At 33.8% G+C, this 51,167-nt stretch overlaps 3 protein-coding genes and 1 non-coding gene across 4 annotated transcripts; 3 read left to right on the forward strand and 1 right to left on the reverse strand.

Annotated features, from left to right (window-relative positions):
- The first annotated feature begins 7,315 nt into the window (after positions 1-7,315).
- On the forward strand, positions 7,316-11,853 carry LOC132064417 (uncharacterized). Its single transcript, XM_059457391.1, has 3 exons — positions 7,316-7,733; positions 8,768-10,259; positions 10,559-11,853. The coding sequence occupies exons 1-3, from the start codon at positions 7,427-7,429 to the stop codon at positions 10,743-10,745; spliced, it is 1,986 nt and encodes a 661-aa protein (XP_059313374.1). The 5' UTR covers positions 7,316-7,426; the 3' UTR covers positions 10,746-11,853.
- A 3,050-nt stretch (positions 11,854-14,903) lies between these two features.
- LOC132064418 (pentatricopeptide repeat-containing protein At5g16420, mitochondrial-like) lies at positions 14,904-19,003 on the forward strand. Its single transcript, XM_059457392.1, has 3 exons — positions 14,904-17,645; positions 18,355-18,560; positions 18,642-19,003. Exon 1 carries the CDS (start codon positions 15,265-15,267, stop codon positions 17,446-17,448), a length of 2,184 nt encoding a protein of 727 aa, XP_059313375.1. The 5' UTR covers positions 14,904-15,264; the 3' UTR covers positions 17,449-17,645; positions 18,355-18,560; positions 18,642-19,003.
- Positions 19,004-20,028: 1,025 nt separating this feature from the next.
- On the reverse strand, positions 20,029-20,136 carry LOC132065848 (U6 spliceosomal RNA). Its single transcript, XR_009416820.1, has one exon. It is a non-coding gene; the product is annotated as a U6 spliceosomal RNA (small nuclear RNA).
- Positions 20,137-20,375: 239 nt separating this feature from the next.
- LOC132064419 (uncharacterized) lies at positions 20,376-21,896 on the forward strand. The gene has a single exon (XM_059457394.1). The coding sequence runs from the start codon at positions 20,666-20,668 to the stop codon at positions 21,596-21,598; it is 933 nt and encodes a 310-aa protein (XP_059313377.1). The 5' UTR covers positions 20,376-20,665; the 3' UTR covers positions 21,599-21,896.
- The last annotated feature ends 29,271 nt before the right edge of the window (positions 21,897-51,167 follow it).

Below are 51,167 nucleotides of genomic sequence, written 5' to 3' on the forward strand. Positions count from 1 at the left end.
AATTAATTAGGTGGCGACTCAAAAACTCGCAATTTAGGAATCTCCAATATGTCGTACCCTAATTTAGCTTAGTGTTAAATGGGTGTGACGCGTATATTTTACCAATCTTATATCCACGGATAACTTGTGCCACATCATGTTCTGGAGTAATAATACGGGGGTCAAAATTCTTTTGCTTAAACTGTTGGTGGATCAACTCAACCCACGACTTGAAAAAACAGTCAGTTGTTACATATCTTACTCCATTATTTGGCCCGTACTTAGCCTTTTTCCTCAGGTAATACATAATGACATCAACATGCTGAAAACATGTCAAAACACAAAAGAACACAGCCATCAGCACCACATTGCATACACACCACACCATATAGAAATGAAAATGCCATGAAAAGATTTGGAAACAACGTACCAAATCTTCCAAGGATATTCCGAGTCATCATATTGTAGAAACAATCCATTTTGTCAATTTTATCAACTCCCATTATAAGGATTTAATATCTTATTGTCCTTCCTGAGAACACTCCGTCAAAAAAAGACGGATGTGTTAGAATTGTAGAATAATCAATTCAAAGAATGTCAAATAATTGTTCAATAAACAACATATGGTGTACAGACCTATTCCCCCGTCTTTTAGACATTTTTGATTTCACCTAAGCCTCAAATTTGGTGATCAATTCAATATCAATAGTAAAGCCACCTAATTTGCGAATGGGTGTTTAATATGAAAGTATGTAGGCGCAATGTTTGGCAATACGCTTTGCTTGAACTAAAACCATGAATGGTGATTTACCATATGGTCCAGGTTTTGTTTTCTTGCTAGTTCACTTGTAATGTCCATATAGTCCATTAACACTTGTTTTGGTTTCAAGTGCTACAATTTGAGACTTCAAGTAAATGGAGGCAATTCAAGGTCATCGGGGGTAGGGATCTTATTGGTAGAAATGCCCAAAGATCAATGCCAGCAACCAACTCATCTAGAAGAAGTTCTCAGAGAATTTGATCATTTAAATTCATATTAAAAGTTCAACATTTGTAAAAATGTACAATTAATTATTACATATAGTAATTACCTTCAATATCTGCATCATCAACTTGCTCACCAACTTCATGTTTTCACATAAAGCAAGTAAGTTTTCGTATTTTTTTTTACACTTTTCATGCAGTAATAATATGGGTTTACCTGAAATAGGAGCATCATCAGGATGCCTTTTCAATTCTTTTACGTCCACTTTTTTGTTTATTGCACGTCCACTTTTTGTTCACCATCTAGAACTTGGTCACCAACTACATGTTTCCAATAAAAAAGTGCAAGTTTTTTTTTTTTTTATACATTAAGATGGGTTTCAAATGTGTCAAAAAAAAAAAAAAAAAAAAGGAAGAGAAAAACTATACCTAAAATAGAAAGCATTAATTCCATTCTTCAAAGTAGATGCATACACTCCTATCGAATTTATTACTCGGTCACCTCCATCCCGCCCACCAACCGCAAAATCACTTGTTTTTTCGAAAGATCTACTCCTTTCTGACCGGAAATTCTGTCACCTCGTTTGCAGTATGAACAAATAGCATCTTTATCCCTTCTATCTCCCCATGAACTTCGACCACTAGCCTGCACTGTAAAATCTCATTGGGTTCCCTTTTTCTTCCTTAGTTCAAGTCATGGACAACACACGTTCTTGCTGAACAATTCTCGAGTAAACTCGATTCAAATTTGGTGCAGTTCTGTACTCAGTATATTGGAATGCACGGTTCCATACCCTTCAATATCTAGATCCATCAGGAATTGATGAACCTTTTCTTCCTCAAGTTTCGTTTCTAGTTCTGTAGTGAGATTGCATTTGCATCCTCCACATCGACGAATTGAGATCTGATCATATTTGGTCAGTTCATCCCAGATCATCTTGATTCGACCATAATATGCAACGATTGTTTGCCTATCTTTCCTGCAATTTGCAAGATCTGATTTCAACCGTTGCACTATTTTCCGATAGAGAGACGCTGCTTAATATCCTCCCACAAGTCCTTCACGTTCTCCATATGAGATATAGTCGAACGAAGTTTAGGTTCAATGGTGTTGAAAAACCAAGAAATAAGCATTGAATTGACAGTCCACCAATCTTCAATGTCTACAGAATCTTCTTCCGGTAGTTTAACAATTCCATCGATGAACCCATATTTCTTCTTGGCCCTGAGAGCAGTCTGAATCGCTCGTACCCATTCATCGTAATTTTCCTCTCTCAACTGAACTTGGGTAATAATATTACCCCCGGTTATCATTTGAGTTCAGTATATAAGGGCTTGTAGTTTTCTTATTAGAACCAGAGACTTCTTCTTCTTTAGGAGCCATGGCTTCTGATACCATGAAAAACTAAGAAATATTGAGGATCAAGTCCGCCTCCTTTCATTCACCGTTGAATGTTTATCTACAAGAAGAGACCAATCAATCCTAATTAGGATCCAATTCCTTACATGGAAACGTTGAATGTTTATATACAAGAAGAGACCAATCAATCCTAATTAGGATCCAATTCCTTACATGGAAACTACAGCTGTATGACCCCTGTAAATATTCTATACAAAATATACTAAGAAATTAGGGAATAAATAAGGAAGGAAATATTGTATAATATTTCCCAATAGAGCGCATAATTAATGGCAGCGGAGCACCATTAATGGATTATATTGTTGGGAAAAAAACAATGAATGAGCTCTCTCAAAAGAATTTTTGTCCAGTTCATTATCATAAAACACTGATTTGTCTTAACATTTTTTAAATGAGTTTTTACTTGTATTCTATATATCTTTTAAGGCAATTGAATAGCGATAACCATGTTGCAACCGTTATTTAACTTTCATTTGGAACCTTCATCTGGCCATCAAAGGATTAGCCAATTTGCCGGATCTCCTCATCTATATTCTCACAAGTCTTTTCTTTTCAGTCATGACACTCATTCTGATTGTTTCATTTCTCTCCTACATATTGTTTCAAACTTTTTCCTTTTGTAAGTGTAAAATATATAAAGAGAAATTCCTCCCTATATTCTATTGTGCTGGATTTTTACTCAAAATATATCTTTGTTAGTTTATGTTACTGCCTTTATATTTAGAAGAGCATTTGAATTACCGGAATACACCGTTCTTAAATGTGAAATATCCTTAAAAAGGCAATGGTTTTCACACACCTTTTTCAATTGCATGAGATCCTTAGATTTTCCGTAAGATTTCAAACATATATTAATTCAACTTTGCATATTGCTCAAGAGCTCTCTCTCTTAGAAAATTCAAGATAAGGAACCCAAAGTTCATTAAGAAAAAGGGAAATTCTGTTCAAAACTTAAAAAAAGAAAGAAAGGGAAATAAATGTAATACACGAAGAAACGTTAATTCTAGAACATAAATTAATGTACTCAGAGTATTAATATCAAATTAGACATTTGACTTAAATCTACAGTGAAATTATGAAAACAGATAGACTGAAAATTGAGAGGATTTAACATAAGAAACTAGGGGTGTTTGACTTAAAAGAAGTAAAATTATAAGTTCATCTGAATAGGTTTTATAAAATGACTATCATTGATAGGCAATTCCACAAGTTTAAATATTCTGTTTGAACTTTATACTCCTGCACCATAGGTAGAGTTTGTCCATAGATTTTGGATTATATTTTGAAAATTTATCTTCAAAATATTTTCAAATTTCAAAAACTGATTTTTCGAAAAAATTTCATTTCCACTTACAAAACTTCAAATTGTTTTTTTTTTTTTTGCCACGTGGCTCCTTTATTTATAAAGAAAGAAAATTGTCCCTACAATAAAAGATAAAAAAATATGTAAAGCAACAAAACTAAAATGAGAAAGCAGCAGCGACTATATCACAATCCCAAATCAGAAACCCTATTTCTTAAATCGATCCTCCTCCATTGCTTCACTTTCGCCTCGATTTTCCTGGTCCAACTGCGATGATGTTCGTTGAAGATGGAGTCCAGCTCTCCTGAAGAGTGTGAGTGATGCAAATTGATAGTCTCTCCTTGAGGTAACCAAGCAATCCTCTCTGAATTATTAAGAGTAGAACTAGTAGAAACCAAATTCCTCTATGAATTCGTCAAAATAAATGTCTAAACACAACTTAAAAGAAAACTCAAATTTTCAAGTTTCAAGTTTTAACTTCAAAATCTATGTCCAAACGGAGTCAATATTGTTTAACTCTCAAGTCTAGACAATCAAGAGTATAGCCGAGTTGCCCAGAGCAAGAAATTGCACGATTTTCCCTTCAAACGGGCTGGTCTTTAATTTTTACCCTTCAAATGCAACTTATGCCTAGCGGAGCATAAATTCTTTACGAAATCCGACACAACTCGTGTCAGATCCTTAAAGAACTTATGCCCCATGGGCATAAATTCCATTGAGGGACAAAAATTAAAGACCCAACACAAATAGGAACAAAAGTGCAAATGACCCTGCCAAAAGAGAACCCCCTAAAATAGGCTGAGAACAAAAAATTAGGGCCTGTATTGGCCCAACGCCAATCTTCTCCATGGACTGGGTTTCACTTTGGGTTTTTGTTCCCATACACCCAGTACGGGTTCTGATCGGACAGGTTAAATTCATACCTCCAAACTACCGACTTACTTTTATATTTGAAAAATATTTTATTTCCATTTTGAAAGAAAAAAGATGCTTTGTCGAAGGTATAAATCTTTGGCATGCATGAATAAGGCAAGTAATGGATCCAATATTTTCAAATTGAATAATATGGGTTTACCAATGAAGTAAAGAATCTAGTGCATCGCACGGAAGAATGTTGTAGTTTTAGGTATTTATTTATAAGATTGTAAATTATAACATATTATATATCTAGTTTTTTTTTTCTTTCTGTTTACATACATGCTCCAATGGGTAGGATATTGATAGGTAAAAAGCAGTACATGTTGGTCAATCACACTCTTTACACAAGTAGGAGTAGTATCATCAATCATGTTTGTCCTCAATTTTACCTATTTTTATAATATTTTATAAATGTTATAGTAAAAATTCAAAATTCATAAGATTTATACCTTTCTCGTATTAAATAAAACGTCTCATCTTGTGTTCCCTCCTTTTCAAATACCGATGGGTTTAACTTCACTATGCATCACTGAGGTTTACGTTTTCAATTTTACATATCCTTTGTATATTATGTTATTGATACTCACTTATTTTTTACAAAAAAAAATATAAATAAAAAAATCAGAGAAATAAAAAGAATGTACGTAAAACAAAAGAAAAGGAAAATGACCAACGACAACATTACGCGTTGAGACTTGAGAGATCCAATTACATCCATCTATGTTAGATTGGAACAAGTCCATATTTAAGAGTAAATGATACTCCACGACCAAAAGTCAATGATCAAACTTGAATGCTACACTTCAAAGAAAGAGAATACCAACGGAAGTCAAGCCACTAGTATTTGCATTGACTCATATTGATTTATTAGTGCTATAATTAGGTTGATAGTTATATCAACAATAAAATAAGCTTAATACATCCAAAACATCTTAAAAAAAATTCAGTGAATTTCATTTAAACATTCGAATTACAACTTGTTCCAATTGAGCATATGAACATGTGATAAAAAGTTCCTATTAGATACTTGGTTCAAATTTTGGATTTCTTTTGCGTGTTTTCTCAAATATTCATACGTAGATAAGTTAACCACTTAAAACTTCATTTTTTTTTACTTATACACATTAAATTAGCGTCAATAAATGAACGCCGGCTTATTCTAATCGAAAATACGTGTATAATTAAATGAGATAACATGTTTTATATGGTGAACTTGACTACTTAATACAGTATATGCTTGAGAACACGTGCAATTTTTTTTATCAATTTGAACTGCAAGTGTCTAATACGAACACTTTATCATGTGTTCAATTGGACAACCATGATTTGAATAAACTAAATTTCCTAATAAGTTTAGCTGGTTATGGATGTATTAAGCTTAATAATAAATATTTTTGTAAAAAAGTACACGTCATATATTTAATGCTTTACTGTAAACATCAAAAGCAAAATGGAGTAAATATTTTTCCTAATGAAGGGTAGAATTCTATTTATATTAAAATTGACTAGTAGTTTTTTCACATACTTTTCTTCATGATGATTCAACACTTTCATTCTTTTTCGAGAAAAAGAAAATATGACGTAGAGAGATCCAATTAGGACAATACATGTCAGATTGGAATAAGAAAATTTCATACTCATTTAAGACTGAAATGAAATAATAGTTGAAGACGAAGAGTCAATAGGCAGACTTAAATGCTACAAAAAGAAAAATAAAAAATAAAAAATTAGTACCCCTACTCAGCTCTTTCCTCAATCGAAGTCAAGTCATTCGTCGCTTCCAACGGCACCACTATTTTAATTACCAATCTATTCACTCGCTTATGTACTCAGTGCTCCCTCCACCTCAAATTTTATGTCGTGATTAAAATTATTTGTGTCAAATTATTTACAGTTTTAAAAATTCAAGACAATTAATTATTTTTTTCATTTATTTTTAGTAAAATTTTATTATTAATGGAGATGACACATAAAAAGAGTAAAAATATTTAATAAAAAAGATTATAACTCATTCATAAGTTAGGGTAAAGTTAGTCAAATACTACTCCTAATTAATATTCATCTGTATCAATTTATGTGATTCATTTTCCTTATTAGTCGTCCCAAAAAGAATAATAGATTTCTATATTTAAAAATAATTTAACTTAAAACTTTTCCTTTTACCCTTAATGAAATAATTTACAGCCACACAAATATCTATGGATTGTTTTAGACCACAAGTTCTACAAGTCTTCATTTCTTTCTTAACTTCGTGCATAGTCAAACTGTATCAGCATTAAATATTTCTTGAGAATTGAGCGTGACTAGACGAAACCAACAAATAACCCTTCACGTGCGAAATTATATAAGATCCTTATTAAGATCAAACAATTCCATCAAATTGAGTATGATTGTATCTATGATAGCACGTAACAAAAGAAGTAAACCTGAAGTGTTGCAAAAGATTTGGATGAGAAACAAAATGGAATGTATCAGATTTTAACACGTACAACCATCAAACCAGAGATGAAAGTGGAAGAACTAATTCTTTAATATAATCATATAGTTGAAAATAATAGTATTATTTTCCGTCTTAAATTTCTAAAACAAAACTTACTTTGAGACTAAAGTGACACGGCCTTACTTCTTGACGAAGGGAGTAAAGGACAGAATCGTCATTGCGCAAACCCCTCATGAATCTTCCACCCCAGTCCCCACAACACTTTCTCTTCCTATATCATCATCATCTACTCCTCTCTAATCCTACGCACTCCTCAACTAAACCTTAACACACCATCCACACACACTAAATTTCACACATCGGTATTCGCTATCGTGCGCATATGGGGGGTGCCGGTGGAAACGGTAACGGCGGCGGAGTGGGCGGTCCGCCGGCGCAACAATCGGCAGGCACGGCGGAGTCACTGTACTCAGGGGCTAGGGTTTCGGTATGGTGGGATATAGAAAACTGTCAAGTACAAAGAGGATCTGATCCTCATGCGATTGCACAGAATATAAGTTCTGCTCTTGTTAATATGAATTACTGTGGACCTGTTTCCATTTCTGCTTATGGTGATACTACTAAGATCTCTTCTTCTGTTCAACAAGCCTTAAATAGTACTGGAATTGGCCTTAATCATGTTCCTGCAGGTATATAATTGTTGACTTATGTGTTAATTTACGTTTTTTTTTGATGTGTGGTTGGTTAAAATGACTTGTTAAAAGTTGATCTATGTTTAAAAGTAATGGATTTTATGTTTTTTGTGGACTGATGTGTAAAGTTACGTTTTTTTTGATGTGTGGATGGTTGTTAGTTTGTGTAATTCAGATTAAATGGCTTGTTTTTTGGTTGATTTGAGGTTTGATTGAGTTGATCTATGTTTAAAAGTTGATGAATTTGTGTGACTGGACAGGATCGGTTAGATCTTGTTGGATTTTGGGTTTGTGAGTGTCCGGTTGGTGATGATATATAGAAGTCAACGAAGTGTCTTTCTGAATTCACACTGTCAGATGCAAAATTGCATCTTTTCCCAGTGAAATTCACCATGTTCTCCCATTCTTTTTTTTAAAAAAAAAAAGAAAAGTGGAAAAAGAAAGGATTTTTACTTGGAAAAAAGTAATGATGGTGTTTATTTGTGTAATTTTTCTTGTCGAACCCCCTATAAGTGATAGAGATGGGGTGTTCAGAATCTGTTTAGCACAGATTGAAAAATGTTATGAGTTGCTGGTCTTTTTATTTTCCGGAATTATATACAAAATAGTGGTCCGACGTAGATCGAGGATTTTAAGTTATTGGGTGCGAGTACTACTGCACATTCCGTACTTTTTTATGGCAATGGGAGTGGACTACGTGTTTTTTTAAGCACGTTTTCATGTATAAATGGTTTGATCTGGGATTAGATTCTGGATAGGTGGATCCACCTGCGAGATTGATTGCGCTGATTTAGCCTTCCACGTGTACGTGTAAATAAGATATTCATATTCGGTATGCTCTTGTAGGACGAAAACTAAATTTAGCATTTAATGTATCCGATTGTTAAGGTAATTTTTGAAGGTGGTGTATAAAATAAGTGAAAACCACTGTATTCAAGATTCTTATTTTTAACATTTATTGTAGCGTGATTAAATCTGCTTTAGGACTGTTTGGACTCCTTCACGACTAATTTTTGACCAAACGTGTACAGGTGTCAAAGATGCAAGTGATAAAAAGATTCTCGTGGACATGTTATTCTGGGCGGTAGACAATCCGGCACCTGCTAATTATTTGTTGATTTCGGGAGATCGTGATTTTTCAAATGCGCTTCATCAATTACGCATGCGCCGATATAATATTCTTCTAGCACAACCTCAAAAAGCATCTGTTCCACTCGTCGCTGCTGCGAAGACTGTTTGGCTCTGGACAAGCCTTTCTGCTGGAGGACCGCCTCTCACAAATAGTGAATCAAGTCAACTTGTAAATAACAGCTACGGTTCTTTACCCTCTTCGGACGCATTATCTACTTCATCGAGTGACTCCAGTATGATAAAACAACTTGACACTTCCCATGAAAGCCCACAGAAGTTTAACAATATGGGAAGGGGTACAGATAGTAAACAGAAGGGCAAGCCAGTTCGTAGAAGTGTGAATCAACCCAATATATCACGAAATTCATCTGCAATGTCCGGCACACAAGAAAATCATGGTGCTGCAAACTTTCATCAACCAGGATATGGATATCCTAAGCAGTTCAATGATTCAGTGGAGCTGCCTGGAGCTCATAACTCAAGGACTCCTTTCAGTGGGCCTTTACCTGTCTCAGGCTGTGTTCCTGGTAATCCCGAGGCTTCCTGGACAAATGGAAACAACTCACAGAACAATTATCAAAATAATTATACTCCTGTAAGGCCAAACCACTTTCCTGTATCACCTGTAATTCCACCTGGTAATTTCCTACCACTGAATTCGCATGTGCATCGTTCGCAATCAATGCCTCCTAGGTCTGATGCACAAGGCTTCACCTCAGGCCCTCAAATACCTATGCCTGATATGGGTAAGCTAAAAATCAGTGAAACCTCCAATAATGGTCATAATCGTCCTTTTTCTCAACCGCGGAATGGAGAATCGAGACAACCTCCTAAGATTGAGAATTCTTATACAAATATAAATGGGCCTCATAAAGGACACAATTTGCAGAAGAAAACACCACCTTACGTCGAAAAAGAGGTGAACAGGTATCCACATCCCAGCCCTGAGATTCCACCACCACCGCCACAGTCATCTACAACAAATAACAATAATGGACCTACCAATGGCGTGTGGGGAGCTCCAGGATGCCCAAAACCTTCTGATTATATTCAAGGCCTTATTGGAGTCATTTTACTTGCATTGAACACCCTAAAATATGAGAAGATTATGCCTACTGAAGCAAACATCGCCGATTGCGTCAAATATGGAGATCCAAAACACCGCAATACTGATGTTAAGAAGGCTCTCGCGAGTGCCGTTGAACAACAGCTGGTAGTAACGCGGAATTTAGGCGCGTTGCAATTGTATGTTGGTAAAAATGAGAACCTATGGAGGTGTGTGAATCCCATTGGTGGTAATATGAAACAATATCCCAAAGAAGCATGGGATAACCTCCAGAAATTTCTATCATCTCCTGCTGGACGAGCCGCCATAAGTGCTACTCAGTGCAGGTAATGGGTTCTCATCAGTCTGAACCTATTGGATTTTGGTGGATGTTTGGCGAAGTATCTAAAGTTAATGTTTAGGTGAAGGACTTCCAATTAAATTTTTTATCTAACGTTGTATTGAGTAAAAAGCATTTAGGTTAAGGATAATGTCTAGCAGATTTTTATCTTGTTAGGTCCTATAAAGATGGTTCCTCATGTGGTGTTACCTCACCTTTTCTAAAAAATAAAGAGATGCTTCTTTGTGTGTGTCTGGCTGATATAATCTAATTTTGAACTTTTTTATTTACTTGATCCTTCACTAGGTTTGAAGCAGCTACAGTTATTAAGAAAATGTGCTTAAAGGAGCGTGCTTTAGGCGAAATACTTCAGATCTTGCATATGGTTATCAATATGAAGAAGTGGCTTGTACAACCTCAATCCGGGTGGCAACCAATTAAGATTACTCTCGCAGAGATCGTCCCCGACTCAGGGGTGGTAGCTGCGACCTAAGATCTGCAAGATCTGGTTATGGATGGGGAGAGACGGCTTATAGGTACTTCTTATCAGTTCCTTCACTCGCCTATCGACTGAACTGGTAACAGGTCAATCTAGCCCATTTCTTCTCTTAAAGTGTCGCAGTAGGTTAAGTAGTGGTATTTATGGTTAATTAGATTGTTCTGGAGTAGATACATTTATAGTTTGGCTGTTTTATCTTTTCCTGGGAAATCAGAAAGCACTGTGATGAGAACTTATGTTGGATGCTTTAAGAAAGCCTTCTGGGACGTTGGGGTTTAGCTGGAATTCTAAAATACCTTAAGTGAGAGATTGCTATCACATCGGTGGTTGGTGCTTCGTATTTTGGGCTATTGCTTCATTGCCCGGTTATTGATTATTGATTAAGGGCATCAATATTTGTGGGAAGTCGCGAACTGTGATTCTGGAGCTCTTCGAGTAAACATATGTGAGAATATCCTAGTTGCTTTTGTATCAAATGTACGTTTTGAATATAAAACATCTCAGAGCAGTTTTCGGTATAAACCTTGTTGAGAAAGGACATGCTTGTCTGGTTTATATTAATGGCAAAATTACTGGAGTTAAAGACACTCTGAAGCTGTTGGAGGCTTGGAGCTGAGTTATTGTAAAAGTAGTGTTTAAAGGTGTATCATGAAATATGAAGATTTTCAGATCTTGCTTGCTGGGCAGAGAATTGAATGCCCCAGACCCTAGAGTTTCAACAAAACAAGACTAGCCGAACCAAATTACGTGGCAGATTATGGTATTATGTATAAATCAGAGGTTTTGAAGACTGATAAATCCTTTAACCGTATCACATTTCACTTGGAATGATGCAAGAAGTCAAGAGATAAATGACTACATCCTTGGTAACTTCGACAAGAGTTGTAATGGAAGGTATGGTAATCTAATGATGGATTATTCTACTTATAATCCAGGCTGACTGCATACAAAGAAAATTGTATGCTATCATCTCAATGCAGGCTTTAGGTTCATTCCCCTGCTGTTTTAAATTATTGTAGATATATGTTGTAATGGCTGGAACTTGAAAGGAGTTCATTTTCAGCAGTAACTTTTAAATAAAACTTTCCTTGTTTTTTCTTTATTTATTGCAGTGACTTTTTCTTCTCTCTAATTACTTTTAGTACCAAAAATCATTATGTGAATAATTTTGCACCTTAATTTTTCAATATTCTAGTGGTTGATTCACTTGTAGGAACAATTGTGCTTCGGAAGAAAGTAATTTTGCACATTCATTTTTCAATATGCTGTGGTTAATTCACTTGTAGGGGAACAATTGTGTTTCGGAAAGAAGTTGATTTCCTTTGATGTTTATTACGAGTGCAAGCTCCTTCAGAAATCCCGAGTTTTCGATACAAATGATCCCTCAAATTTGAGAGTTTTCTCTCTCCAATTTCACCCTTTAAATACAGTAAGCATAAATATCCTCTGATTTTGTTTCTGGGATTGCTCCAGGACCTAAAACAGGAACGACTCAAAACTCTTGATCGGGTTCTCTTCCATATCAGAAGCAAAAATAAGGTCTTTTTGGCGATATGGGTTTTCATCTTTTGTGCAGTTTTCTTGTTTATCATTTTTCTAAAGGGATGAGGCACTGTTAGCTCTTGAACTTTGACCAAAGTTGTTACAATACATCTTATCTTTTCAAGGGTTTTATTACTCTCTTGAACTTTTTAAAAATGAAATAATTATCATTCTAAGCGCTGACGTGACAAGGAGAGTATATTATACAATCTCTTTGGGAGGGTGAGAAATATAAATCTGAAATGTGTCATTTTTTAATTGAGCACTTCACATTTAATTAACCTAATTACTTATCATTAATTTTTTTTTTTCTAAACTGATTTTTTTTTTTTTTTAAAAATGTGGAAAACTTATTTTTTTTTAATTAAAAATCTGTATTTTCTTAAAATATGAAAAACTAAATTGTTTTTAAAAAAGATGAAAAAATTTGCTTTTTAGAAAATAAATATGAAAAACTTATTTTTAAAGAAAAATGTGGAAAATTGATTTTTTTTCTATATATGAAAAAAAAATTTAGTTTTCCAGATTTAGTTTTAAAAAGCGGGCTTTCCACATTTTAAAAGAAATGTTAGTTTTTCCAAATTTTTATAAAATTCAGTTTTTTCACATTTTGATAAGAAAAAACACTTTTGTCAGATTTTTTAAAAAATAATCAAGATTTTATTTGAAAAATAAAAGTGTCCTAAAAAATGAAATTATGAAAATTTAGATTTTTAAAGATATTTGAAAAAAAATCCATTTTTCATATTTTAAAAGAATTCGTGTTTTCAGATTTTTTTTTTTTTTAAAATGGGTTTCAAAAAATCAAATTATCATATTTTTTTAAGATTTCCATTTTTTATTATTTTCTTAAAAAAATTAGTTTTTCATTTTTTTTTAAATTGCTACGTTAGCAAAAAGAATTTTAAAAAATATAAAACAAAGTAAATATACATGTGGCTAGGAGAATGTATGTCACAAGAGAGTAGATATTAGCGCTTAGGGTGGTAATTATTTCGTTTTTAAAAAGTTTAGGGAGTAATAGGACTCTTGAAAAAATAAGGTGTGTCGTAGCAACTTCAGCCAAAGTTCGGGGGTAATAGTGCCTTATCCTTTTTTCTAAACGTGTTAAACAGCGTGGGGTTGGGGGTTGTGCATTGAGAAGATTATCCATCAGTGTATAAGAATGCTAAAACTATGGACCACTAAGAAGCTAGTGCAAGTTCACTTGGCCAGGGCAATAGAACGTGGTAGAATTGCGGCAATATTTATAGTTTCCGATCAATGACAGGACTTAAAACTGCTCAATCAAATAGAAGTAGAGATTGATCCATGTGGCCCAACCAAAAGCTCTAATTGGGTGCCTAGACCTTTTTGATGAACACACTCACAGACGAGTTACAGGGTCGTTTGGACGAACCAAGGTAGTTATGTCAAAGGCAAAACCTCATTTGGTGTTTGATGCAAAAGAAAGAAAAGAACTTTAAGCTCATATACACAAAAGATATTCATTCCATGTTGGAGAAATAGAGCCATACTCCTTGGAATGAGATGCATTCCTTTGGTGCAATTCTATAAAAAATACAATTTACAACTAGTTTTCACTCACGTAAATAAAATATAAGGACAGGTGCGTAGGTAAAAAACTAGTTGTAAATTATTGAAACTTTAAATGGTCATAACTTTGCGCTTAGATGTTCGATTTAAGCGATTTTTTTTGACCTGTGGTATTTTTTCAAGATCTATTTGCAACGGTAAAGGACGATTTGTGGCCGATTTTCTAAAAAGCGCCCATTATCTCATTCAATTCGAATTTTCTCCCAAATTGGTGCACAATTTTCATTCTTGCTTGGTGAAAATCTGATGATAAAAAGTAGATTTCAAGATGGAAATCTCATGGTAATGATGTTTTGAATGTCAATTTCAAGGTTCAAAATTCAATTTATGAAAACGAGTTAGATATCATTAGTGAACATTATAAAAAATAAAAAATGACTACTTTGTTGCATTTACCAATTTGGCTTGGTGGTTTAGCCTCTCTTTTTTACTTCTTTTTTATGCCAATAACATGGGATCAAACCTTGGTGGGAGCATTGAATGAGATATATTATACCTTGGTTGAACCTCTCGTATTGGATGAATTATTGTTGAATATAATATTTTTATTTCAAAACACTTAAATCAAAACCCTATAAAAATGACACTTAGATCTAAAGATGGCAAGTTTCCAAGCAAATAAAATTTACTTCGGAGCATTTTACAACCCCTAAAATGACGATCCACCCGTTTAGGTATACTTGATGTAATGAGCTGACGTTATTGTACGCAAAAAAATATATTAAGTTCTATATAAAATATTGATATTTCGGGGTTTTGAAACATGACTAATCTTTGCTCAAAATATGAAAAAAACGTGATTTTGATAGCTTAAAAAAGAAAAAAAAAAAAAAAGTACCCTCTTTCACACACAGAATCTGTGCGTGAAGCCTAGTTTGGTTCCAAAAGTTATTTTTTGGGTTAAAAAAGTTTCGGGCTCCATTTACACGCATTTGGTTACTGTCCAAGTCATTTGTCACGTGTATAAGTTGAACATGAACATTTTTAAAGAAGTGTTGAGAGGGATGAGCAAGCAAGAGATGGACTACGAGAGGGGTCACCTTTATATAAACTTGACAAATATGAGGGAGCCAAATTAAACTCCCTAAGATATATGGCCTTAAATAGAAAATACCCTCTTTTTGTAGTCTTGTTTTGACCTTTTTTTTTTTTCTAGTTTTCTTTCATTTGCTCTGTTTTTTCTTTCAAGCTTCAACATTCACCTTTCTGTATTCTGTTCCCAGGTTAGGATTCAATTCTGTACCTTTCAAAATTCTCTCCTTCACTTCAACTTAGCTCAATTCCATATAATTTTTTGTACTATTGACTAGGCATATACTTAACTTAATGTTTCTTTTAAGTTGAAACATAAGTGGCCCCTTGGGAGAGAGAGCAAATGGTGATAAAACTCTCAACTTTAAACATTTCCAAGAAAATCCCAAAATGGGTTTATCCCAAACCTTATTTTTATTCACTTTCTAGTGCTTGTAGAATTCAAATCACCCAAGAAACCAATCAACCCTCAACCAGTTCTTGTGATTTTGAAACAAAGATTCAATTTTTAAAGAATAAGCTTCACCCAGAAACCTTAACAAGTGTTCTTGATTCCACTACTGATTTGGATTCTTCATTGAAGTTATTTAAATGGGCTTCCCTTCAAGAAAGGTTTCATCATTCTTCTGATACTTATTTTCAGATTATATTGAAGTTAGGTATGGCTGGAAAAGTAGATGAAATTGAAGGATTTTGTAATGAGATGATAAAAGAGAAATGCCCAAATTATGAACATGTTCTTTTGGCTTTGTTAGATACATTTGTTAGAAATAGTAAGCTTAATGAGGGGTTATGTGTTCTTGAATGTATAAATTTGAGTAGTTTAAAGCCCGATATATCTGTATTTAATCGATTATTGGGTGCACTTATCAAGGAAAAGAAAGAATTTAAGGACGTATTATTTGTATATAAAGAGATTGTGAAAGCTGGAATTGGTCCTAATATTGATACACTTAATTATCTGATAGAGGCTTTATTTGCTGCTGATCGTGCCGATGCTGCATTGGATCAGTATAATCGACTTCATAAGAAAGGTTGTAGTCCTAATGGCAGGACTTTTCAGATAATTATTGGTGAACTTGTTGCAAGGGGTAGAGTGGATGAGGCACTTGTAATTTTAGATGATATGTTTAGGATACGGTGTGAACCGGATTATTCTAGCTTTTACACTCATATAGTTCCTTTATTTTGTGATATGAATAAATTAGATGTAGTAACGAGGTTGATGTCTGTGATGAGATCGTCTAAGGTTCTTCCGGATTCACCAACTTATGGGGCAACGATTAGGTGTTTGTGTAAGAATCTTCTCGTGGATGATGCTATAAAAGTTGTAGATGAGATGGTGCATAATGATGTTAGGCCAGATGATGATGTGTTCATGAGTATGATAGACGGATTATGTGAACTGAATATGTTGAGTGAAGCTAAGGAGTTTTTGAATGACAAAGAAGTTGCCAGTGTATTGCCTTACAATGCACTTCTTGAAGCTATTCTAAATGGTGGCACCTTTACTATGGCAAGAGATTTGTTTGATGAAATGTTTGAGAGGAACATCACAGATCATTGTTCTTGGAATATCATGATTCGATACTTGTGTGATAATAAAAGGCTAAAAGATGCCTTGAAGTATCTCGCTAGAATGATTATTTCCTCCATTAACCCCGATTCATCTACATATTCTGCTCTCATCATTGGCAACTGTAAATTAGGTGAATGTGAGGATGCTTTGGCATTGTTTCATCAACTTAGGGAGAAAGACGGGTTAATAGATTTTGTAGCATATGCTCAACTTATTGAGTGTCTTTGTCAGAAGGAAAAGATTCAGGAAGCAGCCGAAGTATTTTGCTTCATGTCTACAAAGAGACGTGCTCTTCAATCGACCTCGTTTGACAAGCTTATGGAGGGACTTTGTGCTAGTAGATACACTGTTAGAGCAATCAAATTGCTACCAATTGCATATTATTGTGGTACATTGTCTTCGGCTGCTGCTTACAACAGCGTAATGCAAGGTCTATCCAGTTTAGGAAGAGAAAGTGATCTCTTTATAGTGCTGTCGAGAATGGTCATAGATGGTTGTACGCTGGATGCGGGATCATATTGCATTCTTATTCGGAGCATGACTTCGGTTGGACAGATAGAGAAGTCTGCTCTATTCTTGGATTTAATGCTTAGACAAGGTCTAACGCCGAATTCAGAAACACTTTCTAAACTTCTGAAGTATCTGGTGGAAAACAATCAGGTACACATGATATTTTCTTCAATAGATAAGCTTGTCTCAGAATTTGAAGTTGTTGATTCGGCCATGTACAACATGCTGATACATGGCCTCTTGAAAGAGGGATACAAAAACAAGGCCTCTTTCTTGCTGGATTTGATGTTAGAAAAGGGCTGGGTTCCTGATGCTAGTACTCATGCTTTATTATTGGGTTCCAGTGTAAGCGATGAAACAGGTGTCACAAAGGATACTGTTGGCAATATACTTGCTGAGGGCTTAGGGAAATCGGATGGGCCTGACTACAGGTTATAATACTATAATTGGTATATATTTCTAGCAATCAATTTGGCTGAATGATGCAAAAGTTTAGAATATATATGGGAAAAAGAAAATTATGACGTATAAGGGCTTATGTGTGGTTTTTGCACATCGTATCTGTTCTCCAAATCATCAATCAGATACCTGCTTCAAATTTCAAGGTCTCATCAATATTTAAAGCACACCTAGAAGTAAGTTCCTTCTGTTACTTATTTCTTGCATTTCTTGTAAACCTTACTCATACTTTTATGTTTCAATAACTCTATCATCTGTGTACTGAAGAGTGAAGATGACATTACCTTCTCGAAGGGGTTATACTGTTTAGCATACTTTAGGAAATTATGTCTTCTGATAGTTAAAAGTTAAACCTATTAAACGGAAACTTTTATGATATCCGGAGTTTATCCGATGATAATCATTTTGCTGTAGTCATTTACATTTTTAAAATTCAGTTCCCAATATGTGCATTATATTGCTATGTAATCCTTCACAAAAGAGATGTTTCAGAATGTTCTACCACAATTTGATCTTTCACTTGCAAAGATGAGACCAACTGACTGCAGATAGAAGCACAGGCTCTCTTTAATTTGCTCTACATTTTTGTGAGTTGAAAGCACCAGTTAAAATGTACAATTAAAAATTTAAATCTGTCCTCTACTTAAAAGAAATTTAATGCTACTTTTAAGCCTCTCAACAATTAAATTATCTAAATGTGATTTATCAGTTTACTGTTGTAGCTTGATATGTTATTCAAAGCCAATGTTTTTCTTTTTGTGTTACGCTCATGCTGTTTGGAGGGTGGAACAATTTTCCGCCACATGTTGGACTTCTATTGATATGATGTAAATCTCATGAAGTCTTGCTGTAACTAATAGCTGAATATTAATATCCATTATGCAGTGACAGTGAAAGCTGGCTTAACAATCCAGTGTTTAGCATTTGTATCAGCAGTGATGAATCGTAATATACCTTTCTCGCTCTTTTGGATAAGATCAAGTTACCTGCTCTTATCAGTTCAATACCAGTGTCGAGGTGAATAATTTTTTCTTATTAAGGTGGTGTCTGAGCCAACTCTCTCGCGCTCATCGACTAACACATCAACACAGGTATGGGGTAACTATGTCTACCAAAGCTTAAGACAGATGGAAAGAAATTACCTAACATTTTATGTCGCTGTTGGAGTGTAGTTGAATGGTACACGATCAATATAAATCGTGTCACATGCTGAGCAGCTATGTAGTTGTAGACGTTGAGAAGTATGTGCTGATCTTAACTTTCTCTCAATATATGCTGCTCTCTGATTCGGGAAGTTTAAGAGGCCATGTATGAGCATGTAGTCAACATATGCACTCAAGCTGTGACCAACATATAGTCAATGTACACGCCCAATTTTGAGTTGTAAATTTCTTTTGTAAGTTCCACTCTTCATATTGAGTTATGATTACTAGATTTCTCATTTTAGCTATTTCCAAACCACATCATGTTATACAGGGACTTCACACATTCAACATTATACTCAAAGCATAAATGAATGATATAGTGAGCTTGATTCTTCTCCCTTTCAATTATCTTCACAGTCGATAAGCTGAAAATCTGTCGACTGTAATTGCCTTTTCTGAGGGTTTAAATGGTACGAGTAGACTTATGCTGAAAGGGTTCATAGTAGATAATTGATAAATCTGAATTGTTGCTCCTATAATTTCTAGATGCATATCTAACTTGTTTTCATTATTTTTATTTGGTATGATGATGACATGAATTCGAGCTTAAATAAAACAGCGGATGATGAATATAGTCAGATCCCAACTTGTTCAGCACTGAGACGTAGTTACTATTGTTGTTTGTTTAGTAGCTATCATTTACCTTCTGTTTTACATTTCGTGTACAGTTCAATGGAAATTTGTTGTGTTTCATAACACGTTTATTTGGAGTAATTTGGAGTGGTTCATAACACGTTTATTTTTCCTTGAAGTTTAGCTTTGTCCGTTGTGAAGGGCAAATTACCGCTCCCCATCTTTAGTGACCTTATGTCCTTTTTAATCCATCTAAAAAAATGACCCTTTTTGAATTTGAAAAAAAATTATAAAACTTAAATTCTTAATCCCTCCGTTCACTTTTTTACTTGTCCAGTAGTCTAAAAATAAATTTTCACTTTTAGTTGTCACTTTTAGCATATCAAGAGAAGATAATTTATTTTTCCTGTTTTACCTATAATATTAATTACTCACTTCAAATCATTTTTCAAATCTAATAAAAATATGCATCAATTAATATAGGTACATTGATAAATTATGTACTTCATTTATTATTTTTTAAATAACATAAAAAGTTTAAAGTGAATAAATAAAAGTGAACGGAGGGAGTATATCATTCTTAATTTAATGAGAATCTTTCGTAGTCACAGATTTACATGAATGTTAAGACACATTTAATATCATTTCAAAAGTTTTTCCCTCCTGAAATCTGTGGCCATTAAAATGGAATCACATGAATCAAGGCATGAATACTGATGACATGAAGTGATATGTTGGTTATCAAATCAATCTATCAACTGCTACACATTATCTCAATTTATTTATATCAGACCATTTCTTGATTTGTTCGTGGCATCCTTGCGCAGGGACTATGTTAATTTTTTTTTTTTTGTATCATTTCAATTTTATCGAATGTCTCCAAAGAGACTCAATCTGTTTATATCGGATTTAATATATATCCAATCTTATTTAATTTTAATAAATGAATGATATTTAATATCTTTTAAAATAAATTAGTGGTTTTCAAAACTAAAAATTCTTATCTCATACTTCCCTCTACTTGAACACTTGTTAAAGAAAAGTTTGCAATCATATCTAATTTAGGAACATATCTGGATTATTAGACAGTAGTCCTATTTCGTCAATAATTTGTTTACCAACAGTATTTCGTCATTAATCATGCACACAAAACGAGGATTAAGAAGACTAATATACCCCTGAAGAACGGCGTCGTCTGGGTGTAGTAGCAGTCAGCCAATCAAAAAGCACCTCCTCGTCTTCCTCAACAAATCCCCAACATAGTAAACCCTAATTTTTCTCCATTGAGAATCCTCTTTACTCTCCTCCTCCTCCAAAAAGAACAGAAAAAACACACACACACACACACACAGAATCATCATATACATGAAGTTGTTACTCTCCCCATTCCCCCTTTACATTCCCCAATTTTCTCAAAAATGACAAAACAAATCAACCCAATTACCCCACTCCCTATCCCAACAACGTGCAACAACTGCAACATCGAAGAACGTTGGTTCCTTCACCACGTCCGTCACAGAGGTATATTCCGTAAACTCTGCACTAACTGTGTCCTTCGTCTTCACACCCAATCCTTTTGCCCTACTTGTTACCTCGTTTACCACCCTGCCCCACCACCCCCACCTTCCCTAAACGGCCTCGTTTCATGTGTTAAATGTTATTCCTACTCACACAACTCTTGTGTGGGTCCCAATCCACCTCACCCTTACCTCTGTCCCCTTTGTGTTAACCCTAATGTGCTCCTTTTTAGCCTTAAAAAGGGTAAAGATGTTGGTTTGGGTGATAATGAGGTGGATAGAAACTCTAGGGTTGTTGATATGAAGGCTGCTAAGGTTTTGTTGACGGCTGCTAAGATTGCTGCCGGGACGGTTAATAAGGCGGCGTTGGCGGCCAGGGTTGAGGCCGAGAGGAGGGCCAAGGAGGCTGCGTTTACGAGGAAACGAGCAAGGGAGGCGTTAGAGCATGTTGCGTATTTAACGGCTACGGATAAGATGATGAAGAAGAAGGATGTATTGACATTGCCTCTGTCTTTGAATGGCAATAGAGGGAGTGGTAATCAGTGTCTTAGTATGGTGGTTGCTGCTGTGCCGTTGGAGGAAGATAATGTTGTGAATAATGGGGATAATAGGTTGGATGGTGATGCTGAGGTTTTAGTAGCTTTGAATGCTGTCGACTTGAAAGGGCAGAATTCAGTTTCAGGGTTGACAGCTGGCAGTAATGGATCTGCAATGGATGTTGAGGACGACAAGGCTGAGGAATTGGTGCGTCAGAATGGCCAAACGGAGATGGTAAACGATGGAACGGTAAATTCCAATGCTGGGAAACCGAATGGTAGTGTCCCACAGCTATAATTTGTAGAATGGAAATGGTAAGATCAAGGTGGGGTTAAGAAGATGTTGATTTGTGTAATCAAGTTATCATTTTGCGGTTACTTGTGGCGTAATTGCCTTTTTCGCAGGTTATTTGGCTCGCAAAGGCTAATGTTTGGGAATTTAATTGATCTGAATGTGAAGACTGGGATATGGTTGGTGTCGGTTATTTTTGTTAGACTAAGGATATTATCAGTACAGTGTTTCTTCAGTATTTCTTGTGTAGAGATGTTCTTTTGTATTCTTATCTAATGAAAGGTCAGTTCCACGTGTTGGTGCTTCCCTAAATCTAATTGCTCGGGCTTGTTTTGTTAGTTTGGAGATTCCTTGCTTAATGCTTTCTTACATTATTTTACTGGCATTGATCAGTTTGTTCTTGTGCTTAGTTGAGTTTGCTACTTGTGTACTTCAATTTCAGCTACGTTGCAAAGCATAAATCAAAAAATTTGCTTGAATTTGATTTTAACATCTGGACATGAACAGAATGGATGCATTGCCTTTTCTTTTGTACCTTTTTGGCATTCTTTAGATCAGTTTCTTGGATGACGTTTTGGAGTGAATAATAATAATAATCTGAACCTAGGAATGTCTACTGAGCAGAGTACCACCAGTGTGTGCGTTCAAGGTGAACTTTATCCTATGAAAACTTGTCATCTTGTTCAATATGTATTAATTAGTTTTTGCCTGTGTCAATTAGAAGAAATCTATGTCTCAAGCTCAAAGAATGATTGTGGAAAGAGGATATACAACTGAAAGGGCGGGCATCATTCTTTGCAGGATGCATTCATGTACTTGTGACATTACCTTGGAACTAAATTGAGATTTTCTTATTCAGCTTTGTTGCGTATCTTCTTTTATTTTATCCTAGCAGAGTATAACCAAGATAGATGTTCATTCTGTTTATCATAATGATTTGGGGAAGAGATTTTAGAATGTTGGTGGGTAGCAGTGTTGCTCTGGATTTGAATCATTGTAAATTTTCTTTTTTTGAAAAAGATTCTCAAGCGGAATGTATCAACAAGACTGCCCTTCCATATAGATCTTTCATCTTTGTGGCATGAACTTTGTCAATAGATTCCTAGCTTCCTATTGGGTTACCCTCCCACCAATGCTTAGGCTGTTAGGCAATTAGGAAGATATAACCTTTGTTTTGTTGCTGCTCCTTGGTTTCTCATGGTATTCGTTTCAGTTTTCATTGATCGCTAGTTTACATCCTGGGGCACCTCTTAGTTGATGTTCAATGATCGTGTCAATAGAAATTTGCATGTTCATGTTCCTAATCTTCCTCACTCCGTTTCATTTTCCTGTCATTTGGGGGTTCATGAATCTCTGTTATAGAGGGTGCATTAGATTCAGTTGGAGTGGATTCACGAGATCATGTAGTCAATTTTTTCAGCTTTTCTACTTGAAGCAGATTGCTTTATTATGTGAACGAATGTTCCAACTTTTGAAGAGATTTGATTAAGATCATGAACATATATTATGATACATCACGTTCATGCTGTTATATCCCATATTCGTAATAGTGAAACAGAAAAAAAGACTACAGGATATTATCAATAGAACCTGGCAGAATCAGATTTACATTTCTTCTTGTTGCTAGGATAATTTATTTATTTTTCTACCCCAAAACTAGGCTTTCTACTTCCACTTTTGCTCATGAATTGAATGTCTGTGTATCTTCCACGAAAATTAGCAACTTTGTAAACCAAAGAATCGGCTATCTGGTCATGATACTAACTATTTTTGTTGGTTACGTCCAGTCGTGAGACCAGTTAGAATTTGATTAGACTATAATGTGGGATTAGACTCGGATGGATTCCATGAGCAGAGCAATGATGTGGGATTTCATCATCTCGATTGTAGTTATATGTGACTTCTATTATGCAAGCAACACTGAGATGCAGTCAAGAATCTTCAGAGAGACATGATTTGGCCTGAGGATTCATTCATTCACATCATTCCACGCTATTTTAATCATTTTCTCAAATCTATTCATTACCTCTTCTGACATCCTCCGTCCCATAATAAGTAAAAACACATATATTAAGAAACCAATAATGCAAGATGAAGTTTACCAAATTACCCCTATATAATAAAAATAAATTACTTTATCAAATTACCCCTATATAATAAAAACAAATTACTTTTACCTCTTGATTAGAGCATGTACAAGAAGTAAACCTTTTGACATTGAGAATCCAACAATACTAAGTTACTATTTGGCTTTTGCAATTATCATTTATATGTTACTTTATTGTCCAAGGGTTGGAAAACTAGTCAATTTATCTCTTGATTTTCTAAGGAGACACTTATTATGGGACAAATTTTTTTTTTCTTCATGACACTTATTATTATGGAGAGAGTATTTAATGTCTTATATGGCACTCCATTCTTGTTCCAATTTGGCCTCTACTTTTTTCCCCCTAAAATGACAATAATTATAATAATGCAGGTATAAATATGTAATAAAAAAATAATAGGAGCACTATGATTTTACTTCGTTTGTATGCTCAGCTCAATTATAAATGGTCTTGATTTATCAAATACAATATATACCTCATGATAATTAAGTTGCTATGTCATCAACAAACTCGACGTAATGTTACGTTCAGAAATATTTGAGTTTTTTGACAACCACTCAAAATCTTCCTCGATGGCACTTGGCAGATTAAGATTTCGTGCCCAAGCATTTAAGATTTCATGCCCAAGCATGTTACTATTATCAGAAAGTAACTAGTCATATGTGCTAACAATAAGGGCCTGTTTGGAAAGCCACCCAGGTAATTGGAATTGGGTGTAATTGAGAGGGTGTAATTACACTCTCCAATTCTCAAGGGTTGGGGGGTGGGGGGGAGTTGAGAATTGAGTGTAATTACACCCTGTAATTACAAGGTTACTTTTTAGTTTGTTTCTTTTTGTTTATTTTAATTTCTTTTTATTTTTAGTTTATTTTTTATTTCTATTATTTTAATTTCTTTTGATTTTTAATTTATTTTTTAATTCTATTATTTTAATTTCTTTTTTTATTTTTACTTTTTAATTATTTTTATTTTTTAAAATGTATTTTTCTTTTCATATTATTTATTTTTCATTACCTTTCTTCTTATTCTCAACCTTTACTTCTTGTGGTTCCATGTAATTTCTCGTATTTTTTTATGTTATTCATTTAGCATAACCGTGTTATTATTCTAATTTTTGAAACTACACCTCTTAATATTGGAAAGAATGAGTCATTAACGAACTTGACATATAACGAGTGACGTTATTAAAGCGAATTTTGTTGTGAATGAGGTTATAGACTTATATTTTCCTTTTCTTTTGAATTATTTACTTAAGTTACGTTGAAACTTACTTATGTAATGTTGAAATTTGACATAAGAGTATTATGTTAAACTTTTTCTTTTGGATTTTGAATTTAGGTTATATTTTCAATTTTAAGTTATTTGCTTTCACATTGCATGTTGTTTATTTTTCACTTATATTTGATGGATTTTTTGTGTCAAACATTTGAATAATGTTATGGCATTATATTTATAAATATTATTTTTTGTCAAACATCCAATCCATGACGTTCTCACAAAAAAAGTCTTCTTTCAAGTTTTATAATTAATTAAAATTAAATATTATTAATTTGAAAAATATATATCAATTATTTTTTACAATATTAGTTATAAATATATGATTATTAATTAATATATTTTCAAGACACAATGTGTTATTAAATAACTAATTTAATATCATTTATAAAGGCAAACATATTTTAAATATTAATTTTAATTTTTTATAATTAAATTTTATTTTTAAATTAAGCTAACTGCGTAATTACACTTGTGCAACCAAACAACACGCTTGTAATTACATTGTAATTACGTTATGACAAACAAATAAATCATTATAATTACACAGTAATTACTAGGTTGTGTAATTACTACCCTAGTAATTACACCAATTCCAATTACCAGGTGGCTTTCCAAACTGGCCCTAAAAGTGTTTTGTAAATACTGAGAAACAAGTGCTTATATATCCTTTTATAAACCATTTTGACTCTACATACAGGGGCGGCTCAAGCGCTGTAGTGGCCTAAAGCCAAAACTTATTTGGAGGCCTTAAATTTAAAAAAATATAAAACTTTTTTTTTTTGCACGGATTGTCCTTCATTTGGGGTGGTATTTAATTTTTGCCCTTCAAATTGGTGGTCTTTAAGTTTTGCCCTTCGCTTAATACCCCGAGGTTGTGGGTTCGAACCCCAGCTCAGTAAAAAAAAAAAAAATCGCAAGGCAGAATTTTGCAAATTTATCCATGCCTAGCAGAATTTGAGCCTTAAGGGCAAAAGTTAAAGATCACCAATTTGAGGGACAAAAATTAAAGACCACCCCCAGAGAAGGGAAATCCTGCAAATTGCCCAAACCTTTTTTCCTAAAAGAAAATCTATTTTTCTAGCTTTTTGAGATGCAAACTTATTAATAATTTTTTATTATATAGTTCTTCGAATAATTCTTTTTCGAATGACAATATAGCATACTCATTTAATCTTTCTTGAGAAGTGTTGATCTTAGGTAAGATTTATCAATTTTAAAAAACTTGTTTTCGCTTAGGCAAATATTACAGGAACAATTAACTCTTTTATAAGAAATATTAGCATTTAAAAAAGAATCGAATTTTTAATTTGATTTAATATGTTGATTAGAGTATTATTTTCTACCAGTACTATTTTTCTTAACACTTTTAATTTAGAAAATAAGTCTAAATCATCAATATCAAAGTGACTATTAAGGAACATTTAAGGTTAAGACAATATCTTTTTAAATTCTCGTCATCTGATGATTTCAAATTTTACCACTAAAACTTTTAAATTTTTAAACTCTTGGAGAGAGAAAGAAAGTAAGAAAAAAATAAAAGAGAAGGTATGTAATATTACGAGAAAAGGGTAAAGAAAGATTGTGACTCAGACAAAATAAGGGAGAGAGTATAAATTTAAAACTATTTATACGTACCGTAATAATCATTCCGATATGGATGGTTTATTCACAAATATAATTTTTTTTTATATAAAAAAGTTTACTTTTGTACAAAAAATTACTCAATATGTTTATTTAAAGGAATTATAAATATATTATTTCTAAAAGATGGGCCCCCAAAGTTTGAGGGGCCAAAGCAAGTGCTTTACTTGCTTCATATCTTTTTGAGAAAAGACATCATTTCCCTAGGCTTGCAAAACTTCATTTAGCAAAAACTTTAACTCAGGTAATTATTTTTGTCATAAACAACTTAGCGAGTAATTATTTACCCACCAACGGGTGACGTGGCAAGAAAGTGTACCAATCTCTTAAAAGCGCGTGGGAGGAAAAAATAAACACTAAAAGTGATCCCAATTTGTACGGATGTCATCTTCTAATTGGATGATATATTAAGATTTTCTTAATATTTTATTTTCTATTTTAAATTAACTTTTTCCTTTTCTTTCTTATTCTTTTCCCTTCTCTTTCTGGTTTCTACTTCCAATGATTCCCCACTTATTTTCTTCTTCTTTGTTTCTTTGTATATAGATTTAATTTATGGGTTTGATTTGACACAAATAAAGAGATTAAATTTGTTGAGTTAACAAACCAGCGGCAAATTCGACGTGGAAACGGTCGTTCAAATGGCATAAAGTTGACATTTGCGTAAAATTGACATTTGCTTTGTTCTTTGTGTTGGTTTCTCTCTCTAGTGTTGTTACGGTTTTGTTATTAAGCTCTAGTTACTTTAATTTCTTATTACATATTCAAGGAACAATCTTCACCTGCTATACGAAATTACAATTCTTGTCTTCCAAAGAAATATTATTGTTATCAATTGAATGCACCAGTATTTGTCGAGAGAAGAGGGCGGGACGGAAATCGCTACTATTGTTATTTGTGTTAACAATAACAATGACAATTGTTATTGTTATTCAAACGGTGGATTTGGAATTATGGGTTGCATTGTCTCAAGTGAATTCATACTTATGTTAATTGTTGTTAATTTGTAAGGCGAGATTAAGCATGTGAGTTGGAACATTATCTGCGTAAGAAGATTAAAATGCAAGCTCGATCGAGGCATACTTTCTTAGAAATGCAAGTTTAATATCTTTGGAGGGCGTACTTTTAGTTATATTTAGTTATCTTGCGGATCAGGCAAACTTTTAGTTGTGTTTAACTAAAAGTACGCCGGAGGGGGGCGACTTTTAGTTATGTTTAGTTATGCGGGTCCGTTTTTTTGTGTTTAACTAAAAGTCTGTAGGAGAAACGAACTTTTTTGTGTTTAACTAAAAGTACTGCGAGAAACCTAGAACTTTTAGTTATGTTTAGTTATACTGTCTGTTCTCGTATCGTTTCTTATATTCTTTGTATTGTCGGTTATTAGTATTAGGAAAACTTAATACATTGATACGTATGTGGTGATTTTCGAGTTCAAGAGAGGTTGAGTATTTTGGAAAGAAAGCATCAACGATAGAGGAAATAACAAAAGAAAATATGAAAATGCGGGAGTTAGCCGGATATCCTTGAATGCTTATTGCTTGGGTTGCTTGTCTCCATGAATTCATACTTATGTTAATTGTTGTTAATTTGTAAGGCGAGATTAAGCATGTGAGTTGGAACATTATCGCATAAGAAGATTAAAATGCAAGCTCGATCGAGGCATACTTTCTTAGAAATGCAAATTTGAATATCTTTGGAGGGCGTTTTAGTTATATTTAGTTATCTCTTTCTATGACTTTAGTTGTGTTTAACTAAAGTCCGTAAAGAGCTTTTAGTTATGTTTAGTTATGCCGGATCATTTTAGTTGTGTTTAACTAAAAGTCTCTCTAGAAAACGTTTTTAGTTATGTTTAGTTATGCTGTACGTTCTCGTATCGTTTCTTATATTCTTTATATTAATAAGGTTATTAGTATTAGGAAAACTTAATACATTGATACGTAGGTGATTTTCGAGTTCGAAGGAGTTGAGTATTTTGGAAAGAAAGCATATTTGTAGAGAAATAACAAAAGAAAATATGAAAATGCGAGGTTAACTTGAGATATCCTTGAATGCTTATTGTTTGGGCTCACTACAAAGTTAATTATTTATTAGATTAGCTCGTTGGTGGAGGAAAATGAATCTACTCACTCCCCCTATACTTCCTAAAGAACAAATGTAATGGAAGTTTGTACAATGAAACGTGCTTTCGCCACGGGATAGTTGTATTTCATTCTTTCGGTTTTATGGCATTGCTAAAGAAGACAGTTAATGTATTGCCTACGATATCCTAATGAAATTGTGTGTATATGAAGGCTTCAACCTAATCAATTTCTTGTTTGACACCTTAAGCAGTGAAGTTCTGTGATGTAATACGGTGGACTTCGACTTCAATATGGTGGTGGTGGTGTTCTTCAAATGAAGAAATCACAATGCGGTTTTGGGGTGGAGGGGCGGAAGAAGGTGGGGGCGGCGGTGTTGGTGGCGGGAAAGGTGAGAATGAGGAAAAAGTAGAAGAAAAGAGAAAAAATAATAAAAGAAAAATAAAAAATGAAGAGTTGGTAATTTTTGACGTGGCAATGACACAAGCAATGATGTGGCGATGACGTGGCGCGAGTGTAATACACTCAACCGGGTCCAGCCGCTAAGGGGTAAATAATTATCGGTTAAGTTGTTTAGGGGGGGTAAATAATTACCGATTAAGTTTAGTTGCTAAAGTGAGTTTCTTTGTAAGTTCAGGGGGAAATGATGTCTTTTCTCTATCTTTTTTTTTTTTTGTGCGGATTGCCGCTTTCATTGGGGTGATCTTTAATTTTTGTCCTTCAAACGGGTGGCCTTTAAGTTTTTCCTCTCGCCTAACACCCCGAGGTTATGGGGTCGAACTTCAGCTCAGTAAAAAAAAATAAAAAATCGCAAGGCAGAATTTTCGGGAGGCAGAAGGTGCAAAGTCTGTAGGCACCGAAGTGGCAAATTTAATGATCACGATTTTGAGGGGTAAAAATTAAAGACCACTCCCAGCGAAGGTAAGGCGGAATTTGCATAGGCAGAAATTCTGCCTGTGCCATGTAAATTCTGCCTGAAGGGCAAAATTTAATGACCATTGTTTTGAGGGGTAAAAATTAAAGACCACTCCCAACGAAGGGTAATCCTGCAAATTGCCCGCTTCATATTAGAGCCGGCACTATCGGGCAATTTGCAGGATTGTCCTTCACTGGGGGTGGTCTTTAATTTTTATCCCTTAAATTTGTGGTCTTTAACTTTTGTCCTTCGCTGAAATTCTACCTTAAAGGTCCAAATGCTGGCTTGCATGGTCAGATTTGTAAAATTCTGCCTTGCGATTTTTTTCTTTTTTTGCTGAGCTAGGGTTCGAACCAATAACCTCACGATATTGTGTGAAGGATAAAATTTAAAGACCACCAATTTGAAGGACATAAATTAAAGACCACCCAAATAAAGGCCAATCCGCGCAAAAAAAAGGGCACTGTCTACATAGTAACTTGGTGCTAGAAAATTCAGTTGAAAGAGTATACTGGAGAGCCACGTGGAAGGCTAGAATTTAATATGATAGTGAAATCTAGCCTCTTTCTATGACTATGATATGAAAACGGCCACTTTTTCCCATTCTTGTAAAAATGTCCTTAATTTGGATCATTGCAGCCATAGCGCGTGGTTGCCTTACTTGACTAAATATATGATCAAACATTGGTCACTGGATACATATGCCGTTCAATTTTAGTAAAAATAGTTATCCCGTAGTTCATTAGTAATGCAGCACTACATTTAAAGTTAACGACGTGAAAAAATATGTGTTTGCGTCATTGCGTGTCAGCGTGTGTATTATCTCATATCTCAACAATATTAGGCCAAACTTCCGTTCCAATTGTTTTAGACATTTGCACGATTACCCTTCAAAGGCACTTTTCTTTAATTTTTGCCCCTAAAATTGGTGGTTAATTTTTGATCTAATATGAGGTTTGGAGTTCGAATCCCGGTAAAAAAAAAAAAAAAAAAAAAATCCACACTAGAAGTTTTATAGGAAAGTTAGGTCTATTCCAAAAGTTGGGCCCACGATTTTGAATGCAAAATCTGCACCACGTAAGTTTTGCATGTGAGGCGATTTTTGCATTCGGGTCACCGTAATTAACTAATCCAAACCTTTCTTGCGAAATTCCTTCTTTTTGCGAAGTTTGGGGTTCGAATTCAGAACTTTAGGGTATTAGGCGAAGGGCAAAAATTAAAGACCACCAATTTGAGGGCCAAAAATTAAAGACGATGTTTTTTGAAGAGGCAATCCGCATAAAAAAAATGATTGTTTTAAAAGAAAAGTTCATCATATATATTTTTTATTTAAATCTACTTTTCTAGTGTTTTTAGATCTCTATTTTATAATTGATTTGTTCTAACAATTCCTTTTCAATTGATAATATAGATAATTCATTCAATATCTCTTGAGATATTGTTGGTCTTCGATAAGATTATATCAATTTTAATTTTGAAAAATTTCTTTCGGTTGAGGCAATAGTTTATATATAAAATACTCTCTCCGTTCCAATTTGTTTGACACTTTTCGCTTTTCAATAGTTAAACTTCTTAGTTTTGACCATGTATTTGAACATAGAATCTTTAAATTTTTCAAAATAAAATTTACATTAATAATTTAAAATATTTAAAGACATATGAAAAAACAACGGTCAAAGAACAACTTGGGCTTGGATTTAGGAGCTCGATCTTGAATCTTCGTTTCGATCTCTAACTTCTGAGGAATACGTGGCGCAATGCTTTCATTAGAGAAATCCTTGATCCACGAGCCTCTCTTCTTGTTAGAATTTAAATCCCTTTTAATTATGGGAGACTATATTTATAGTTGTAGGATGTAGGAGTTGAGATAAGGATTAACTCTTTTCGGCCAATCAGATTTCAGTTGACATGACGATATTTGATTTGTCCGAACATGTCACTTGTACACGTGGCGCACTTTCATTTTGGCGCTTTGACTTGACTAGGCATCGCATCATTTTGACGTAAGTAATCCTATTGACTCGCTTTACTGACTTGGCGCGCCGTCTTTTGGACACATGGCACCAAAGTGGCCTACAGAATAAAATGATATCTTGGGCTTGGTAAAGTGGGCTCATCATTTGTAGCCTAATTAATTAGACTAGCCCAATGAAATTAGACCATTAATTAAATCCATATTTATCGGACTTAAATAATTAACCCAATTATATTAGCTCATAATATTATTTGGCCTAATATATCTTGAATTTAATATAATCCAAATTTCTTGTGAATCAAAATTTAATAAAATTTCGTCATCCACAACCACTACTTGTCAGAAAAATATTTTTCGTGAAAAATATTCATTCCTACTAAACACACCTTAAGACACAAGAATATTTAAGTGGAAATAAATTATACCAACCACAATTAATAAGTGTTGATGACCTAATGGTTATCATTTATCAAGTTAGGTAGGTCCCGAAAGATCTCATAATTTCATTACATCAAAGTGGTGATTGGTGATCGAGTAAGAGACAACATTAGTACAATGTTAATGTCCTACTCACAATTGTGATGGCGAGATACATGAACGTACGATCTATATCAAGGTGACTTTTCTCATGAAGTCTAAAATTCCAAGCGCCATCAAAGTAGACCAGGTGCACCATTAGTCCAAATCACGTGGAGTTAAAACAAGAACTATTAGAATAAAATAATGCATACATGATACAATTTCACAGTATTGAGATTTTATGTATAGTCTCTTTTCAAGTTGAAACCGGAAACAATTGGCATTGGATGATTGGATCAAGATAGAAGCCACTGAAGGTCGGAACATGTCACTTGTACACGTGGCGCACTTTTATTGGCTTTCTCACTAGCGCGCCGCATCATTTTGACATGTGGCGTGATCCTATTGGCTCCTTTGCTTGACTTGGCATGCCTAGCCTAATTAAATAGACTAGCCCAATGAAATTAGACCATTAATTAAATCCATATTTATCGGATTTAAATAATTAACACAATTATATTAGCCCATAATATTATTTGGCTTAATATATCTTGAATTTAATATAATCCAAATTTCTTGTGAATCAAAATTTCATAAAATTTCGTCATCCACAACCACTACTTGTCAGAAAAATATTTTTCGTGAAAAATATTCATTCCTACCAAACACACCTTAAGACACAAGAATATTTAAGTGGAAATAAATAGTACCAACCACTGTTATACTCCATTTAACCGAAGTCAAAATGATTTACAACATTCCGGTAATTAGAGGTTAATTAAAATTAAGAAATCGTCACCTAATTATTTATGGTGAATTAGGACACCTAAAGTTCATTAAAGTTATTTTCTAAGGTCAACTCCATTTTAAAGTTCACGAAACCAAAAGATCTGGTGTGGGTTCAACTGATCTAAAGGAAGGTATTAGACATCCTTTAAGACCCATTAACAATGGTTAACCGACCGGACTTAAAAATTAATTAAAAAGGCTAGATAGGTAACTAAGTGAATTTTGGAGGGGGAAAAAAAAATTAACTCGTATTCCTTGAATTGATTGGAAGCGACGAACACTTTAATAAAATGACTTCTGATCAAGAATTGAAAAAATGAGAAAAAGCTTCAGATTTAGGTGATTTAAATGATCCAAGTGTATTTTTCGTAAGAAAGCAGTTAATGCTAAAAGTGAGCTAAGGCTAAAAACGTTGTTTTAGATTAAAAGGGTCCACTTTCATCTTTGTTATTTTGAAAGAAATGTTATGGTGAGTTTGAAGCCAAAGTTGATAGAGTGAAATTGATGGTTTTCTAGAGTAAACAAATGACTCAAAGACAAAGACCATTTAACTTCATTCATTTAAACAGATGACGTTTTGAGTAGAAAGAGCAATTAAGGCTTGAGAAAAGATCACACTCTTGGTTAAAGGAAACACATAAGTGATCAAATAAGTATTCTAGTGTTAACTTAAAGAAAGACCCTGCATAATTAAGCAAAGTAGAGCTATTAACAATTAATAACCAAAACACAAATAAAATGGCAATCGCACCGGCAACTAAGCAACATTAGCGAATAAAAGGGAATGAAGTAAAGCCATATTTGGCTCTTGTAGAAGAGCGAAGTTTTCAGCGGTTCGCATTTGGCTCGCCCTTTTCTTGTTCGGATGCATTTCGAGGGACCGAGAGACATAAAGGAGGATGTGGATGCACATTTCAGGCCCCTGCAGGGTGACGTCGAGTCTTAAAGTAAGACTCTTCGACTCCGGTGTTTCCATGAAAAAGGAAAGAAAAGAAAAATAATGAGAAGGAGTGATATTCTAATACTACAAACGCAAGAGGTAGATGAAGTGAGCAGTTATATGTTTTGTAAACTAATGCTAAGATAAGCCCTTAAGTGCAGGAATACGGAAGATTTAACGGTTACTAAGTAGAAAATGTTTTCAAGTAACGATTTATTAAAACAAACAGAGAACTCTCATTTACATTTAAACATGTTCGGAAATTAAGTTTTAACAAACTACAAGACCCAAAAAATATCCCTTTTAAAGTGACTGTAAAGAAAGAAAACTGAAAATATACATATTATAGTATCATGCTGAAGATATTACACACAGATTCACTACTTTGATACTTGTTTAAATTAAGTAAACCACAAACATTAAACTAGGAAAGTATAACTCAATGTTTTGAACAAAGACACGAGCAGCATTCGTAACTGCATATCACTTTTAAAATGTGATAAAAAAATAAGAAAGGAAAAACTATATTCATGTCCAAGCATATAATTTGAACTCATGACCATACTGAAACCATAACAAAGCACCCGAGACCTAGAATATGATCTGATATTACAAATATTGAACTTTAAACCATGCTTTATGAAGATTGACTGAAAATCACATATAAGATGTTCTTGGATACACTATTCAACTCAGGGTGGTAGATAACATAAACACTGCCATTTCAAATGTAAAAGATTTTATTGTCTCCAGTAAAAACATAACGACAGACTTCCAGACTACCTTACATATGAATTCTAGTACAAATATTGATAGTCAAACGTTAATAAGAACATGATTTCTATATTAGTCAAAGAATAGCCTTTAAGAGACCCAAAAAACAGTAACTAATAGCATAGATTTAAATAAAAATGGTAACAACAAGACATCAAAACATGATTTCTCTTTATGCGAACATAGAATCTGAAACTAGAGAAGAACAAGTCGGGATAGAATCGGATTTTACCTCTTGTGGGTGCAGTGAACGGGGGCCGTCGGCGTCGAATCTACTCTCTCGTTATGAATAGATTCAAACCTCGAAACCAAATGAGTTCTAAATCTCTATCTCGACTAAAGTACAAACCGAGACTGAAAGAGTAACTTTAGAAAATAAAGGTTCTTAGAGTTAACAATGTACAGATATTGTATTTGGTGTGATGGTGCTCCCAAATGTTAAAAACGTCCCTTCGGCTGAGGATTTAAGGTAGTATTTATAGGTGAAGTCGAAATTCTGGGGTTACATTTGGGCGGGCAGACTTGAATTCAAAAAAGGCCGTTTGAAGTCAAACCCGTGAATCGATTCTCTGAGAAAGTGTTGTTGGTTTTTGATCTTGAAAAGTGAACTTCTGAAATTTTAGACGTTAAAGCAAGAGATTTCACAGAAATGGAGAGGCAATGTCTGAGTTAGAGACGGAAAGAGCTCGGCTTTTTTTTAAAAGTAGAAGAAGAGAGAAGGTGGCATGTAGCGGCTGATTTTTTAGATTAGAAGAGAGTCTCAAACCCTAGGTCTGATAAAAAAAAATTGGTTAAGAGCAAAGAGTATAGCACCGTCGGATCAAAGTGAATCGCACGGCTGAGATTAAATCTCCAAAATTTGTTGAAAAGATCATTTATGGGCTTGCTGTTTGAGTTCAAATGGATTGGTTTGATGGACCAAGTCAATTTACGTCGTCTGAAGTTAATTAACAGGACCTGGACCTTATTTAGGCTACCACAAGGCCGGATTTTATGGTCTTTCTTTCTTCAAATTAATTTACTTTGAGCTTCTTTATAGTTTATAATAACAACTCGGGAAATATATGGAATAATCATGCAATTAATAATTAATAGTAATAAGCTATAATTCAATAATACTAAGTTACTAATAATAGCAAAACTAAAAATATATAGGCAATGTAATAATAGAGTAAGAAATATTATCTATCTTAACTTTATGATTAATAAGTAGTAAATAAGTAGTAATGTGAGGGTAATATTAAAATAGTAATAATGAAGTAACGATACTTTAAATAATTGCAGTAATAGTAATAACGTAGTAGTGAATAGCAAGTATTTAGTTTATCACTACAATTAGAAGCCCAAGAAAATAAATTGGAATAAAGGAGGGACAAAATTGGGTGTCAACAACCACAATTAATAAGTGTTGATGATCTAATGGTTATCATTTATCAAGTTAAGATGCAGGTCCTGAAAGATCTCATAATTTCATTACATCAAAGTGGTGATTGGTGATCGAGTAAGAGACAACCTTGATAATGTTAATGTCCTACTCACAATTGTGATGGTGAGATACATGAACGTGCGATCTATATCAAGGTGACTTTTCTCATGAAGTCTAAAATTCCAAGCGCCATCAAAGTAGACCGAGGTGCATCATTAGTCCAAATCACGTGGAATTAAAAGCAAGAACTATTAGAATAAAATAATGCATACATGATACAATTTCATAGTATTGAGATTTTATGTATAGTCTCTTTTCAAGTTGAAACTAGAAACAATTGGCATTGGATCAAGATAGAAGCCACTGAAGGTCGGAACATGTCACTTGTACACGTGGCACACTTTTATTGGCCTTTGACTTGACTAGGCATGCTGCATCATTTTGACATGTGGCGTGATCCTATTGGCTCCTTTGCTTGACTTGGCATGCCTAGCCTAATTAAATAGACTAACCCAATGAAATTAGACCATTAATTAAATCCATATTTATCGGATTTAAATAATTAATCCAATTATATTAGCCCATAATATTATTTGGCCTAATATATCTTGAATTTAATATAATCCAAATTTCTTGTGAATCAAAATTTCATAAAATTTCGTCATATCGTCATCCACAACCACTACTATTTTAAAAAATATTTTTCAAACGAAAATATTCATTCCTACCAACACACCTTAAGACACAAGAATATTTAAGTGGAAATAAATAATACCAACCACAATTAATAAGTGTTGATGATCTAATGGTTATCATTTATCAAGTTAAGGTGCAGTAGTCCCGAAAGATCTCATAATTTCGACATCAAAGTGGTGATTGGTGATCGAAAAGAGACAACCTTAGTACAATGTTAATGTCCTACTCACAATTGTGATGGTGAGATGCATGAACGTACGATCTATATCAAGGTGAGTTTTCTCATGAAGTCTAAAATTCCAAGCGCCATCAAAGTAGACCAGGTGCATCATTAGTCCAAATCACGTGGAATTAAAATAATAACTATTAGAATAAAATAATGCATACATGATACAATTTCATAGTATTGAGATTTTATGTATAGTCTCTTTTCAAGTTGAAACTAGAAACAATTGGCATTGGATCAAGATAGAAGCCATCAAGGTCGGAACACGTCACTTGTACACGTGGACACTTTTATTGCCTTTGACTTAATCCAGTACAAGCCGCATCATTTTGACACGTGGCGAGATCCTATTGGCTCCTTTGCTTGACTTGGCATGCCTAGCCTAATTAAATAGACTAGCCCAATGAAATTAGACCATTAATTTTATCGGATTTAAATAATTAACCCAATTATATTAGCTCATAATATTATTTGGCATAATATATTTTGAATTTAATATAATCCAAATTTCTTGTGAATCAAAATTTAATAAAATTTCGTCATCCACAACCACTACTTGTCAGAAAAATACTTTTCGGGAAAAATATTCATTCCTACCAAACACACCTTAAGACATAAGTGTTGACACCCAATTTTTGTCCGTCCTCCCCGAAAAATATCTATTGGAGCTTTTAATATTTCTAAGATTAAAAAAAAATATAAAAATAAATAAATAATAATTTGTATTTTTACTATAATTATTGACTTTTACTAATATCGGCATTTTATTATCCCGTTGTAATCGCTATTGTTATTATCTTCTATTTTTTACTACCACTATTATCACTATTATTATTATTATTATTATTGTTATTATTGTTATTATTATTATTATTATTATTATTACTACTATTTTGTTATTATTGTTACTACCAAGATATTTTATTATTAGCATTTTTATCATTTTGAGATTTTGCCATCTTATGCACACGCATCGCAATTATCTTCGCATAATTAAATAATAGCGTTATTTACTATTGGCTTTCAATATACTATCGCACGGCTATTACGGCGTCATTTATTTTATCTCGAGTACTAATAAATGCATACTTTTATATAAGATAATATTTTAACACATGTTAGCATGTAATTAGTTAAATTGGGTCTTTATTTAAAATCAGAAGCCAAATTGTTCAACCCACTAACCATCAAATTCGGACCAGCCCAAAATCCACTGGCCCATTACTTGACCCGCTTTGTCCAAGTTGAAGAACCACTAGGGTTCTTCATCTTTTCTTCAGGTGCCGCTCCTCCCTTCTCTCTCTCCCACACTCCTCTCTCTCCTCGGCGTAAATGGCAAAAAACCAGAGTCCTTTCGCCTTCCCCAGATCTTGCGTAGCCATTTAGGGAAAAATCATTAATGCTTGTCTCTTTCCTCATCAGATTCCAACGAAGGTAAATCCGTCGTCTTCTCGCTTTTTCTGTTTTTGATCTGAAACGAGTTTAATGGGTTTTGGTCCTTTGTGAGTTGAAATCCACCTCCTTTATCAGCTCTTGTATTTTCGGGTACAAAAGTTTTTATGAGTGTTGTCTTCTTCTTCATTTTCTGATCAAGATCTGAAATCTGAACGTTGTTGACTAAAATTCCCGCCCAAATTTCAACCCAGCAAACCCTAGAAATCTTCCTATAAATACTCGGCTTTTGGTCATTTTGAGGGAGCTTCTTTTGGAACGGCGGAAATTTTCCTAAAATTTTGAAAGCTATTTTGGTCGTTTAAAATTCCCTTGAGAATTGCTAAGTCTTCATCAGTTTCAATATTGCATTGATATTCATTTGAAAAAAATAGAAAATTATTCTGTTTCTCTTTGATTCCCGCAACTGTTTCGGGTCCGAATAAATCCGAGACCGGAGCTTGTAGTGTTCGAGCGGACGTCGAAATCCCGCACCCACTTCGCTGCACCCGAAGCAGGTAATTCTCCATTCCCTCTTTTTATTTCTGTTGCATTTCTTTGTGTTGCTCTGTGTTATTTTAGTTCATCGTTCCATGATTCAAGTATGTTAGTTTTTAGTTAAGTCGTTTTAATTCGATAGATAAGTCTATTTCTGTGTTAGTCTGTTTTTATGTTTAAGCATGTTCGTGTTTGATAATTTAATGTAGTTTAGTTAAGTATGTAACAATCCTTCTTTAGTTTGTTTTAATTTCAGTTCTAGTAGTTTAAGGGTACTTATGTGTTCATGTATGTTTGGTCGATTTAGTTGATTTGGTTTCAGTTTAGTTGCTAAATAGCATCTGTGTGGATTCATGTTTTAGTTAGTTCAGATTCAGTCAACAGTGTTCATATGTTCGTGCCTTGATTTAGTTTAGCTCGTGTCTTAACAATGTTTATGCGTTAGAAGCGTCTAAATCTTAGTTTGTTTCCTGTTCGTCCTATGAATGATGGGTTAGTGTTCCGATATCATGTTTTTTTTTCTTCAACGTTGGTGGTACTAGTCGGGGATTACCCCTTTGGATTTACATAGTAGCACAGGTCAAGTCTGAATTGAAATCTGTTTCACCCCTGTTATGTTCAAGCTTTTGAATCAATTTCCATAACTTGTAAATAACTTGTCATTCTGTCATGAAATGCTGTTAGAAACGAGCTTAGTGAAATGTTTGGTCAAAAGAGATCTTTCCTTTTCCCCTTTTTCATCCCCTTTCTTAGTCTGGATTGTTTCAGGTCGAGGAGCATGTGTATCTGCCCTGTTTTGATTAAATTTAGTAAAATTCTTGAAACTGACGTATTTCTTTAAGTTCAAATCGACTAATGTTTAGTACCATATGATTAGAGTCTCTTGGTTCTGTTAAGCACCAGTTAGTAGTAGGCATGAAGTTGTTCCGGACCTCTTTCAATGTTGATTTTTTGCATAAGTATGAAGGGTTGTGTTTTGGCTGCTTCGATTAGACTTGCTTGAACTGTGTAGTGTCAGAATTTTAAGGGTTACGCTTGATTTTGGGTCTAGCTTTTAGTCAATCTAACTAAGCATTAGTGTGAAGGTTCAACTTACATATTGACAAGTCTCTTAATTCATGCATGGTTCTGTTTGCTACAGCTTTTTTTTTTTGTGTTAATTCCCCTCCTCCTCACGGTTTCCTATTTGAGCCTTAAACATAGATTAGTTTGTTTGCATTCCTCCTTTCAGTATCTTTTTGTTGTTTAGTATTATTATTAAGTCTTAATTGCTAGTAGTGTAGATGAATTATTTTACATTTTAGTCAAGTTATGGTATATTAATCCACAAACACATGACTGCTTGCTTTAGGACTTAATTTTCCATGATGTAGTTGTGAGTAGTTCATGTTCCCATTTAATGGCTGTTGGTTTCATTCCTGTGGTTAGCTTAGATCCCTGTTTCCTGTGAGTGACAAGCCAGATTCAATTTCCAATATCATGATTCCTTAAATGGTTTGTCACTTAACGTAATAATTCAGTGAATTAAAATATTTCTACTTTCTTGGTCCAATATGAGATTTTGAGCAACCGCTGATGTATTTCCATTCCTAAGCGTTTAAGCTTCAGTTAAGAACTAGATTTTATGCAATCAAATGTAAAGTGGTTTAGCTCCTTTCGTTAACAAACGATGCTGGGAATGACTTCAGTACATTCCCTAGTTGAAATATTAGCTAAGCTTTCCCTATTTTGGATATTAAAACGATTGAAGCATATTCGATAAATAGCAGTTGTTTGGATTTACTTCAAAGAATAAAACCAGTCCCTTTTTATTTTTTTTATTTTTTTCGGCTCTGTTCTCCTTTGGGGATGTTAAATTCCTATATCTGTTTCATTTGTTAAAGTTGGTTACCTTAGCATGATTACGTTTCTTACTAACTTTTTGTTACTTAGCTTCCTCCAAACACTGGTTGGAAAGCATGAACTAGTTTGGCCTAAGTGCGTCTTATTTGTTCATTAAGTGATATAGATTGGTATATATTGGAATCTTCATTAAAGTCCTACTTGTCAGTCACATTAATAATAATAGATCACTAATCCTTCTTTTTCCTTCTTTTGCATGATATCCGACTACGAGGAGTCCAAGCTAGACTCGTCTCCTCCCGCATTCGATGTTGGGCTAGAAGCCCAACATAATCTCTCTCTGCTCAACCTTCTGTCCACAGCAAAATGGAAAACAAAATTCCGGGTCGCGGCCCAATAGCCGAAACAGCCCATAGCAGCTATTAAAAGTGGATTTCCGGGTTAAGCCCAGCAGCACGCATGATCGCAGCAGCCCAAAATGGGCTGAGCCCATTTATTTATATTTCTTGTGCCTCTATTTTTATTTTATCTTTCTTTGTTTATTGCATCTAACTTGTGTTGTTTGACTAACACTTTATTTTATTTGTCTCTTAGTTTAGATGAATTATAGGAGAATTTAGTGGGGTTTAGTTTAGTAATGGATAGTTAATGTAAGGAAAACTAATAATCGATTCCATAAGTTTCATTTTCTTCTTTTATATTAAAATTACTTATATAAGTATTTATAATATTCACTCTTAGAACAATGGATTTTCAATAGGGTAAATTGATATTTTCGAGTTAAAGGAATCATATTATCTTGGGAATTTCAACACCACTAACACGCAAATAGGGATCAAAGAATATTCTGTAGACATCTTTTAAGGTTTATCCAAATTATGCATATTTTTGCCAAATGTAGTTAATAAAACATAATCTTGTTTACACTCTTAAATCGCAAAATCAATTGATATCTCACCATTTGAGTTGTTTCAAATATTCATTAAAACACTGCATAAACCCGCATTTTCTTTTATTTAGATATTTTATGCAAAATCTTATTTTTTTAAATAGCATTAGCATTATTATTTAAAGTCTTTATGACAGTTATAAGTTTATTCTAAATGGCATTTGAAGTTTCTTTTTTATTATATTTTTTACAAAATCTCATTCTAAATAGTATTTTATCTAAAGCCTAGCAACTTTTATAAGTTTTATTTTTAAATGGCATTTAAAATCTTCCTTTTTATGTAAATTATTATATTTTCTCTAAATCTTATTTTAAGCAACATTCTTATATTTTCTTAAAATCTTAGCAACACTTACCCTTTTTTTTCTTAAAAACTGAGGCATCTTGTTTAGCTTTAATTAATTAACCTAAGTTGACCGGATAACCGTAGTTAACGGATCCTAGAGGATGCCTAACCCTCTTTCCCTTTTGTGATAATATAGAGCCTCTTACCTAGAATCACATCACGTTGCTGCTATTAACCCGGAAAGTTCACTTAGCTTTACCTTAGTTAATAATTAGGTGCTCTAATTCACTCAAAAATCAATTAGATGGCGACCCTTAAAATAAAGAAAATAGAATCACTAATATTAGCTTTTAACCCGTTTAAATGTATAACAATGAATCGTCACGACCCGAACTACGGCCGCGACGGCATCCGGGCTAACCACCGAACACCTCTCACTTTATCGCTATCCGCTATCATTCATACTATATGCTCATGTTTATATAAGAAAAGTCATTTTTCTCGTAATGCACTTGCTTTATAAACATAGCCCCCCGTTATCAAAATAATAATATATACATGCACATACACAAAAGCCATGGGACCGTACTACCCACACCGCGTATCTACGAGCCTCTACTAGAACATCAACATATGGACGGGACGACCCCGCCGTGCCCAAAATACATATACACAAAATAATGTCTCAACATAGCACCTTCCCGAATAAGGAGGCTTCCGTAACTCGTCGCTACGCCGGGCAGACCGCACCGTCTCCGTCTACCTGTGGCATGAACACGGCGTCCAAAGAAACGGACGCGCACGAATATTGTACCGAGTATGTAAAGCACGGCTTGCAGAAAGATGGAGAAACATAACGGTAATATATGAAATGGCATAAGATGGAAGACATTAACATTCTCTTCATAGTACTTTTACCTCGCTTTCCGTAGGCCCCATGTTCTATTTCGTGCTCGTATACATAAATCCATACCTTTTACTTACTTGCCTTTCATATCTATTAGCTCGTCATGCTGTTGCCCGTATCACGTGCTTTACATATACATAGCCCTGTACTCTAAGACTTACGTGATAGTAGTATATTCGTGCTTAATCATCTCATATGTATAGCATAATCGTACTCGTAACGATATCATATACTTATCTCATTCGTACTCATACGAATGTGATGCATATGGTATAATCATACGTAACACGATCATACTCATATAGATATCATACGTGAAGCATAGTCGTGCTCATACAAGCATCATGCATATAACATAGTCGTATTCATAACGGTATCATACACGTAGCATACTCGTATTCATATTGGCATCATTCGTACTCGGCCCTTCGGCTCGATGTGATCGCTAGCATACGTACTCGGCCTTGGCTCGATGGCATTACCGTATACGTACTCGGCCCCCGGGCTCGATGGGACCATCGGCACGTGACGGCCCTCTTGGGCTCGATGGGCTTAACGATGATCCGTACTCGCCCTTCCGGGTTCGATACATACATATATACACATACATCACATAGGGGTATCATGACCTTAACATCTCTAGTCATCATCTTGCATTCATAATACACATACCTATACTTATCATAATGTCGCATCTATTTATACACATTTGATCATTATCCGTATTCGGCCTCATAGTTCGACAAAGATATCGTATTCGGCCACGAGGGCTCGACCACATCACATATATCTCATATCGTACATGCCTCATAGGCTCATTACATCATACTTATCATAACATGCTCATCACAATATGCTTTTCATGATATGCTTATCATAATACGTTTTCATAATATGCTTATCATAACTCATCATGTGGTATGCTTCGACGTCATATACTTATTACAAGACACGCATGGCTAGGCCTTAGTAATCATACTTTATCGGGTGACGTAAGATCGTGGGCCCCGATGTCGTTATGAGCATTCACAAGTATCTCCGCCTCACCTCAAGGAACAAACATAAGGCGAGTGTACGTAATGATCAATATCATTAGATCACATATATATCTAGCATCATTAGCTTTAGTGAGCATCATATCATAGGCTATAGCATTTCTAGACTTTAGCTTACTATCATAATCATCGTATTCATCTCGTATGTCTTATCTCGTATAGCTATTCATGAATGAGGATCTTTACTTTCTTAGAGATAGGAACATTCATAGAGAAAGAGGAATTACATGCCATAGGACTCATGCCTTGGAAGAAAAGGACGAGCCTCATACCTTGGCCGTTTAGGCTACCTATTGCCGGCTCGTCCTCCTTCAATGCTTGCGTTTACCTTCAAGAGGGTTCGTATCGTCATTAGCTAATCAATTACAAGAACGCACTTCTTAAGGCTAAAGAAAATCGGACAACACTGCTTTTTGTTTATACTACTTTCCGCCATATTCCATATCAACTCCCAACATTCATAATAATCATCACAATATCGTTAACAACAATCGTCATTCATTCATCTTATTTGCATTTCATAATCTCACTTCAATTTCCCATAATCATGACTAAAAATCCATCGTCGTATTCTTTCGTATCCAATGCTCATTTCATGTTCTATAGGTCATTTATAACATACTTATATCCTCAACATATTCATTTCCACGATTCAATCCACTACTAATCACTAATGGCATTATTCATCCATTTAATGACCCATTTGTTGTACTCTTCACAATCCATGAATCTTAACTCAATAATACTTCAAATAGCATGTAAAGTTCATGAAACTTACCTTAAATGATGGAGGAATAAGCTTGAGTGGTGATTCACCCTTAGCACCAAAACCCTAGTTTAACTCTTTGGGATTTCTTGACTTGGAAGACTTTTAATGGGTTTCCTTTACTTGATTCTCTTGATTTCTTGTTATTGATCCTTGATTTCTAGGGATTTCTCATGGATGAAATGTTTGGAACTCTCTAGAGGTTTCTTGAAGAAGAATGAAATGAAAATGAGCTTAAGTCCCTTTTAAAAATCCCAAAATCCGATCTTTAATGAATTATTGTCGGGATGAACGGTGGTCGTAAAGCACCCTTATACGGATCGTATTCTGTTTACGGTCCGTCCTCCATGCACGATTTAAGCTTAAGAAAACGGAAAGTTTGGTGAGGAATGTGGCGCTTACGGTCGGGTTTACGGGCCGTATACTAGTTTACGGGACGTATAGTGTGGTCGTATTTAAGCATATCAAAACAAAGGTATGTTGGAGATCATGTCGGGCCATTTACGACCCAATTTACGGCCGTATTTCGATTTACGGTCCGTCTTCCGCTTTTACGTCCAACGCCGTAATGCACTCGCAACTTTTCACTGTACGCTCACGGGGAAATTTCCGAGGTGTAACAAGAATATTTAAGTGGAAATAAATAATACCAACCACAATTAATAAGTGTTGATGATCTAATGGTTATCATTTATCAAGTTAAGGTGCAGGTCCTGAAAGATCTCATAATTTCATTACATCAAAGTGGTGATTGGTGATCGAGTAAGAGACAACCTTAGTACAATGTTAATGTCCTACTCACAATTGTGATGGTGAGATACATGAACGTACGATCTATATCAAGGTGACTTTTCTCATGAAGTCTAAAATTCCAAGTGCCATCAAAGTAGACCAGGTGCATCATTAGTCCAAATCACGTGGAATTAAAACAAGAACTATTAGAATAACATGATACAATTTCATAGTGTTGAGATTTTATGTATAGTCTCTTTTCAAGTTGAAACTGGAAACAATTGGCATTGGATCAAGACAGAAGCCACTGAAGGTCGGAACATGTCACTTGCACACGTGACACATTTTTATTTGCCTTTGACTTGACTAGGCATGCTGCATCATTTTGACATGTGGCGTGATTCTATTGGCTCCTTTGCTTGACTTGGCATGCCTAGCCTAATTAAATAGACTAACCCAATAAAATTAGACCATTAATTAAATCCATATTTATTGAATTTAAATAATTGGAAGTAGAGAATGTTATGGCTGATATAGACGCTCTATGTTTTCTATAGCCTCAGCTCCTCCCTGCCAAGAATAAAAAAAGGGATAACTTATATTTTATTTAAGATTTTGACACATTTATTAAGGAAACTATTAAATAATATCAACATAAGGAGCATTTGACTAAATCGCCTTATCTCTTTTTAATAATTAATGATTTCATGTTTTCTTGGAATAACAAGGTAGAATTGAAAAACAAATTAATGCTTTATGAAGAGAGATCTTCTATTCTTCAATAAGACTGTAAACTGTCTGTCAGTCCAATCCGAGCAAATGGAAGCATGCTACGAAAAAAGTGTGCATATTATACATATATATGTATACATACATACATATATATATGTATACATATCGTCTTTTCATTGAATTAGTTGCATCTCAATTTGCATAAAATCAACATTAACTGAGATGTCATCGATAACTCAACTTTGAACGGGAAAAACAAGCGTGCATATAATTTATGTTTCTTCTATCACTTCAATATAATTAAGCCATCAATTTTGAACTTTAGAAATATTATATTTTTAATTCAACAAGTTAAATTGTAATGTGTATGCGTATCCAACCTCTTAGGAAAGAAAAATTTATATTACAAGTCTTATTAGATGTTTCACATATTGATTCTTTTAAGTTTTAGCTATTAGCCGCCTTAATGGGGAAAACTATATATATATATACATGTTAAAGAGAAATATTTACGAAACGTGACGATAGTTTTCCTTATTTACAAAACATAACGATGTATTACGAAACATGACGAATTTTCATACATTTTTCATTTTTTTTATTTTTTTCCATAAAATATATTATTTTTAAAAAAAAATTATTTTAAAAAATAATGTTATATTTTTTAAATTTTTTTTTTTTTTTGCTCAAAGGCTTAAAAAATTACCTCAAATTTCTGTGTATGAAAGCTGTATGAAAAATGTATGAAATGTGTATGTATGAGCGAAATTTTTAATATAATTTTCATACACAAAATTGTGAGCAAAAACTTTAAGCCTTGAATATTGTATGAAAGTTGTTACAATGTTGTTGTAGTTGTATTAATTTTTCAGAAACCTAATATGAACATTATATACGAAAAATGTGAATGAAATTCTAAGTCTTGAGCGAGATATACACATTTCATACCATCTCTCATGAATAAAATTTTGAGTGTAATGTTAAGCCTTTTGATCGAGAGATATACACACTTCATACATAAAATTTGAGCGAACTTTTTAAGCCTTGAGTAAGATATACACATTTCATACACAAAATTTGAGCGATTATTTTAAGTCTTAAATGTTGTATACAATGTTGTTGTAGTTGTATTAATTTTACGTAAATCTAACATGAACTTTATACACAAAAATGTGAGCAAAATTTTAAGACTTGAGCGAGATACAAATTTCATATTGTTTTCATACACATAATTTTGAGCGGATTTTTAAAGCCTTGAATGAGATGTACACATTTCATATATCTTTCATACCGTATTCATACACTAAATTTTGAGCGAACTTTTTAAGCCTTGAGCGAGATATACACTCTTCATACAACTTTCATACATAAAATTTTGAGCGAAAAAAAAAATTAAAAAAAAATATAATTTTTAATTTTTTTTTTTTAAAAAGCATGTTTTATATGGTTTGTAATGTTATGTTTTAAATATAAAACTATCGTCACATTTCGTACATATTTCTCCTTAAGATGTATATATACGTAGTTGTCCCGCCTTAATATGGCTGGTTTTCAATTCAAAAAAGAAAAGGTATCGTATCATATTTGGTAATTCCCTGCCCCAATAATTGCATATGTTTAAATTATTATTATTTTAAAATTAATTATGCCCGGATGGGCCTTTTATTTATTTAAAGTGAAAAGGTCCAACAAGAAGAAAAGTAAAAAAGCAAATGACCAGCCCAAAATTGGGTCCAGTCCAAATAAAAAATTACAATTGAGACCCATTTCCAAATTGGGACTATCTGAACTTTGTTACCCTATTTCCAGGCTTCTATGTCTGAAAATTGCTGCGATTCTCTGAAAATGATGGGGTGAAGATGATGAAAATGACTCTGATTTGCCCCTGTACTCTTCCTCATATGTTTAAATTATTGTCTTGTAAATAATTATTTTTCTTTAATGATAATATGGTAGATGGGGGAAATTTTAAGTCGAAATGAATAATAACAACCACTATATTACGAAATGACAAGTATCGATGAAATTTCGATCTAATGGTTATTAGGTTAATATATAATAATAGCTTGTTTGGCTAAATTTTTGAAAAACACTTATTTTAAAGATACTCGATTATTAAAGTCCACAAGCCATAATTGACACCCCTCATTACAGCAAGCTTTTGGACGGTCTGGAAAAAAGAGCTTAAATATGCATCATAGGTGTAAAAAAAAATAAAAAATTACACCATTGAGTTATATTTAAAAATCACACCATTGAGTTATATTTATTTGTTGTAACAGATAACACATGTTATTTTTAAAGTACTTTAAAAAATTATTTATACTAACGGTATATAAAACTAAATTCAGAAAAGAATACTTATAACGTAGCTAAGAACAAAATAACGACTACAACACCAAGTATAGGGTTACCCACTTTTAGTATTTAGTACTACACATTTAATTGAACTCAAGGAAAAGTCTCACACTTTTAGTATTTAGTACTACCCACTTCTTTTTTTTTTTACCGAGTCAAGTTCGAATCCGTGAACCTTACAGACAGGCGGCAAAAATTAAAGATCACCAATTTGAGTACCAAAAATTAAAGACCAGTGTTTTGAAGGCAATCCGCACAAAAAAAAATGATTGTTTTAAAAGGAAAGATCATCATATATATTTTTATTTAAAATATACTTTTCTAGCTTTTTTAGATGCGAAGTCATTAATTACTGTTTTATAATTGATTTGTTCTAACAATTCCTTTTCAATTGATAATATAGATAATTCATTCAATATCTCTTGAGATATTGTTGGTCTTCGATAAGATTTTATCAATTTTAATTTTGAAAAATTTCTTTAACAGGCAATAGTTTATATATAAAATACTCCCTCCGTTCCAATTTGTTTGACACTTTTCGCTTTTCGATAGTCAAACTTGTTAATTTTGACCATGTGTTTGAACATAAAATCTTTAAATTTTTCAAAATAAAATTTATATTTTTGGAAACTACGTAAAAAGTACTATAAGTCACCATAATTAATAATTTAAAATATTTAAAGACATATGAAAAAAAAAATCACGGTCAAAGAACAACTTGGCTTGATTCGGAGCTGTCAGGATCTTCGAATCTTCTTCGTCTTCGATCTTCTAGAAACTTCTAGAGAATACTTGAGTGCTTGAATGCTTTCGCCTTGCAGAGAAAATCATAGCCGCTGATCCACGAGCTGGCTCCTGCTTCTTGTTAGAATTTCTGTCCTTTTTCTGAATTATGAGACCCATATTTATAGTTGTAGGATGGAGGAGTTGAGATAAGGATTAACTCTTTTCGGCCAATCAGATTTCAGTTGACATGACGATATTTGATTGGTCCGAACATGTCACTTGTACACGTGGCGCACTTTCATTGGCCTTTGACTTGACTAGGCATGCTGCTTCATTTTGACATGTGGCGTGATCCTATTGGCTCCTTTGCTTGACTTGGCATGCCACGTCTTTTGAGTGGGCCTCTAGAATAAAATGATATCTTGGGCTTGGTAAAGTGGGCTCATCATTTGTAGCCTAATTAAATAGACTAGCCCAATGAAATTAGACCATTAATTAAATCCATATTTACCGGACTTAAATAATTAACCCAATTATATTAGCCCATAATATTATTTGGCCTAATATATCTTGAATTTAATATAATCCAAATTTCTTGTGAATCAAAATTTAATAAAATTTCGTCATCCACAACCACTACTTGTCAGAAAAATATTTTTCAAGAAAAATATTCATTCCTACCAAACACACCTTAACACACAAGAATATTTAAGTGGAAATAAATAATACCAACCACAATTAATAATTGTTGATGATCTAATGGTTATCATTTATCAAGTTAAGGTGTGTCCCGAAAGATCTCATAATTTCATTACATTAAGTGGGTGATTGGTGATCGAGTAAGAGACAACCTTAGTACAATGTTAATGTCCTACTCACAATTGTGATGGTGAGATACATGAACGTACGATCTATATCAAGGTGACTTTTCTCATGAAGTCTAAAATTCCAAGCGCCATCAAAGTAGACCAGAAATGCACCATTAGTCCAAATCACGTGGAATTAAAACAAGAACTATTAGAATAACATGATACAATTTCATAGTGTTGAGATTTTATGTATAGTCTCTTTTCAAGTTGAAACTGAAACAATTGGCATCGATCAAGACAAGCCACCGAAGGTCGGAACATGTCACTTGCACACTCTACACATTTTTATTTGCCTTTTGACTTGACTCCGTACGCCGCATCATTTTGACACGTGGCGTGATCCCATTACTTTTTTGCTTGACTTGGCATGCCTAGCCTAATTAAATAGACTAACCCAATAAAATTAGACCATTAATTAAATCCATATTTATCGGATTTAAATAATTAACCCAATTATATTAGCCCATAATATTATTTGGCATAATATATCTTGAATTTAATATAATTCAAATTTCTTGTGAATCAAAATTTAATAAAATTTCGTCATCCACAACCACTACTTGTTAGAAAAATATTCATTCCTACCAAACACACCTTAACACACAAGAATATTTAAGTGGAAATAAATAATACCAACCACAATTAATAAGTGTTGATGATCTAATGGTTATCATTTATTAAGTTAAGGTACAGGTCCTGAAAGATCTCATAATTTCATTACATCAAAGTGGTGATTGGTGATTGGTGATCGAGTAAGAGACAACCTTAGTACAATGTTAATGTCCTACTCGCAAGTATATCAAGGTGACTTTCTCATGAAGTCTAAAAGTCCAAGCGCCATCAAAGTAGACTAGGTGCATCATTAGTACAAGCTCAATTGCAAAAGATTGACCATTGACAAAGAAGTACATTTAAATTGATGACTGGTAGATGAATTTGGAATACTTCAGAAGGTAAAAACACTTTTGAGGCACTTATTGGACGTCCCTTTTTTTTTTTTTGAATTCAAAGTTGCTACAGTATGCACTTACGAAAATTCAATATATATATTGTGAGTG

This window comes from Lycium ferocissimum, chromosome 7, assembly GCF_029784015.1.
Source record: "Lycium ferocissimum isolate CSIRO_LF1 chromosome 7, AGI_CSIRO_Lferr_CH_V1, whole genome shotgun sequence".
Lineage (NCBI taxonomy): Eukaryota > Viridiplantae > Streptophyta > Magnoliopsida > Solanales > Solanaceae > Lycium > Lycium ferocissimum.

Bases quoted from the DNA above. Each gene is read 5' to 3' on its own strand.
- LOC132064418 (XM_059457392.1), top strand. From the start codon at position 15,265: ATGGTGATAAAACTCTCAACTTTAAACATTTCCAAGAAAATCCCAAAA.
- LOC132064419 (XM_059457394.1), top strand. From the start codon at position 20,666: ATGACAAAACAAATCAACCCAATTACCCCACTCCCTATCCCAACAACG.
- LOC132064417 (XM_059457391.1), top strand. From the start codon at position 7,427: ATGGGGGGTGCCGGTGGAAACGGTAACGGCGGCGGAGTGGGCGGTCCG. The intron at 7,734-8,767 runs GTATATAATTGT...AAACGTGTACAG, and splicing joins CCTTAATCATGTTCCTGCAG to GTGTCAAAGATGCAAGTGAT. The intron at 10,260-10,558 runs GTAATGGGTTCT...ATCCTTCACTAG, and splicing joins ATAAGTGCTACTCAGTGCAG to GTTTGAAGCAGCTACAGTTA.